The 72,089-nt window shown below is 41.4% G+C and overlaps 4 protein-coding genes across 4 annotated transcripts in view; all 4 read right to left on the reverse strand.

Moving 5' to 3' along the window:
* Positions 1–23,146: 23,146 nt before the first annotated feature.
* Positions 23,147–24,082, reverse strand: LOC120981535 (olfactory receptor 5V1-like). The gene has a single exon (XM_040411071.1). The coding sequence runs from the start codon at positions 24,080–24,082 to the stop codon at positions 23,147–23,149; it is 936 nt and encodes a 311-aa protein (XP_040267005.1).
* Positions 24,083–40,277: 16,195 nt separating this feature from the next.
* On the reverse strand, positions 40,278–41,213 carry LOC120982507 (olfactory receptor 5V1-like). The gene has a single exon (XM_040412702.1). It carries the CDS (start codon positions 41,211–41,213, stop codon positions 40,278–40,280), a length of 936 nt encoding a protein of 311 aa, XP_040268636.1.
* Positions 41,214–54,734: 13,521 nt separating this feature from the next.
* LOC120981537 (olfactory receptor 1009-like) lies at positions 54,735–55,688 on the reverse strand. Its single transcript, XM_040411072.1, has one exon. It carries the CDS (start codon positions 55,686–55,688, stop codon positions 54,735–54,737), a length of 954 nt encoding a protein of 317 aa, XP_040267006.1.
* Positions 55,689–71,405: 15,717 nt separating this feature from the next.
* Positions 71,406–72,089, reverse strand: part of LOC120982508 (olfactory receptor 5V1-like) — a 936-nt gene continuing 252 nt past the window's right edge. Inside the window, exon 1 of the mRNA XM_040412703.1 lies at positions 71,406–72,089. This exon is cut by the window's right edge and continues 252 nt beyond it. Within this exon, the coding sequence (XP_040268637.1) occupies positions 71,406–72,089 (684 nt within the window).

Below are 72,089 nucleotides of genomic sequence, written 5' to 3' on the forward strand. Positions count from 1 at the left end.
TCCTATTTATAAATCATCGTTTTCCTTCACTGCAGAGGACGGAGCTCACTGGTTATTACCATTTCCTGCCAATCCCAAACATTACCTTGCTAATCATTTTTGCAACAATTTCTATTTGGGGGAAACTGTACAAAACGTTTTTAAAAAGTATATATTTTTCAAACTATAGCTCCTTATTCTTTAAATATTCAAACTGACACCAAAATAAATTATTAGAATTAGTTCCCTATTTCGTGTAGGCCGTTTTGCTATATAATATGAAAAGTTTCACGTGAATGGGGCAGTAATGGTGACGGTTTTGATTGGTGTGGGTGTTTTTTCTTTTTTTTACTTAATATATTTCTGCTACATAATATGTCCCCCAAGAGGTCATAAAAAGACCTTGGGAGACACTGTCGCTTTTTTAAATTTTGCAATTTTTCCTTTTTATTTTTTACTTTTATTTGAAATTTATGAATATTTTATTGTATTGTTTTTTATAATTTTTATTTTTATAATTTTCCAATTTTTTTTAAATATATTTTTGCCACATAATATGTCCCCCAAGGGGTCATAAAAAGACTGTTGTAGGACAGTGAACACTCTTTTATTAAGCACTTTTTCCTTTCTATTGTATTTTATTTATTTATTTTTATATTAATTTTTTTGTGCCACATAATATTTTATTGTATTATTTTTATAATTTTTATTTTTAGAATTTTCAAATATTTTTTTTTATATATTTTTGCCACATAATATGGCCCCCAAGGGGTCATAAAAAGACTGTTGAAGGACAGTGAACACTCTTTTATTAAGCACTTTTTCCTTTCTATTGTATTTTATTTATTTATTTTTATATAAATTTTTTTGTGCCACATAATATTTTATTGTATTATTTTTATAATTTTTATTTTTAGAATTTTCAAATATTTTTTTTATATATTTTTGCCACATAATATGGCCCCTAAGGGGTCATAAAAAGACTGTTGTAGGACAGTGAACACTCTTTCCTTTCTATTGTATTTTATTTATTTATTTATTTTAAATCATTTTCAATTTTTTTGTGCCACATATTTTATTTCTCTTTTCTTTTATTTATATTTTATTTTTTATTTAGTTTAAAAAAAATTAAAATCATTTTGTAACTTTTTTTAAAATATATTTTTACCACAATTTGTCCCCAAGAGGTCACTGAAAGACCTTTGGGAGACTATAAGTGACTTTTTTTTGTACTATTTCCACTGTAACTGGAGCATCCAAAGGAGCCCCAGTTACAGGGAAACCAGCCTGCTGCGGAGGCTTTGTACCAGGGCAGCGCTCCTCTGTTCCCGAGACACCCAGCGATCAGGTGATCGCCGGGTCCACATTGATAGCGCTCATAGAGGAGAAGGCAGAAGCGCTAATAAAGCGCTTCTGTCTTCTCCTCGGCTTCCCCACTCTCACTAATAGCCGGGGACCCTTTTCGCTCCTGCTACAGTGCAAAAACTGTGATCCATCTGCTGTGCGGCGCTCTGTGCAAAAACACAGCTGATTGCAGGATCAGCGGGGGCCGCAAACTATGGCTCTGGGGGCCGCAGGTTGCGCACCCCTGCTTTAGACAGTCGCCTTGCAGACTACCCCACCTGGCGGACAGCAGCAGTCCTCAGGATAGGAGGGGTCCGACATCTGGTACCCCCATGATTAATGTTTGAAGAGGCCGGTGAGCACTGCGGTCTTTTCCTAGGCCAGTGACGTCACGTTCATCAGACATATGAGCCGGGCGCAGCTGAATGTTACCCCTTTGAATGTTCCTCAGGCAAAAAACTGATTGCAAATGGATTTACCTTGTAGATCCAAGAAGATCATGGTGCAGAACATGGCAGACGAGGTAGAAAAGAAGGAGAACTGCAGTGTTAAAGCAGCTGGAATAGGTGGATGATGCCGAGTTCTGTAGAAAAAGTCAAACAAATGAATGTATAAGAAATAACTATATGCACTATATACATTACAGCTAAAATAGTGTATAAAAGGGCAAAATGGAATCAAGTCAATCATAGCAAATCACATCAATCTCTATCGTATAATGACTACTGCACCTTTATATGTTGATGTGGGCTGTGATGTGGACCCATGTTTAATGGCGGGCATACATCCTCATTCAGCAGACAGCTATTCCTTCCAACTCCCTCATGCTTTGTCAAGCATCCATGTGTACCCAATAAGGAGACACCCCCGGCAGTGGTTTATCTGCTGCAGAAATGCATCATTCCTAACCTTTCTTTACCCTGACACCCCCATGAATGTTCATCTAATGTGTATCGCTGTAATTCCCAGAGAAGCTGCATTCATCCAGCATGCAGAGCCTGCCACATTGTCTTGATGCTGTGTGTCAGCGAAAAGAAGATGGAACCGAAGTGTAGGAGATGGCTGGGCAAGGTTTAGATCCTACATTGTAGTAGATAGAGAATATATTGTGTGTCCTGGGCTGGGAAATAGCAAAAACAGACGTGTCTACTGACCTCGGTATGGAAAGCTAGCCACTAAGTGTGTCCTGCACAATTCACAGAGAATGAACTGGTCAGAAGGCTGCAAGCTGAAGTCACATTACAGAGCCAGACCACAACCCGTGCAGCAGCCCCATAACAGAGGAAGGGATTGCAAGAAGGGAACAGCGTGATATCATTCTCAATCAAATAGCGTAAGCTATAATTTCTGTTTTTGGCCTGTTAATTTTTTTGTTTAAAATGTAACTTTTATTTTTATCCAAATAAAACATCCAAAAAAAAGGAACAATATGTGTGATTATTTACAAAAAAGCCTTACGTGACTCTAATAACCATTCCTGGTTTTGGCTCCCAATAACTGATGGAAATAACAGACCAAAAAACTGAATTGTGAACTTGATCGCTGCAGGTCCTGGTAGTGGGACACTCTGACCAGGTAATATACAGAACAAGTTATATACTTACACTGGCTGGATGAAAATCCTGTTCTGTCTGTTGGAAAATTAGACACAAATATGAGTTTTTCCATTTTGACAGCACTCAACGATCTGTTAGTGATCATAAGATCTCTCTACTGTAGGTGCTAATGTCATGGACAGCACTTGAAGGAATTTGATGTAGTTTATGGTGTTTTTATTAGATATTGCACACTGCCAATGTATGAAATGCACACTAATTGGGCAACGTTTCAGTGTATTGGCACCCTTCTTCAGGCATTATATGGCTGAAAGGAAACATATGCACCTACCGAGTGTGCTACCATATGGTGCCTTTGTATGGTACCCCATTGTCTGCTGGAGCCCACCACAATTTTTGATTGGATTCAGACTTTTTGATTGGATTCAGACTGTAAGGTAAATTAGGGTACCACAAAGCGCTGTATTATACAGTGCTGCCCATAATTATTCATACCCCTGGCAAATTTTGACTTAAAGTTACTTTTATTCAACCAGCAAGTAATTTTTTGATGGGAAATGACATAGGTGTCTCCCAAAAGATAATTAGACGATGTACAAGAGGCATTATTGGGGGAAAAAAAAACATTTTTTAGCTTTTATTTACATTTGAGCAAAAAATACAAGATGTTCCGCACTGTGGAAAATCTCAGAGGACGTGGTCGGAAGCCAAAAGTGACACCTGTGCTGGCCAGGAGGATAGTTAGAGAGGTGAAAAAGAATTCAAGGATCACCACCAAGGCCATCCTGGTGAATCTGGGCTCTGCTGGTGGCAATGTCTCAAGGCAGACAATCCAACGGACACTGCACACTGCAGACCAAGGAGGACGCCACTTCTCCAGATAAGGCACACAAAAGCTCGCTTGGCCTTTGCAAAAGCTCATCTGGACAAAGAAGAAGACTTCTGGTCTTCTGTGTTATGGTCAGATGAAACAAAAATTGAATTGTTTGGTCACAATGATGTTTCCTTCATTTGGCGTAAAAAAGGAGAAGCCTTCAACCCAAAGAACACCATCCCAACTGTCAAACATGGTGGTGGGAACCTAATGCTTGGGGGGGGGTTTTAGCCAATGGACCAGGGAACCTAATCACAGTAAACGGCACCATGAAAAAAGAGCAATACATGAGGATTCTCGACGACAACATCAGGCAACTTGGCCTTGGGCACCAGTGGACATTTCAACATGACAATGACCCAAAAAACACAGCAAAAGTGGTGAAGAAATGGTTAGCAGACAACAACATTAACGTTTTGGAGTGGCCCAGCCAGAGTCCAGACTTGAATCCAATTAAGAATCTGTGGAGGGAGCTAAAGATCAGGGTGATGGCAAGAAGACCCTCCAACCTGAAAGATTTGGAGCTCATTGCGGGCAAAATACCTGTGGAGACATGCAAAAAGCTGGTCTGCAATTATAGGAAGCGTCTGATTGCTGTAATAGCCAATAAAGGCTTTTCTATTGATTATTGAGAAGGGTAGGAATAATTTTGGACTGGACACTTTTTGCTCAAATGTAAATTGTTGTCTGCTAACCATTTCTTCACCACTTTTGCTGTGTTTTGCGGCCTTTGTCATGCTGAAATGTCCACTGGTGCCCAAGGCCAAGTTTCTCTGCAGACTGCCTGATGATGTCGGTGAGAATCCTCATGTATTGCTCTTTTTTCATGGTACCGTTTACTGTGATTAGGTTCCCTGGTCCATTGGCTGAAAAACACGCCCAAAGCATTAGGTCCGACCACCATGTTTGACAGTGGGGATGGTGTTCTTTGGGTTGAAGGCTTCTCCTTTTTTACGCCAAATGAAGGAAACATTATTGTGACCAAACAATAAAATTTTTGTTTCATCTGACCATAACACAGAAGCCCAGAAGTCTTCTTCTTTGTCCAGATGAGCTTTTGCAAAGGCCAAGCGAGCTTTTGTGTGCCTTATCTGGAGAAGTGGCGTCCTCCTTGGTCTGCAGTGTGCAGTGTCCGTTGGATTGTCTGCCTTGAGACATTGCCATCAGCAGAGCCGAGATTCACCAGGATGGCCTTGGTGGTGATCCTTGGATTCTTTTTCACCTCTCTAACTATCCTCCTGGCCAGCACAGGTGTCACTTTTGGCTTCCGACCACGTCCTCTGACATTTTCCACGGTGCGGAACATCTAGTATTTTTTGCTCAAATGTAAATAAAAGCAGAGAATTTTTTTTTTTCCACAATAATGCCTCTTGTACATCGTCTTATTATCTTTTGGGAGACACCTATGTCATTTCCCATCAAAAAATTTCTTGCTGGTTGAATAAAAGTAACTAAGTCAAAATTTGCCAGGAGTATGAATAATTATGGGCAGCACTGTATCTCCTTACATCTGAACTGAGCCATATGACACTTATGAGACTAAGGGTACTTTCACACTTGCGGCAGAGGATTCCAGCAGGCAGTTCCGTCGCCGGAACTGCCTGCCGGATCTGTCAAAACGTATGCAAACTGATGGCATTTGTCAGACGGATCAGGATCCTGATCCGTATGACAAATGCATTGAAATGCTGGATCCATCTCTCCGGTGTCTTCTGGAGAAATGGATCCGGCATACATTTTTTTCAATTTTTTTGCGGTCTGAGCATGCGCAGACCGCAATGCCAGATCCGTTTGGCCGGAACACTCGGGACCGATCCGGCATTAATGCATTTCAATTAGGAAAAAAAGCCAGATCAGACATTCCGGCAAGTGTTCTGGACGGAGATAAAACTGCAGCATGCCTGAACAAGCAAAAAGACTGAACTGAAGACATCCTGATGCATCCTGAACGGATCGCTCTCCATTCAGAATGCATTAGGATAAAACTGATCAGTTCTTTTCCGGTATTGAGCCCCTAGGACGGAACTCAATACCGGAAAAGAATGACGCTAATACAAAAATACCCTAAGGTCTTATGCACACGGCTGTTCCGTGCATTGGAGACTGCAATTTGTGGTCCCCAATGCACGGGCAACATACGTGTGGATTCTGCAGACGGATTCAGACCCATTCAACTTGAATAGGTCCGTGATCCGTCCGCACCGCAAAAAAATAGAACATTTTTTGCGGTGCAGAGGCACAGAGAGAAACCCCACAGCAGCACTCCGTTGTGCTTGCATGGGGTTCCGTGCCTCAGTTCCGCACCAGATCTTCCGGATTGCGAAACCATTTAAGTGAATGTTTCCGCATGATGCGGGGTGCACACGGCTGTTGCCCGCATATTGTGGGCCGCAATAGGGGCACGGCCGTGCATGAGCCCTAAGTGGAAGATTTATCAAGACGGGTACTCTCTGAGCTGGTCTTGATATTCCCTGTGCTGCCAGAGGTTGTGCTTCATTTATGAGGAGTAAGCCTCGTCATACATTAAGCGGATCCTCCAGCAGTCCATGCCCCTAAACGGAAATCTAAGGCTACTTTCACACTTGCGTTGTTGTTTTCCAGTATTGAGGTCCGGCAGAGGATGTCAATACCTGAAAACAATGAGTCAGTTATAGTCCTCATGCATTCTGAATGGAAAGAGATCTGTTCAGGATGCATCAGGATGTCTTCTGTTCCGGCAGCGTTCCGTTTTGTCACCAGACACAAAACCGCTGCAAGCTGCGGTTTTATGTCCGGGCATAAAAACGGAGAAGAACGGATGTAAAACTACGTAGGTCAATGGTGACGGATCAGTTTTTTTAGAAACCTAAAAAAACACATCAGTCACCCATTGACTTTCATTGTATTTAGAGACGGATCCATTTTCTTCCGTTTAATTCCGTTATTGGAATCCTCTGCCGGATCTCAATACCGGAATTAACAATGCAAGTGTGAAAGCCTAAGGCAGCTCATAGTTGCCGTAGATTTTTGGCTTGTTTTGCGCCAAAAAACACTGCGTAAATGGAGGCTGCTGGCCGCGCCACCTTTCTGAAAAGTGAAGAGGGCACCGTAAAAACTGTCCTTTACAATTGTTTTTTAAAATCACATTTAAAAAGTCGTTAACACATAGTTTGCCATATTTTAACCCCACTTTTCTGGTGCAGGGCGATGATAAATCTCCCTTTAAGGCCTCATGCACACGACCGTTGTTGTGTTCCGTTCCGCAAAATAGGGTTCCGTTGTTCCGTGATCCGTTTCCGTTTTTGTTTCCGTGTGTCTTCCTTTATTTTTGGAGCACCACCAGACATAAAGGAAAGTAAAAAAAAGTCTAAGACAGGTTTGCCATGCAAATGATAGGAAAAAAAAAATGGACGCGGATGACAATCTTGTGTGCCTCCGCGTTTTTTAGCGGTCCCATTGACTTGAATGGGTCCGCGAACCGTTTTCCGCGAAAATAATAGGACAGGTTATATTTTTTTGACGGACTGGAACCACGGATCACGGACGCGGATGGCAAACGGTGCATTAGCCGAGTTTTCAACGGACACATTGAAAGTCAATGGGTCCGCAGAAAATAACGAAAAACGGCGCAACGGACACGGAATAAAACAACGGTCGTGTGCATGAGGCCTAAGACTGGAATTAAAACAAAAAGTCCTTATGTCAGGTAATACCCCTACGTGCAAGTTATACCCCTCTGTGTATTCTTGGTCTTAGAGCTCGGGATCCAGCTAAAAAGGAGATTTGGGTGGGGCATTGTCTGCTGCTCTCAGCCAATCAGCACCATTGGGCGGTTTCTCACAACAATGTTTGGCTCACTCTGCTCCTCCCAAATGTCTTTTTCAGCTGGATACTAATTTCTTGATAAATCTCAGTTTATTTCAAATATCCTTGGAAATCACTTGAATCACTTCTTTGCCAGTAACATACTTACTTCATTGATGTCATTTGGAAATTCTAACTGCAGAGAAGGAGAAAAAATGGTAGATAAATTATGTCAGTCCGGTTGATTGAGCACCTAAAACACAAAGCTAGTAACAACATCCTTAATGTTCCTATACTGGGTGCAGAGGTTAAAGGCCAAAACGGCTCCTACAGTCGTGGCCAAAAGTATTGAGAATGACACAAATATTAGTTTTCACAAAGTTTGCTGCTAAACTGCTTTTAGATCTTTGTTTCAGTTGTTTCTGTGATGTAGTGAAATATAATTACACGCACTTCATACGTTTCAAAGGCTTTTATCGACAATTACATGACATTTATGCAAAGAGTCAGTATTTGCAGTGTTGGCCCTTCTTTTTCAGGACCTCTGCAATCCGACTGGGCATGCTCTCAATCAACTTCTGGGCCAATTCCTGACTGATAGTGTCACGAGGGTGTCAAGAGCCACGTCTGACTCCGTTATACCCGGGGTCAGGAAGTAGCAGCGGGTGGCTGCGCGCTCTATTTCTAAAGATAGCGCTGTTACTTAAAGCGTTTCTACCACCACATTTTGACCTAATTAGCTGTCAGACACTAGCGATCTGCTAGTGTCTGCTGTACCTAACCATGCTATTGTAATACCTTTCTCTCCAGCGGTTACCCTAAAAAACGTAGTTTTATTGGTATGCAAATGAGCCTCTAGGTGCTATGGGGGCGTCTTTTCAGCACCTAGAGGCTCCGTCCACTCACCATTTCCGCTGCCCAGGGCGCTCCAGCCCGCCCCTCTACTCTAGATTGACAGCCAACTTCTCTCCATCTCGGCCGAATTCTCGCGCCTGCGCCGTGTGCTTCTGTATTCGGCGCAGGCACAGTGACTGTCTCCCTGCGCCGGCATCTTCACTGCGCCGATTACAGCGCAGGGAGCAGTCCAACAGTCCCTGCGCCAAATACAGAAGCACACGGCGCAGGCGCGAGTAGGCTGTCAATCTAGAGGAGAGGGGCGCACTGGGCGGCAGAAATGGTGAGTGGACGAAGCCTCTAGGTGCTGAAAAGACGCCCCCATAGCACCTAGAGCAGGGGTGGCCAACCTTACAGGCACAAAGAGCCAGAAAAAAAAATCGTATGACTGCCAGGAGCCACAAGCTATCCGTTTACACAAATATGCGTGCACACGACAGTATTACTGCAATTGAGTTATCAAACATTTAAAAGTGCATTTAAACCACCTTTCCTACCTGTAATGTAGACCGCTTTAGTGAGACTTCTGGCAATCTTTGTTTTTCACAATGTGTTTCAAGATTTCTCAGATGATACCCCATGCTCAGATGACCGCCACATGCTCAGATGACCGCCACATGCTCAGATGACCGCCACATGCTCAGATGACCGCCCCATGCTGAGATGACCGCCCCATGCTGAGATGACCGCCCCATGCTGAGATGACCGCTCTATGCTCAGATGACCGCTCTATGCTCAGATGACCGCCCCATGCTCAGGTGACCGCCCCATGCTCAGGTGACCGCCCCATGCTCAGGTGACCGCCCCATGCTCAGATGACCGCTCTATGCTCAGATGACCGCCCCATGCTCAGATGACCGCCCCATGCTCAGATGACCGCTCTATGCTCAGATGACCGCCCCATGCTCGGATGACCGCCCCATGCTCAGATGACCGCTCTATGCTCAGATGACCCCCTTATGCTCAGATGACCGCCCCATGCTCAGATGACCGCTCTATGCTCAGATGACCGTTCTATGCTCAGATGACCGCCCCATTCTCAGATGACTGCCCCATGCTCAGATGACCGCTCTATGCTCAGATGACACCCTTATGCTCAGATGACACCCTTATGCTCAGATGACCGCCCCATGCTCAGATGACCGCTCTATGCTCAGATGACCGCCCCATGCTCAGATGACCGCCCCATGCTCAGATGACCGCTCTATGCTCAGATGACCGCTCTATGCTCAGATGACCGCCCCATGCTCAGATGACCGCCCCATGCTCAGATGACCGCCCCATGCTCAGATGACCGCCTTATGCTCAGATGACCGCCTTATGCTCAGATGACTGCCTTATGCTCAGATGACCCCCCCATGCTCAGATGACCGCCTTATGCTCAGATCACACACTCACAGATAGGGGTGTGCGGCCGTGGGCGGGCACATCGGCGGCTGGTGGCGGGGTTAAGCACTGCAGCTTCGCCTTCTCTGCCGGAGGAGGGGGCGGAGCTGCAGTGAGTGACTGAGTCACGTGCCCGCTCTCGGCGAGTCCTCTCCACTCTTCCACCTCGTTCCAGCGCTTCACTCACAGAGAGTAATCGCTGGCTGCACCGCTCCCCTGCGAGCCGCAAATGAAGGCTCAAGGAGCCGCATGCGGCTCGCGAGCCGCGGGTTGGCCACCCCTGACCTAGAGGCTCATTTGCATACCAATAAAACTATGTTTTTTAGGGTAACCGCTGCAGAGAAAGGTATTACAATAGCATGGTTAGGTACAGCAGACACTAGCAGATCACTAGTGTCTGACAGCTAATTAGGTCAAAATGTGGTGGTAGAAACCCTTTAATGGTAGCTTTCTGGGTTTGCCTTGCAATCCTTTTTGTCTCACTCAGGGATCCGTAGCTTCATCTTCTCAGCTGTTTCTTGTCCGGCACTCCCAACCTCCTTATATTCCCCTCTCTCACTTCTCTAGTTGCCAGATATAGAGCTTCCTGCCTGGACTTCTATACTGACCCACTGGAGCTGAGTAGCTGAGATCCCTGGTTGTCGTACCAGAGCGTTACCCTCCGGATCCCTGTTGGTTGTTTGTTGTCGCCCATCTGGGACTATCTGTTTTGTCAGTATTGTCTGTCTTCTCCCTAGTGTTTCCCTTTAGTGTTAGTGGTGCGGACAGATGCGCTCACACCTGCCTGCAGCCATTCCTGAGCAAGCTCTGCACTGGTAGCACTCCGATCCCGCAGCTGAATCCTCTTTAGGAGACGATCCTGGCGCTTGCTGGACTTTCTTGGACGCCCTGAAGCCTTCTTAACAAGAATTGAACCTCTTTCCTTGAAGTTCTTGATGATCCTATAAATTGTTGATTGAGGTGCAATCTTAGTAGCCACAATATCCTTGCCTGTGAAGCCATTTTTATGCAACGCAATGATGGCTGCACGCGTTTCTTTGCAGGTCACCATGGTTAACAATGGAAGAACAATGATTTCAAGCATCACCCTCCTTTTAACATGTCAAGTCTGCCATTTTAACCCAATCAGCCTGACATAATGATCTCCAGCCTTGTGCTCGTCAACATTCTCACCTGAGTTAACAAGACGATTACTGAAATGATCTCAGCAGGTCCTTTAATGACAGCAATGAAATGGAGTGGAAAGTTTTTTTTGGGATTAAGTAAATTTTCATGGCAAAGAAGGACTATGCAATTCATCTGATCACTCTTCATAGCATTCTGCAGTATATGCAAATTGCTATTCTAAAAACTTAAGCAGCAACTTTTCCAATTTCCAATATTTATGTAATTCTCAAAACTTTTGGCCACGACTGTACTCCTGGGATCTGGTAAACCTCAGTGCCAGGTAAGCAGGGGTGTAATTAGAGGGGTTGTACGTGACACTGAGGAGGCCTAGGAGGTGCACCTGCCCCATATGAGCAGACCAATCCTTCATGATGACGCCACCTAGTCCCTAAGGATGTGATGTGGGGAGTCTGGTACTACCAGACCCATTGCTGCACTCCCTTTCTTTAGTTTCTATCATGTACAGAAGTGGATGAAATGGATTCAGGAAGTTCGTCTTTCTCAGCATCATGGTCACCCCCCTTCAACCATATGGACAACGTGACAAAGTCTAAAAATGTAGAGGTGTAAAAAAAAATACATAACTTACAAAGATATTAGGATATAACACTTCAAACTCTGAATAATCTAGAAGCAAAATGACAAACATAAAATGAATACATTTATTGTCATACCACAAATAACCACATGGGGCACTGCTTATTGGAAACATGTCCATGCGCAGAGTGTTCAAAAACAGCCCCCATAATTGCTATTTTAAGAGAAATGCAACTTCACTAAAACAGACATGTCACAGAGGCCTTTTAAAGGGAAGTGTCCAGCATGTGGATACCCATAGTGAAAACCCCTCCCCCATTACATGGACTGCCCCATTTTAAGACAAGAATTTATTATTTTAACCTAAATAGGCCATACATTCTATAAAGGATCCAGAGGCGCCCTGTAAACATAACTATGAAAACATCTGTAAGCATAGTTATGAAAAATTCTGTTTACCTGCAGCCACCACTAGAGGGAGCTCACTCTGTAACTCCCAAGTGACCTCTAGTGGTGGCAGAAAGAATTGTTCCCATTTATTTAATTCTCATGAATAGCTCAAGGGTGTGTGTGGAGGGACTTAGTGATACTTCCTGCTATTGGTCAGCGATTATTGAAGGATGATTGCCATTACCTATTGTTGGATAGTCAGGTGCCGTAGTCGGTTCTTCACAATTCACTGCAAGAAATGATAAAATTTCAAAAACTTTTAAAAGGTTGCATATATTACTAACCGTTACTGCGTGTATTACTTTATTCTTTAACCACCTCCGGACCGCCTAACGCAGGATCGCGTTCCGGAGGTGGCAGCCCTGCGCACAGTCACGCATATACGCGTCATCTCGCGAGACGCGAGATTTCCTGTGAACGCGCGCACACAGGCGCGCGCGCTCACAGGAACGGAAGGTAAGAGAGTTGATCTCCAGCCTGCCAGCGGCGATCGTTCGCTGGCAGGCTGGAGATGTGTTTTTTTTAACCCCTAACAGGTATATTAGACGCTGTTTTGATAACAGCGTCTAATATACCTGCTACCTGGTCCTCTGGTGGTCCCCTTTGTTTGGATCGACCACCAGAGGACACAGGTAGCTCAGTAAAGTAGCACCAAGCACCACTACACTACACTACACCCCCCCCCCGTCACTTATTAACCCCTTATTAGCCCCTGATCACCCCTAATCACCCCTGATCACCCCATATAGACTCCCTGATCACCCCCCTGTCATTGATTACCCCCCTGTCATTGATCAACCCCCTGTAAAGCTCCATTCAGACGTCCGCATGATTTTTACGGATCCACTGATAGATGGATCGGATCCGCAAAACGCATCCGGACGTCTGAATGAAGCCTTACAGGGGCGTGATCAATGACAGGGGGGTGATCACCCCATATAGACTCCCTGATCACCCCCCTGTCATTGATTACCCCCCTGTCATTGATTACCCCCCTGTAAAGCTCCATTCAGACGTCCGCATGATTTTTACGGATCCACTGATAGATGGATCGGATCCGCAAAACGCATCCGGACGTCTGAATGAAGCCTTACAGGGGCATGATCAATGACTGTGGTGATCACCCCATATAGACTCCCTGATCACCCCCCTGTAAAGCTCCATTCAGATGTCCGCATGATTTTTACGGATGCACTGATACATGGATCGGATCCGCAAAACGCATCCGGTCGTCTGAATGAAGCCTTACAGGGGCATGATCAATGACTGTGGTGATCACCCCCCTGTCATTGATTACCCCCCTGTAAAGCTCCATTCAGATGTCCGCATGATTTTTACGGATGCACTGATAGATGGATCGGATCCGCAAAACGCATCCGGACGTCTGAATGAAGCCTTACAGGGGCATGATCAATGACTGTGGTGATCACCCCATATAGACTCCCTGATCACCCCCCTGTCATTGATTACCCCCCTGTAAAGCTCCATTCAGACGTCCGCATGATTTTTACGGATGCACTGATAGATGGATCGGATCCGCAAAACGCATCCGGACGTCTGAATGAAGCCTTACAGGGGCGTGATCAATGACTGTGGTGATCACCCCATATAGACTCCCTGATCACCCCCCTGTCATTGATTACACCCCTGTCATTGATTACCCCCCTGTAAAGCTCCATTCAGACGTCCGCATGATTTTTACGGATGCACTGATAGATGGATCGGATCCGCAAAACGCATCCGGACGTCTGAATGAAGCCTTACAGGGGCGTGATCAATGACTGTGGTGATCACCCCATATAGACTCCCTGATCACCCCCCTGTCATTGATTACCCCCCTGTCATTGATTACCCCCCTGTAAAGCTCCATTCAGATGTCCGCATGATTTTTACGGATGCACTGATAGATGGATCGGATCCGCAAAACGCATCCGGACGTCTGAATGAAGCCTTACACGGGCGTGATCAATGACTGTGGTTATCACCCCATATAGACTCCCTGATCACCCCCCTGTCATTGATCACCCCCCTGTCATTGATCACCCCTCTGTAAGGCTCCATTCAGATATTTTTTTGGCCCAAGTTAGCGGAATTTTTTTTTTTTTTTCTTACAAAGTCTCATATTCCACTAACTTGTGTCAAAAAATAAAATCTCACATGAACTCACCATACCCCTCACGGAATCCAAATGCGTAAAATTTTTTAGACATTTATATTCCAGACTTCTTCTCACGCTTTAGGGCCCCTAGAATGCCAGGGCAGTATAAATACCCCACATGTGACCCCATTTCGGAAAGAAGACACCCCCAGGTATTCCGTGAGGGGCATATTGAGTCCATGAAAGATTGAAATTTTTGTCCCAAGTTAGCGGAACGGGAGACTTTGTGAGAAAAAAATAAAAAATATCAATTTCCGCTAACTTGTGCCAAAAAAAAAAAATTTCTATGAACTCGCCATGCCCCTCATTGAATACCTTGGGGTGTCTTCTTTCCAAAATGGGGTCACATGTGGGGTATTTATACTGCCCTGGCATTCTAGGGGCCCCAAAGCGTGAGAAGAAGTCTGGTATCCAAATGTCTAAAAATGCCCTCCTAAAAGGAATTTGGGCACCTTTGCGCATCTAGGCTGCAAAAAAGTGTCACACATCTGGTATCGCCGTACTCAGGAGAAGTTGGGGAATGTGTTTTGGGGTGTCATTTTACATATACCCATGCTGGGTGAGAGAAATATCTTGGTCAAATGCCAACTTTGTATAAAAAAATGGGAAAAGTTGTCTTTTGCCAAGATATTTCTCTCACCCAGCATGGGTATATGTAAAATGACACCCCAAAACACATTCCCCAACTTCTCCTGAATACGGCGATACCACATGTGTGACACTTTTTTGCAGCCTAGGTGGGCAAAGGGGCCCATATTCCAAAGAGCACCTTTAGGATTTCACAGGTCATTTACCTACTTACCACACATTAGAGCCCCTGGAAAATGCCAGGGCAGTATAACTAGCCCACAAGTGACCCCATTTTGGAAAGAAGACACCCCAAGGTATTCCGTGAGGGGCATGGCGAGTTCCTAGAATTTTTTATTTTTTGTCACAAGTTAGTGGAAAATGCTTATTTTTTTTTTTTTTTTTTTTTTCATACAAAGTCTCATATTCCACTAACTTGTGACAAAAAATAAAAAGTTCCATGAACTCACTATGCCCATCAGCGAATACCTTGGGGTCTCTTCTTTCCAAAATGGGGTCACTTGTGGGGTAGTTATACTGCCCTGGCATTCTAGGGGCCCAAATGTGTGGTAAGGAGTTTGAAATCAAATTCTGTAAAAAATGACCTTTGAAATCCGAAAGGTGCTCTTTTGAATATGGGCCCCTTTGCCCACCTAGGCTGCAAAAAAGTGTCACACATCTGGTATCTCCGTAATCGGGAGAAGTTGGGGAATGTGTTTTGGGGTGTCATTTTACATATACCCATGCTGGGTGAGAGAAATATCTTGGCAAAAGACAACTTTTCCCATTTTTTTATACAAAGTTGGCATTTGACCAAGATATTTATCTCACCCAGCATGGGTATATGTAAAAAGACACCCCAAAACACATTCCTCAACTTCTCCTGAGTACGGAGATACCAGATGTGTGACACTTTTTTGCAGCCTAGGTGGGCAAAGGGGCCCACATTCCAAAGAGCACCTTTCGGATTTCACAGGTCATTTACCTACTTACCACACATTTGGGCCCCTAGAATGCCAGGGCAGTATAACTACCCCACAAGTGACCCCATTTTGGAAAGAAGAGACCCCAAGGTATTCGCTGATGGGCATAGTGAGTTCATGGAAGTTTTTATTTTTTGTCACAAGTTTGTGGAATATGAGACTTTGTATGAAAAAAAAAAAAAAAAAAAAAAAATCATCATTTTCCACTAACTTGTGACAAAAAATAAAAAATTCTAGGAACTCGCCATGCCCCTCACGGAATACCTTGGGGTGTCTTCTTTCCAAAATGGGGTCACTTGTGGGGTAGTTATACTGCCCTGGTATTCTAGGGGCCCAAATGTGTGGTAAGGAGTTTGAAATCAAATTCAGGAAAAAATGAGGAGTGAAATCCGAAAGGTGCTCTTTGGAATATGGGCCCCTTTGCCCACCTAGGCTGCAAAAAAGCGTCACACATCTGGTATCCCCGTACTCAGGAGAAGTTGAGGAATGTGTTTTGGGGTGTCTTTTTACATATACCCATACTGGGTGAGATAAATATCTTGGTCAAATGACAACTTTGTATAAAAAAATGGGAAAAGTTGTCTTTTGCCAAGATATTTCTCTCACCCAGCATGGGTATATATAAAATGACACCCCAAAACACATTCCCCACCTTCTCCTGAGTACGGAGATACCAGATGTGTGACACTTTTTTGCAGCCTAGGTGGGCAAAGGGGCCCATATTCCAAAGAGCACCTTTCGGATTTCACAGGTCATTTTTTACTGAATTTGATTTCAAACTCCTTACCACACATTTGGGCCCCTAGAATGCCAGGGCAGTATAACTACCCCACAAGTGACCCCATTTTGGAAAGAAGAGACCCCAAGGTATTCGCTGATGGGCATAGTGAGTTCATAGAACTTTTTATTTTTTGTCACAAGTTAGTGGAATATGAGACTTTGTAAGAAAAAAAAAAAAAAAAAAAAAAAATCATCATTTTCCGCTAACTTGTGACAAAAAATAAAAAGTTCTATGAACTCACTATGCCCATCAGCGAATACCTTAGGGTGTGTACTTTCAGAAATGGGGTCATTTGTGGGGTGTTTGTACTGTCTGGGCATTGTAGAACCTCAGGAAACATGACAGGTGCTCAGAAAGTCAGAGCTGCTTCAAAAAGCGGAAATTCACATTTTTGTACCATAGTTTGTAAACGCTATAACTTTTACCCAAACCATTTTTTTTTTACCCAAACATTTTTTTTTTATCAAAGACATGTAGAACTATAAATTTAGAGCAAAATTTCTATATGGATCTCGTTTTTTTTGCAAAATTTTACAACTGAAAGTGAAAAATGTCATTTTTTTGCAAAAAAATCGTTAAATTTCGATTAATAACAAAAAAAGTAAAAATGTCAGCAGCAATGAAATACCACCAAATGAAAGCTCTATTAGTGAGAAGAAAAGGAGGTAAAATTCATTTGGGTGGTAAGTTGCATGACCGAGCAATAAACGGTGAAAGTAGTGTAGGTCAGAAGTGTAAAAAGTGGCCTGGTCTTTCAGGGTGTTTAAGCACTGGGGGCTGAGGTGGTTAAAGTGGGACTTTTACAGCGGCCCTTGGGTTAAATGGTAACTGAACTCCCTCTAGTGGTGGCTGCAGGAAGTTTCTATATAGAAGTTAGGGAATGTGGGGGCTTTTATTTTAAAAAAAAACTCCTCCCCCCCAAAAATTGGAAATTCGTCAAACATCTTACTGATTTGCTATGGGGCCCTATGATATCTGTGTATGCCCCCATCCAAAGAAGATGCAGTGTTAGCAAACAAGAGACTGAGGGATTGGGTCAAGAGTCTAGGACCTGGCACCAAAAAAGGGGCATTTTCATCTTTTCTGTGAACCCCCCCCACTCCTGGTAGCTGGAATCATAAAATGTGCCCCCCCCCTCCCCCACCTCCGTTGATGTGGCTAAAGATGGAACTGAGAGCTGCAGAGGATAGCACCACTTGTCCACATGGCTTCAGTGGTTCAACAATGCAGAAGTCCTTGATGTAGTATGAATTATACCACATGCCCTGACGTTCTGCTGACGTCATGGTGGGCTTGTGCTTCTACACAGCAGCTAATCAGAAAAAGTAGAGCTGTAATGTGAGACTTTACGGGGTATTCCCATTAGGCATCTATGTCTGAGTTCCATATCTGGGACCTCTTTGTCTCCAAAATGAGGCCTAGCGACCATGGTGACACATCTACTGTGACTAAGAAGGTGACAGCGCAAGCGCTGCTCTCTCCGTGGACTTCTATGGGAGTCCCAAAAACTACCAACCAACCAAAATACAGAAGATTGTCAGTGTCCTGTAGCCTCCCATCAAGGGTGTAACTACCGCACAGTCCTACCAGGACTGGTCTGGGATATTTACATGACCTATGTGTGAATGGGACCTCCATTGCAGAATGAGTATCCCCCTCACTAGAGATTCCACAGAACAACGCGGTCGTAGCAGCTCTGCTGTAAAGGATAGCTGTCAGCAAATGGTAAAGGATAGGGTTCATCATATGATAGCAGTCAGTAAATGGTAACAGTGAAGGATATTAGGCACCATTAGAATACAAGCCATCAATTGATAGCAGTCAGTAAATGGTAACAGTTAGTAGAGGATAGCAATCATTAGTCAGTAAATAGCAATCATCAGTCAGTAAATCATAGCAGTCAGTAAATTCTTACAGTTAAGGATATTAGGCACCATTTATTTCAGTCATTAAAGACTATAGGCCATCAATTCATCGCAGTCAGTAAGTCATGGCAGTCAGTAAATCGTAGCAGTTATCATTTGAGAGATGTCAGTAAAAATAGAAGCCACCGATTAATAGCAGTCAGTATAGGGTAACAATCAGTAAAGGATAGAAGCCATTGATAGTAGTCAGTAAATCATGGCAGCCAAAGGATACCAGTTACAAATTCATACCTGTCAGTAAGGCACAGCTATCTATTAAAGGATAGCAGTCAGTAAAGCGTAAAATTCATTAACTGGAATCAGTCAGTAAAGAGTATCAGTTGCGGATTGTAGTCTTTAATTTCGTACCGTCAGTAATTGATAGCAGTCAGTAAAGAGTATCGGTTATGGATCGTAGTTATTAATTGCATACATTCAGTAATAGCATACTGTCAGTAATTTATAGCAGTCAGTAAAGAGTATCAGTTATGGATTGCAGTTATTAATTGCGTACCGTCAGTAATTTATAGCAGTCAGTAAAGAGTATCAGTTATTGGTCGTAGTTATTAATTGCGTACCGTCAGTCATTTATAGCAGTCAGTAATTTATAGCAGTCAGTAAAGAGTATCAGTTATTGGTCGTAGTTATTAATTGCGTACCGTCTGTAATTTATAGCAGTCAGTAAAGATTATCAGTTATGGATCGTGGTCATTAATTGCATACCATCAGTCATTTATAGCAGTCAGTAAAGAGTGTCGGTTATGGATCGTAGTTCTTAATTGCATACATTTAGTAATTGCATACTGTCAGTAATTTATAGCAGTCAGTAATTTATAGCAGTCAGTAAAAAGTATCAGTTATGGATCGTAGTTATTAATTGAGTACCGTCAGTAATTTATAGCAATCAGTAATTTATAGCAGTCAGTAATTTATAGCAGTCAGTAAAGAATAGCAGTCTTAACAATTAGTATATTAGAAAAGTAATGACGTAATAGAAATCAGGAATCTCGTCAGTAATTGATAGCCGTCAGTAAATACACATATAATCTTACCTGTGGAGACCTGGAGAACCAGGGACACTAGAAAGAGCTGGAACATTTGGCTGTGAAGTTGTAAGCGGGCCAGAAGTCTCATGTCTCCTGCTGGAGATGTGTGGAGTATATGGCAGCGCTCACGACGTCTGCTCTGTGCAGGAAATCTCTGACTGTCAGCCACTACCTCTTGTAGTAACTGCGCTCTCTGCTCACAGTCTTTCACGGGGCATGGTTTATTAATGGGCGCAGCTTGCCCTAGGGTGGAAATTGGCAGCTTATATGTGTTTTTTTTTTACCAATATTTCCTGTATACTATAGAGACATTACAGTGTGGACTATATAGAAGGAGGGGATTCTCTTCAACTGTGATCTCAGGGGCCATTTGTTCTTAACCCTTTCAAGAGAGGGTGATTTCCATTTTAATTTTTTACTCCCAGTCCTCCCAAAGCCATAACTTTTTTATTTTTTCATTCACATAGCTGTATCATTCTGTGGTGTGTATGATCACTTTTTTAAAAAAAATTGTGGGCGGTGAAGCGTCCAAAAAACACAGAATCGGCCATTTTATCTTATTTATTTTTTTTGGTTTCACCGTACAGGATAAATATTTTTATATGTTAATAATAAGGGCACTTTCTCACACGGCGATGCCGAACTAACGTGCGGCAGCCTCATACCACTCCTGAGCACAGAGGCTGCCGCACATTACATCCGGCTTCCACAATCCTCTCTAGGGGAAGCCGGTACATGTCCGGGAGCTCCCGGTCTTTAATATCCCAGATGGCTGTGGTCACGTCTACCACGGCATCTACTGTAAGGTGTTAAATGTATGCGATCGACGTTATTGTCGATCGCACACATTAGTCCCAGGTATTTATAACAGCTGGCAGCTATGAGCAGGCACCATTATTAAAATATCAACTGCTTACGTAAATTTACATGGGGAGTTTGGGAAGGGGTTATCCCATGATTAATGTAAAAATTAAAATCCAATATCATAAAGTACTTGACAACCTCATTCTAATAAATGTACAAACAGCCCTGTACCTTACAAGGATCCAAAGATCTCCCCATTCATTTTTCCCATTGCTCTACTAGATTTCTATAAAGTTGGCAGCTTAGGGGCATGTCCTTTCTCAGGGGTGTTTCCTTTCTACTGGGGCTGGTTGCAGTGGAAGGATAAAACTGAGTCCTCAGTGAGCAGGACAGAGAAATTAGAAAAAGAGCAAGCAGCAGGTGGCGCTATACAGATATGTTTTATTGAATAGCTCAGTGGCTATACTGAATTTTATATTACATGCAATTAGAAAAGTTTTCAGATCCAGGTTTTGGTCAAAAATATGGTAGAATATTTTTGAAGGACAACCCCTTTAAATTTACAGTTTTTATAAAGTCTGGATGATTCTAAAACCTAAAATTCAGAACCATGACCAGCCCTTAGTATCCAGACCCCAATATTCAGACCCCAAACCAAACACCATTAAAAGACCTCATAGCATACCCAAGACCAGATGCTAGTATTCAGACTCCAGACCAGACACCATAATTCCGACTCCATACCCTAGACTAAACCCCATATCTCATACCTCAGATCCTGAAGTTCAGACTCAAAACCAGAGCCCTTTAATTACTCAACTCTCCTGACTTCCGGCTCCTCTGCAGGCCTGGCCAATTTGAAGACCCCTGACCAGGCCTCCTAATTCATATCGCAGACCAAACCCCAATATTCATACCCCAGACCAGACGCCATTATTCAGACCCCTGACCCCATAACATAGACCCCAATGATCAGGCATCAGACCATACTCTAACTTAAACTTCTGATTCCAAAATTCAGACCCCAAACGAGACTCCTTAAATTACTCACCTTTCATCGCATCCGGCTCCTCTGCAGGCCCGGCTTATCTTCAGTTTTGGGCGGCACCACACAAGATGCCCCAACCAGCATCAGTAAGTGATGTGCGGATGCGCCCAGAGCCGAAGAGAAGCTGGACCTCTAATGAAGCCCAAAGCGAGGAGAGGTGACTCATTAATTTTGACCTACTCACACTTTTCCACTTATTTGTCCTCTTGTTATGCCTTATTGTGTCCTTCACTGGAATAAATAAAAACCTTATGGGATGGAGTTTGCACAGTTATCTGCCAGGGAGCTGTCATGTGGGCACTGACATTACCGCAGGAGTAAGAAATAGGCCCAGAACACGGAGATAATGCTTGGGGGAAGGGGTGGTGGTGGTGTAACATATCTAAAGATGAAGTAGAGAAGAGAACGGGAAGTGTTGTGTATAATTGCCATCTTTTTACATATATCTATGATTATGACTAGGATTAGAAACAATATATAATTCCTCATGAAACATTTAGAACTATCTACTTCTTAAAGGAAGCAAAACAAGGAACTTAAAAAACACTTACTGAAACTTCACAGGGTCTGAGCATTTTGTTTAGCTGTGACTCAGAATAGATGTCTCAGCACAAACAATTTAAATTAAGTTTATTGGTCTTTGCATTTATTTAATCCAATACATTTTCCAATAGGGAAAAATGAAAAAGTTAAAACCAATATGCCTGCACTTCCTGTTGTCCCCTTAAAAGATGGCCACTGCAACTAAAAACCGATTTTCCCTGAAACAGCAGCTCTCCTATCCATAGTCAGTGCCTGGTATTAAAGGTCAATTTCATTCAGTTCTGGGGATGAATTACCTTCCATGGCAATGGATAAAATGGTGTTCATAGGTCTGACCTCTGAAATTCGCCCATACTGGGAAAATTGGAGTCCGGTGACCACTGTGTGCCAATTTGTTGACACTCAAGGCTTCATAAAGTTCATTGATAATCTCAGTCTATGGAAGAAGCCAGGTAAGCAACCCTTGGATCTATCCCTTCACTGCCATAGACTTCATTGGAAGCTTCTCCAATAGACTAATTGGTGTCCATGAATCTGTAGCTTACTGGACCCTCATGCTCCTGATAAACAGCAGTTCCAGAGGTAGGACTTAAGAATATAAGCCATTTATGACATAGCTTGTGGCTAGGTCTTAAATGCTAAAGATGGGAATAACTCTTTAGGACTGATGCAAGAACCAACAAAAATACGAACTAGTACATACTTTGGGGACTCGCCCTGGTAGACAGGATTAGCGGACGCAGGATAGAGGCAACAACAAGTTCTTTGGAACAAACAGTTCAGTGTTTTATTCACACTTTAGGCAAGTGACAAAACAAGCAGTCATATTCAAACAAAAGTCACCTTGCGGAGTTGGTGGTAATTCACACCATGCGGCAATTCTGCCTCAAAGAGTCCTTGCTCATAGCAGCACCAACCTGTTTTCACGCCAAACAGGTAGCAAGCCTTCATCCAGACACAAGGCTCCCAGATCCCAACACAGAGACCTGGCTTCTGAGCCCAGCTGCCTATTTAAGGACAGCCAGGTGCTGCCAAAATCTGGATCGGCATTCAAAATCCGGTCCGGTATTTGACCTCACCTGGCTGTAAATCACACCAGCAGCACATGCTGGGAGGAAAATACCTGTTTTCCCAGACCAAACCTCTCATTGTGTCACAATACCTACATTGTCCCAAGTCCCAACCCTGACCTTCACCTACAATACCGACCTTCTATTCACTAAATGTTTGGCCCCATAATCCTCACCACAGCCCAAGAGAATATTTTGTAGTCACCGTAAAATTCTATCACTCCTTAAAATTCCTCCAGGTGTGGCATTCATGTTGGCAGGACAATATTTAATCACTTATTCACTATCCTTGAGAACTTTTGCTTTATGGTTCCTTTGACATCCTTATTTCTTATACTGTAGATGATAGGATTTAACATTGGAGTCACCACTGTGTAGAGTATAGCGATGGCTCGGTCCCGATCCGGTGAGTAACTGTTCCGGGGACGTAAGTACATGAACATAATGGTTCCGTAGTAAAGAGAAACCACACTTAGGTGTGAAGCACAGGTAGAGAATGCCTTGTACCTCCCATTGGTGGAACGGATCTTCAAGATGGTGGTGATGATGCGAAAATACGAAACTGTAGTCAATAAAAAGGAGCAAAGTGCAATTATTCCTCCTGAGATGTACACGGCCACCTCGTTAAAGAAGGTGTCTTGGCAGGAAAGCTTAAAGAGTGGTGGCATCTCACAGAAGAAGTGGCTGACGTGGTGGGATTTGCAGTAGGGCAACTGGAAGGTTAAGGCAGCATGGATGATGGCATTTAGAAAGCTCACAATCCAGGAAAAAGCAGTCATACATACACATAGCTTCTTATTCATGATGATCTGATATCGTAAGGGGTTGCAGATGGCCACATATCTGTCGTATGCCATCATTGACAGTGTTATACATTCCGTAGCTCCCAACGCCAAGGAAAAATACATCTGGGAGGCGCATCCTATGAAGGAAATGCTTTTGTCTTGACACAGTGTATTCACGAGAAGTTTTGGCACGATGGTGGAGGAGAAACAGATGTCAATGAATGAGAGGTTAGTGAGGAAGAAGTACATAGGGGTGTGCAGGCAGCTGTTGAGTCTTACCACCACAATTAATAGGACATTTCCTGACAGTGTGATTATATATATAATGAAGAATAGCAGGAAGTAGATTGCCTGAAGATGGGGGATGGTGGACAGACCAAGAAGGATGAATGACCTCACAGTTGTGTGGTTGAGCTGTTCCATTACACTTATCAAGATGTACCTGTAAAGGGGAAAAGACATCACTTAGAGATGTGTGCCTGGGGAATCCTCTTTGTCCATTTCCAGGCCCTGCATAGAATTATTTCTGGAACCTCCTATGTGGGACCCAATCCAACTAAATCACAATGGACCATATGGCTATCCTAGATCAAATTTTTATGGATGATGGACCATCAGTTAGGTGAGTTGGTGAAAGTTTACTACACTCATGTTTCTACCTATCTATCTATCTATTACATATCTATCTGTCTATCATCTTCTTTTTAGTCTCCTGCTACCCCTTTAACACAACGTCCTCTATCACAGTGCAATGTGCTGGCACTGTTAGAACTTGTAGGGCTGTGGTATCCAGAAACTGCCTAGCTCAGCTGTACATCTCTATGTGCAGGACTTGTGATTTTTAAGACTGTGGTGGGATGTTACTATTTAGAGACGTAAAGGAAATTTCCCAAAGTTCACAGTATTGAGCAATGTTTGGCAGGCATTCTGTTTCAGTTTTGGCAGTTTTGAACTTCATTGTGCCTGTTCCTTTCATGAGCATTTTTATTTTTTATTTTTTTGCTTTTAACTGGAAAATACCTTATACTCCTTTAATTCAACATTTGATAATCCAGAAGATTGTATTATCTGGCGTTAGTTACCTGCGCAGAGTTGCTTGATGTTACTTTCCACAAACCAGCACCTGAACCGTTTTGACCTTTATATTCTGACCATATTGGCATAAGTCAGGAAAAAAGTTTGAATGCTGTATTTCAAATCTTGTCAGGAGTCATGGGGGAGGAGCTGGTTCTTCTGGTTTGATGAACATCCTGCAGGCCACTACCAGTAACTTGTGGCGCATGCACAGAGAGGGACCATCCAATGTGATTCTTCCAAGAAGCTTCTACTTGCCCAGGACTCCTAACAGATAATGGTATGCTTCATTAAAACTTCTTTTCGTGACTTATACCGACTTGCCCAGAGTATACAAGATCATCATTGAGAAGCTGTCACCGTCCTGGATAGCAGGCTGGTGGCAGTGTAACCAAACGGACATTAAATGGGTTTTCTGAGATTTTGAGTCTGATGATCTATCTTCAGGAGCGCCTGTGCCTTCTCAAACAGCTGATAGGCGGGGGTCCTGGGTGTCGGACCCCACTGATCAGATACTGATGACCTATCCTGAGGACATGTCATCATTTAAAAATCTCGGAAAACCCCTTTAACAAACATCAACAAGTTAGCACGTACAATTGGCACAGAGCCGTGGCTCGCCAACTATGTGGGACAGCACCCTAAAACTAGGAAGAGATTGAGAACAAGCCCTCCCATAGTGACTAGAAGAAAAGCAGACCCCTTTTCTTTATGTTGGGCATCCCCTTTAAATATGTGTAGATGATGCATGGTTTCTCAGTAGAAAATCTTCTAGTGTTCCCTGTTATCAGCCATCCAGCCTGGTTGTATTGTTCTTCAATGGATAGAATGACAGGAAATAAAGAAATGTCCGTTTTACAAAATATCTCAAGTGTTTCCAGAGCTGAGAACCTCCAAGAACCTCTTTCATGTACATGGACAAGTGTGACTGACCCTTTTAGAAGTTTCTAAATTTAGGAATAGTGGCCCTTCTCAGAGAAAAATCCCCAGCTCTCCAGAGGCAGGGGTCAGTCACACGTCTCTTTAATATTGCTTTCTTTCTCTTCCTGTTGCAATCAAGCAGAAGTTTTTATCAAGCCTGACTGGGAACTTACTGTTTCTCTTAGGGGATATCCATTTTTCCTTCTTTTGAATATAAATCACATTTTGGGGGACGTGATGAGATTCTGCTAATTTACAATGCTTCTAACCAGCCAAACACTTAAAATTAGGGAGGAAATATTCTGTGAAATATTTTTTCTGCTATTCTGGCGTCTAATGGCAGCCATTACAGCACATGTTAACTTTACCATCCCGCTCATACTTCCATCGTGGAAATAGTTTGGGCTGTCCCATTATACATGATCACAGGATAGGGTAAGCCAAGCTCCCTAGTGATGGGACAGCATCCCTAGCATTAGAATGCAATGCTCTGTTTCTCCCCACAGCAGGTATTTGCTGAAGGAGACTAGTAGTGGGCTGATTGCTCAGCTGCCCTATTCCTGTGTGCTAGTGTTCTGTTAAATGGAGCGCCGAGTCACGACCTATCAGGTTCTGGTCCTGGGACTCAATGCTCTATTTAAACCCCTTCCTGGCCATACATCATTGCCAGTGATCGTCTCTGACTCACTAGCTGCGTTCCTTGTTTCTGTGCTGATTGGATTGCTGGTTCCTCTGACCCCGGCTTGTCTTCTGACCACTCTCTGTCTCTCGCTTGGTACTGCGTTGTCTGTCTGGTTCTGACCCGTTATCTGTCTCTGCACGTAAGTAGCACAGTGGCTGTTGACCAGTTGCAGTCTTGCTACCTAGGGCTTATACTGTAAGTAGGTAGGGAATGTGGGCTTTGTTCTAGGTCAGTGAGTCCGTGTCTGTCTCTACTTACAGGCATTACACTATCATCTATCTATCATGAAAGAGCGGTGGACCCGCTTTAATCCCCCACGCAATGTTTCAGCCGAACACAATGAGGCCTTTCTCAAGTACTTGAGAAAAGCCTCATTGTGTTGGGCTGAAACTTTATGTGGGGTGAATAAAGCTGGTCCACTGCCCTTTTACTTTATTTAGGAGTGCTGCTTTTTTTTTTTTCTCTTTTGGATTATCTGTGACCTACAACCTACGATTTAGGAGGGATTGCACTGAGATTATCTTGTACTGAAAGTGCTGCTGCTATTTTGTTTTCATCTATCTATCTATCTATCTATCTATCTATCTATCTATCTATCTATCTATCTATCAATCTATCTATCTGATTAAACCATGCATGTCGTTCTTTGTACTTACATATAAGCACAATCTTCTTTATTCCTCTGAGTCGTCCATGGATGAGGTCTCCATATTGCAATAATCATCACAGGTACTGTGCAATGTCTGCAGCAATGGCCGCGATAAAATCATCAATGTGATTTCTGTCCTCTTTATACACTATCGTACTGATTGGTGAATTTGGTTGGTGCTGTTTAGTGGGTTTAGATCTTCCCAGGTCAATTAGAAATCCCTTATTCCTTGTAATTGGAGTCTCTGCGGCATTACAACCACTATCTGAAGATGACGAGAGTTTACTGCAATTACAACTCCAATTTTTTTTATTTTCTTTATTCAAAATATAAAGGGAAATACAAAACTTATCAGATCCAATTAAAAATATCACATCTCACAGTCAGCAATTGATCAATGTAATATCACATCATTTTTTAAATTTTTTTAAATTTTAGTTCCCCCCCCTTCCCAATAGACCCCCCAACCTCCCAACCCTGTGTCGTCGGTGAAACTCCCAACCAGACAGCCCATCCTAATAGACCATCCGTTCATATCTCACTAATGTATTCAACAGAGCTCTCCACTCCGCAATCTCAGGGCTGTTTTCGGAGCCCCATTTGTGTACTATCAGGACTCTTGCTAGTTGGAGTCCTACCAGCCATCTACGTTTATCTTGTTTTGATTCAAAACTATTAGCAAATAGGCCAAATATTACTTGTTCTATAGATGGAATTCTTCTTTGTGAAATATTGCTTCCCAGCTCTGCATATACCTGTTGCCAGACATTCTGGATACAAGGACAGTTCCAGAGAAGATGACAAAAGCTTGCAGCTTCTCCAAGGCACTTCAGACAGCTGTCTTGTTTATCTCTATACATTTTGGATAGCGATAAGGGGGTATAGTATAACTGATGTATGATCTTCAATTGTATTAGGCGGTATTTACTGGAGATAGAGGATTGTTTTATATTTTTATATATTATTCCCCAGTTCAATGTTATGCCACCCAAATCGCTTTCCCATCTAAACACACTATTGAATTTGTGAAATCGTAAAAATTTGTCCCATTCTGTTTAAAACAAAAATCCAAGAGATTCTGATCTCGGACCCAAACATTATTTTTTTTCTTTAGTGCAAGCAACTGCATGTTTGACGTGAGTGTATCTAAACTTATCTAGTAGTGTAAGTTCTATTCCCATAAGTAATTTCTCTAGGGGATTTAACTTTCCATGTGAAAATAAATGTGATAGTGTTAGAACTCCTTTTGATATCCAGTAATTATAATCAAGAATTACTGCAAATTCACCTAAGTGTATATTGTGCCAAATTGGAGTGAAGTGCAAGCCATGTGTTATTCACAAAATCGCTTTAATTTTACACCAGCACTTATGTAACATGTCAATAATAAGACAAAATGTTCCCATTTTACCCAGATAGCCTGACTCCAGAATACTAAAAATATCTCTTGGAGTGCCCCTGTATTCTCGGGTGAGCAGTTGGAGAGGACAGTCTCTCCCCCCACTCATGCACCACTGAAGTTGAGCTGCAATATAGTATCCCTGAAAGAACGGGAGAGAGAGACCACCGTCTCCCTCCGCCAACCACAGGTATCGTTGTTTTATTCTTACACGTTTCCTGCCCCCACAACTGCCAATTTCAACTCCAATGTTATTTTATCAACTAAAGTGTGTCATCTATCTTAATTTTTATTTATTTTTTCTTGTATCAGGAAAATGATGAAGACCAGTGCTACTGGTCACATGAATAGCAGCCATAGTGCCCCAAAGCCACAATATACAGTAAGGTGACTTGGCTCTTGAATGATGCAGACCTTTGTGGCCGAACAATCATTGGCAAAACAATTTCTGAGTGGTCCTTAAACTAGGGTCCAAAAATATGCCTGAGGATCCACCAGAGTTAGGTTGTGCCAAAGTGACTGCTGGCTTTTGATCCCCCTACTGTCCGGCTGTGAGTCTCCCTGCCACAGCTTGCCCTACCTATATGCCACTTTTGGGTTGCACCAGTGAATTAGATGCTTCTCTGCTCCTCAATGGGTTCTTGTGGTTGCTACACCACTACCTCTCATGTCGGGGTGGGCTAGGAACTTAAAGTGGCCCTGGAAAAGAAATGTAAAAGTGGCCCCAAGTTGTAGGCGAGTGCAAATTGACAACACGTTAAGCAACACAAGTAGGCAGGGCCAACACAAGCCACATGTAGGCAGCTACAACAGAAGTAGACGGGGCCAGCAATACCATAGTGCAGCCCACAATACCACCCCAGCAAAACTAAATACCAGAGTGCATCATCAAATACTGCTGACCAGGTTCATAAGTACTTGATGACCCTAGCATTAATACTGAGAGCATCAAATTGTTATGTACCTGGCCAGCAAACATGAGGAGGGCTCTAGTCCCCATGGTTGCCCAATCACCCTTGACTACAAGAATGCAATATCCCCATGAATGTTTCACCAATGCTGGGCTGCTCCAAAATGACAAAATTATTCAACTGTGGGGCTCTGAAAGGTTATTCCTTGCCTCATTCTTACTCATTATAATACATAGGGGATGCTAAGGGTGCATAATACTGTGTGGGAGGTACTATGGGGGCATCATACTGTGGCAGGGGCACTAAGGAAGCATCATTACTGTCTGAGGGCATCTTTACCTTTGAGGACATTAAGAGACAACACTATTATGAGGGGGCATTAAGTGGGCATTTTTACAGTTTTGAGGCACTAAGGTGGCATCATTACTGTCTTGGAAGCCTTTTCTGTTTACCTCTACTTTTGGTGGCACTAAGGGGCAACATTATTGAGAGTGGGCATCAAGGGGACTTATGTCAAGGCACTAAAGGGGCATCACTACTGTCTGGGGAGCACTAAGGTGGCATTATTACTGCATGGGGGTCACCAAGGTACACAGTTACAGTGTGGGGGCACAAACGGGACTGGTGGAATTAGAGGTGCAGCTTAATGTAAATACACAGAAAAAATATATATAAACGCAACACTTTCGGTTTTGCTACCATTTTGCATGAGCTGAACTCAAAGATCTGAAGCATTTTCTACATACACAAAAGACCCATTACTCTCAAATATTGTTCACAAATCTGTCTAAATCTGCGTTAGTGAGCACTTCTCCTTTGCCAAGGTAATCCATCCCACCTCACAGGTGTGGCGTATCAAGGTGCTGATTAGACAGCATGAATATTGCACAGGTGAGCCTTAGACTGCCCACAATAAAAGGGCACTCTGAAATGTGCACAGTTTTGCCATGGACGAATGGGACAAAATAATCTATAGAGGGCTCTCTAGAGGAGCCAGAGATACCTATAAGTAAAAAACGCACCAGTGCCGAAAAAACACATATAAATCCGCAATTCAACGAGAATCCTATCTTACACCTTAAAATCCATTCCAGATTTACTACAGAGCCCTCCAGGAAGACTTATATATAAGAGCCGGTTTGTCAGACAGATCAAATATAGCCACTGAGGAAGAAGACAGCAGAGTCTTCGAAACGCGTCTGGCGTATAAGATATATTTGATCTGGCACCATCATAGCCGATGTTAAAGAAAGCGCTTTCAAGTAAAAAGTCCAGAAATTACGGCAGTGATCGGCGCGCTACAGGAAGTAGCAGGAAGCTAGTTCAGCTCCATCACCTGTGCAGGCACCATCGGAGACACGAGGGACGCCAAAGATACACAGGGGGCCTAACTACAAGCCGACTCTGGGACCGATAAAGAAGAGCAACGAAATACAGCAGTGCTCCGTCCATCAGTCATAACAGACTGCATCTGCCACACAGATCATGTATTCTTGCTAAGTGAGGTACTATCGAAGCCTTCTATTCGAGATTACAAAAGATAATAGTCAGAGGTAAGCTTACCCTATACTCACTCCACGTGGGACGCCACGAATAGGACATCATCTACACACATGTGAGTACTGGAATAACTTTCTACAACCGCATTTTGTATCATTGAACTTTGCGATCATATTGTGAACTCAAGTTTCAGATCGCAACAATATATATGAATATCAATCAGCAACTATAAGGTACAGTTGTGTTCAAAATTATTCAACCCCCAATGCTGTAAAGGGTTTTAGGGAATTTAGTGTACATTTGTAATTGTGTTCAGAATGAAATCTTACAAGGACTTTTTAAAGAACCAAATGCAACTAAAATGACATCAATTGTTTTTGTAATACAGTATTAAATTTTTTTTTGTAATTTCTTCATTGACACAATTATTCAACCCCTTAAAGACTATCACTCTTAAGAACAGAGGTTCATTCAAGTGTTTTCGATTTTCACACACTTTTTTATATGCATTGGCTTGCATTTTTCCTTTTCCATTTGCACTGATTTTGACTATATTAATTATACCTATCACAAATATAGGTAACATTTCGAACTGGGTATCTATTTTTTTCCACCCAATACTGTTATAAAGAAATCTGCTCACGACATCACATCTATGATCTACTTGGACCCTTTTGTTTGATATTTGAACAAACTCTGCCTTGACCTCGGAACCTGTATCTCAGTGTTTGTTCTACAAGCTTACTAGCTGATACCCATATTCCTTGGAATATTTTACTGAATAACCGCAGTGCTGCTACCATTTGGCTATATATTTTTGAATGTATTTTTGAATATATTTGTTCGAACATTTTATATACAGATATATTTGATTTATACTTTATATTTTACCCATTCAATTTTAGTGACCTACTACATACTAAGTCTATGTGATTCCACTTATAAGAGTGCCCATTCACTTTTCCTCAACTATTTTACTTGGTGAACAGAGTGCGACATCAGTTTGGAGCACCTTACCATCACCAACCAGAGGGAGAGCCGCCCTATACATCCCCCCTAGATCCATTATAAATTTTAGTCTGTTATACTAACATAACTCCTGGACAGCATGGCTGCTGTCTTGGGGTTATGTTTGGCTCAGATCTTTCCTTTGCATCCCTTATTCAATCACTGGCATTTGCATGCCGTCTGCTCCTCAAGAACATCTCCAGAATCCACCTGCCATCTCATTGTAGAAACCGGCAAAACACTGGTTGTTGCTTTGATTTTTTCTCTTCTTAACTACTGTAGCTCATTAATCAGTCTTCCTCTTTCGAAACTCTCCGCTCATCAGTCTGTCCTAAATGCAGGAGCCATGCTCATCTTTCTTTCCAACCGCTACACCGATGCCTCTAGCTTGTGTTACTTTACTGGTCGCCCATCCGCCACAGAATACAGTCCAAAGTTTTCACCCACAAAGCTCTCCACAGTGCTGCACATCTATTCATCTCCTGTCTCATCTATGTCTACTACCCTTCTCGCACTCCCTGTGCTGCCAATGATAACTCCCACCTTCAGGACTTTTCTTGAGGTGCACATACATTACTTGAAATTTCAGGACAAACCTAAAATGCACTGTAACCTTTACAAGTGAACTTAATGTGGCCTTTTGAATGAATATGGCCAACTGTTCAGTGTTTTAGTACTTTTTGTACAACTTGCTGTTCTCTAACAAGGAGCTTAACGGTAAAATTCACAACAGGTGTTTGATCCATGAATTGCCCAATACATTTCCTGGTTCAATTAGAATTGGTATTTAAACATTCCTCCTCATCATGCTGTCCGCATTTTGACAGCATGAGACCAAGACGACACCTAACAATTGATCAACAGTACCTCTCCACTGTGAGGCTTTAAGCAGGATGTTCTCAGACGGAAGTGGCCGCTGAGCTTAGAGTGTCACAGAGTGTCATCAGCAGGTTGTTTCAGAGATACAGAGAAACTGGAGGAGTCACAGAAAGGCATAGAAGGGGACGTCCTTTGGCCACATCCCACACTGATGACCGCTTCATTTTAAATAGTGCCCTGCGGAACCAGATGATGAATGCCACACATTTAAGGGAGGTGAGAGACACCCAAGTGTCACATGAGACCATTCGAAACCATTTACATCAGCGTGTTCTGTGTGCTAGACGACCTGCAAGGGTACCTGACCACACCACCAGGCTCAGACGTCAGCATCTTGCATGGACCAGGAAGTATCTATGGTGGATGAGGGACCAGTGGGCCTCAGTGCTGTTTACTGGTGAAAGTCAATTCATGCTGAGCAGAAATGATGGCCGCCAACGATGTTGGAGACGACAAGAAGAGCCACTAGCCATCAGCCACTGTTGTCACCAGATGAGTCTTTGGTGGTGGTGTTACAGTGTGGACAGGTGTGTCTAGTCAATAAAGAACTGCCTTACTCTTTTGTGAATGGTACAATGACAAGCCCATACTTCTTGAATAACATCATTAATACAGTCATTGTGCCTCTACATGAACAACACAGGCCTAATTTCATCTACATGGAGGACAATGCACCAGCTCATTGAGGTCGCCTCATTAGGGAACAGCTGATGGAGACTGGGGGACCTCAAATGGAGTGGCCTGCACTTTCTCCGGACCTGAATCCCATTGAAAACCTATGGGATTAGCTGAGACGCTGTGTAGAGGCTCCTAACTCTGTACCCCAGAACCTCAATGACCTGACGGCCGCCATTTCAAGAAGAGTGGGATGCCATCCCTCAGCAGACAATAAGGCAACTTGCGAACAGCATGAGACATCGTTGTCCAGCTGTAATTGATGCTCAAGGCCACATGACAAGTTATTGAGACATTGACATATTTGTAGGGGTATACCCACCACTGGTGTTGGCTTTTGTTTAAATAAATTGTTTGAGATGAGGAAATCACCATTGCTGCTTCTACTTAAATGCCCAACTTTCATAATATAATGCCACTGTAGTGTGAACTTTTTAAGTTTTCCATAAATTTCACCCGAAAGCCAAATATCCTTAACTTTTTGTGAGTAGTGTACTCTCTGGACTGAGCTGCCCCAGGCAATTAAATTCCCAAATTCATTGGCTTTAACCGTGTCTTAAAAACACATCTTTTTAGGCAAGCTTATCATGTTTCCTAAACTGACTCTTCCCTGTTTACCCACACCTCTTTCATTCTTCCAAACTGAACACCATCATCCAACACTAATCCTCACACTCAGTGCACTAGCTCATGCAGCTATGTCTACTCTGTTTGGTACAAAGATGGCTGGACCACTTTATAAAACAATCAATTTTATTTTTTGTCTCACCCCCGTTGCCCCAAAGATAGTAAGCTCTTGCGAGCAGAGCCTTTATTCCTAGTGTTTCAGCCTGTAATCCTGTGATGTCCATTTTGATTTGTACATGTACACCCTGAATTGTAAAGCACTGCAGACTATGGTGATATATAAATTTAGACTATTGTTATTAAAGATGGGAGGTATGCTTCAGTGTTCTCATCAAACAGCTCCACTTAACTTCCTGAAGTTAGGGGGAGGTGAAGGAATTCTCACAGATAGACTTTGAAAGTGAATGGTTTTACTTCCTGAGAATCCACAAAGGAGAAATCTTCCTAATTGCACAATCATCGTTACTGGTTGTGTTAGATTCCCCTGTCGTAAAATTGTAGGGAACTTCCCTAATTCCTCGTCTCTCCTCATGTTGAGAATGATATGGAGATATTTGGTTTAAAAGAAATTTCCCTTTCACTGTACAGGAAAATATAAAGTAGTTGTTATTGTTCGCATCAGCAATCAGTAAGCGAGTTACTGGAAGGAGAATCGTTAGTGTTTTATTATTAGGAAGCTAATGACATGAATGTGATGTGCATCCCCAAATAAATACATTCGCTTTCCAGGATTCTGTAATTGGGTCTGATATTTATTATTAACACTTTTTGACAATGTTTTGAGATAAGTCCTTTTATTGAGGTAAGTCCTTTTATTAAATGTATTCACTCTTTTCGAACTAGGACCCTTAAAATATACCTTTTATTATTTATCATTACAATATATGCCCCGTTTTGGTGGCTGATAATACACAAAAGTGCAGACCTTAAGCCGGCTACTTTATTCTACACGTACAGCAACCACCACGTTTGTGACAAATATACAACAATACACAGACAGATAGAGGGGAAGGTCATACCATACTTAGGTGAAGCTGCTAGTATCCTTATATGTGGGGAGTCTTTCCCTAATGCAGTCCTCCTCTAGCCTTTGCCCAGGGACCACCCCTGATGGTGGGGTTTCCCTGTCCTCGTACCTTCCCTACTAATAAGTTACATATAGCAATGATACTGCCGCAACAAAGATAGATGTTGCCCAGAAGTCAGGTAACAATGAAATACCCCATAACACAATACCCCAACGCGTTTCGCCAAACTCAGGGGCTCCTCAGGGGGTCTAGGTTCAAATGATAAATTCAAATAATAGCACTTAATACAGTGTCTACTTGGATATATTCACCATAAAGGTACATTCTATTATTATAACAACTGTCGTCCTGTAAAATGCTGCGGACGTCACAAATAATGAGACAGACCTTATATGCTGGAAACATCACTAGCTCCTATTAGATGACGGAGATACTACCTGTAATCCAAAATATAAATAAAAATAAGTCCCAGATGAAAAAAGCCCTTCACTGAGAGGGCATAGTGTTAACTTCCAAGGACACTCAGGCGGCAACTTACTAGTAAATCCCCGTTCCTGTCATGACTGCCTCCTCCCAGGGACTCGATGTGGCAGTGGCATGAATTGGGGAAATTTGCTCTTTAAAAATGCGCGCTCCGCGGACCTTTCCGGTCCGTGGAACGCACTATGCGGCCTCACTTCCGGTGCGTTGGAACGCACGCGTCACTTCCGGTTACGCGGACCGCTCGTATGTCAGCCTCCGATGATTTCTATAGATGGGTAAGGAAGTTTGGCATTCCCGGAAGCCGCACGGCAGCCAGAATTAACCCCTTACATGCCTCTTGTATATGGGAGGTAGTGGGGGCGATACAGTGCAATATTAAACCCTAAAAAAGGGTAAAGAGAATCCTGGCACCTCTATATATATATAGGTCCAGAATAAACATTATGTTACATCGGTGACCCAAGTAGCTTCACCCTGTATTTATATTCGAGTGCTTCCCGCACTCATGACCATTTCCGAGCTGTCAATGGGCATCAACAGAAACAAGAAGGGGTCTCTCTCTCTCTCTCCAGGGAGATCTTTGTGTCAAAAAATTACATTACAACTCTATCCATAATTTCAATGCTATCTGTATCAATGACATCCATCAACTGAAATCCCATCCTGTTATCAAATCATTTTTAATTTTCGATAACAAGCTGGGTGTATTATATTATCTCATACTACTCAATGAAACATGTAAAAGACAGTCTCTCATTCGGGCCTGTAGGCGCTTGTGATTTGCATCTATAAATCCATTCTGCCTCCTTCTGGAGGATTTTTTTTATTCCAGTCTGCTTTCCTAGGGGACATAGGGACCCATTCCAGGGCAGAGAATTTAAGAGCCTTTACATTCCCTTCATGAAACTCCTTTACATGGTCGGCGACTGGTGTGATACTCTTCTTCACTACATCGTTTAGGTGTTCACAAATTCTTTTCCTAAGTTCCCTATAAGTCTTCCCTATATAGACTCTAGGGCAGGGACATTGACAGATATAGATCACCCCTTTTGTTCTACAATTAATAAAATCTCGTATAGTGAAGATCCTACCAGTCGCCGAGCATGTAACCTTCTTAGATACAGATATGGAAGAGCACGCCTTGCATGCCCCACATCTATACACACCTGTAGGTCTGCGGCCCAGCCAAGTACCTGGTGATGTCGGAGGTACATAGTGACTACGCACCAGCCTGTCTCTAAGACTTCTGTCTTTGCGATACGTAACGCTCGGGTACGGCATGATGTTATTAGTCACCTCTGGATCCATTCTAAGGATGGGCCAGTACTTTTCTAGTATTTCTTTTACCTCTTTATTGGCAGTGTCATATATAGAGATAAGTCGGGTCTGTGCTTCTCCATTTTTATCTTGTTGTTTGGGAGTGAGTAAGGTCTCTCTATTTGTTCCTGAATAGTACTGAAAGGCCTTCCTCAGGGTTGCCTTTGGATTTCCCCTGTCTCGTAGTCTATAATAATGATTCAAGATGAAAATCCTCCAGAGAAGAGCAATTTCTGCGCAGGCGCAGGTACTGCCCTCTCAGAATGCCTCTCTTTATTGAGGGCGGATGATAACTCTCCCATTGCAGAATCGCATTTGTTGCTGTGGATTTCCTAAACACATTACTCGTCAATCGTTCCCCCTGCTTGTAGACTTTTACTTCCAGAAAACGAATGCACTCTGTCTGGATCTCATAGGTAAATCTCAGGTTTATCTCGTTGATGTTCAAAGTGTCAACACATTTCGTGAACTCATCTCTTTGCCCATTCCACAGCACAAAAAAGTCATCGATATATCTTGTCCAGAAGGCGATTTTCCCCTGCCACCATGTTGTGTGCCCAGGAAAAAAGATGTTATCCTCCCACCAGCCCAGGAAGAGGTTGGCATATGTAGGGTCACAGGCGCACCCCATTGCCACCCCCCTGAGCTGGTGGTAAAATCGCCCCCTGAGCAAGAAGTAATTGTGCTTTAGGATGTACTTTAATAGGCTGAGAATAAACTGATTATGATTCTTGAAATGTGTCCCTCTAGTACACAGAAACAAATGTATTGTTATCCATATTATCCATAAATGTATTGTTATTATCCATATTGCCTCCTTTGCTGGCTTGATTAATTTTTCCATCACATTATACACTGCTCGTTTCCATGGTTACAGACCACCCTGCAATCCATCAGTGATGGTCGTGCTTGCACACTATAGGAAAAAGCGTCAGCCTCTCTGGTGGCTGGGACCATGGGAGCACACATAGATTAGTAAGTGGCTTGTATTAACTTTTTCTACATGATAAATGCCATTTACCTAAGTGAGACAACCCCTTTAAGGAGGTGGAAGCACTAGCTGAAGTTGTCTTCCATCTCTACTTCCCAGCAATGGTGTGCAGAGTTGGCCTTGGGTTGAATGGTGCTATGTGTAGTAACCTCTTTTCATGCAACCCTTTAGGGTAATAATATAGTGTCCAAATCATACAGTCGTACAAAACACAAATGAATCGACCATACAGTGCCAGATGACCACCGCAATACAGTTCTCAGCTACCCAATCAGTAAAATTAACTGTATCCTGTGGGATCGAGGACACAAGTTTGGGATGCCTAGGCCAGTAAACCTGTGAAGCAGCAGCAGCCATAGTAAACTGAATATAGCAGCATGCTCCACAAGGCAAACCCACGGCCTCCACCGGCAGTGATGGTCAGTTCGCAGTGTTTGCCAGCGAATACATGCGGGCTGCCATCTTTAGTAAGGTAGACTCACTCGTCCGACGATGCACAGGTAAGGCGCAACATTATTGTTGAGGAGAAAGAGGATGAAATTGTGGATTGGATGGCTGATTCCTCCTCTTAGTCACAGCAGGATGACATGGAGGTGACTTCGGAGTCATGGGTCACAGTGTTCCTTCTGCGCCTGCTCTTTGCAGCCCCAAAGGCTTTCAGTTTTCACAGCTCCTTCCTAGTGGGGCGCCTTCCTTTTTCCTAAGAATTGGCAAGAAAACTCAACCACACCCTATGGCAGATAGTCAAGAGTGTCTCCTTTCAGGCCCATGGGTGAAACTGTGCGTAGTGTATATATCCAGTGAGCTTTACGCTGTAGTAAAATACGATCCTAGTCCCCGCCACGAACTGGGCATCCGACTTTTTCAATTCCTATGGCCTTTAAACATCTTGGATTGCCCTGGTGACAATCGTGGACATGTCTGGACACCACCGTGTCTCTTCTGTTCTCGATGTCACCAAGGTGCTCACCCAGTCGCCTATGAAGTTCCCGTCTAATCTTTCCCATGTATTCCATATTACATTCACAGGTGATTTTATAAATCACACCCTGAGTTCTGTAACTTATAAAGTCCCTAATAGGGAATGTTCGTTGTAGGTTAGAACTGAAAAATGTTTTACCTGTTTGTACGACGTTACAGGCTATGCAGCCACTACACTTAAAGCAACCAGTAGGTCTACAGTCCAGCCACGTTCCCTGCTGGGGAGCAGGGGTAAAATGGCTGTGAACGAGGAGGTCTCTCAAGCTATTGCCCCTTCTAAATGTGATCAGTATGGCAAATAGTGGCAAAAAGAAGAGAATGGCGCTCATAGGGTAAATAAGTTAGGTAATTTTGCCCTCACACAGGAGAGATGGTTTGCTCACCTATTTGTGTTGCATCAATTTGGGTGCAACCACAATGAAGGCCTGAATAGAGGTATTCGTTGGTTGATGCAGCCAGACTTATCCGATCACCTTAGGCGGGAGCCAAACCACCACTCAGGTGGACAAATGTACTGTAGGAGCGCTAGACCATAGGAATCAAGCGGACTTATGGACGACACAAGGCGCACTACCAGAACCAGGTATCAAAACTGGTTTCGGTTTATTCAAAGACAACGTGTTTCGAGGTACAAGACCGCTTTATCAAGTCTGGAGAGTCACACCTGATACATGGACGTGGCTGCTGCTCGCCAGCACCATTTATGGAAAAATTGATTTGTTATCACAAAGCACCAGGAAATTCGGATTCGTGGCGAATTAAATTTTTCCCGAAATTCAGATCAAAGTCACTTTGTTTAACTTTGATTCACTCAACACTAATTATGACGATGGCATTTCCACACTCCTACAATAGCAATTGCTTAGGGGCCTCCACCATCTAGAGGTCTTCCCTACCCATGTCAGGTTGAGACTGCAACAGTCTAATGCTTGGGAACCCAGGGCCTGTGGGCTCTTATCTGGGACTCTAGGCTATGGATGTCAGTATTATATAGCTCTACCGTGATTATGTGTCAACACTACATTCAGAATTTACACATGGGAACTCCATGGGACGTACCCACAAATCATAGCCATGGTGCCCCATTGACCAGGATGTCCTTTTGGAATATGTTGTGAAGATATGATTAAACTCCCATATGGGATGAAGTAGTTGTTTCTACAATTCTATACAGATGTACCAAGTTAAATAAACAGTATACCACGCGTATAATTATATCATTTTGTCTTGAATCAGCCCTAGGTAAAATACAATATTACGCCCAACCTCACACTGTGTATGACCTGCAACTCAATCCTATTCACTTGTTTACCAAGGGAAGTAATTGTACAAGACTGGTGATGTATTCGAATCTTGGGGAGTTTCAGAGGTTGATCCACCACTAATTTACGAGACTAATGAATAAAGTGAATGCACTTGATAAAAATCTAGGAGAAAGTGAGTAAACATTCGGACTGTGCTTGGTATTTCCAAATCATGTACTGTATTTTGTGTCAATAGTTTGATTTCTTAGAAAGTCTAATTTTGATGCTGTCTTTGACATCACTGTTTCTCATGCTGTAGATGATGGGGTTCAACATTGGAGTCACCACTGTATATAGAATGGACATGATCTTGCCTATCTCAGGAGAATAAGCAGAACGAGGTTTCAGGTACATGAAGATGGTAGTCCCATAGTACAGAGACACAACTGTGAGGTGGGAACTACAGGTGGAGAAAGCTTTTTGTCTCCCTTTTGAAGAATGGATCTTTAAGATGGTGAAGATGATTTGGATATATGAAATTAATGTCAGAAAGAAAGCATACATGATAATAAGCACTGCCGCAACGTACATGACTATTTCATTTGTACGGGTATCTTTGCAGGAGAGGGCAAAAAAAGGAGGCATTTCACAGAAGAAGTGGTTAACATGATGAGATTTACAAAAGGGTAGTTGGAAAGTGAGGGTCGTATGAATGCTGGCACCGCCAAAGCCCACACCCCATGACATGGAAGCTAAGCAAGCACACATCTTCTTGTTAATAATTGTTTGGTAGTGCAGTGGTCTACAAATGGCTGCAAATCGATCATAGGCCATCGTGGCAAGAATGATACACTCTGCTGCTCCGAAAGACATGTGGAAATACATTTGAAGTGCACATCCCACCAGAGAAATACTTCTGTCTTTAGATAGAGTATTTATTAAAATTTTAGGTACAATGGTGGAGGAGAAGCAGATGTCAATTATGGAGAGATTAGTCAAGAAGAAGTACATGGGAGTGTGGAGCTTTGAGTTGGTCCTCACCACGATGACCAGTAGAACATTTGCAGACAACGTTATCATATACATTATCAAGAACACAATAAAGCAGATGACCTGAAGATACAGGATATTGGACAGGCCAAGGAGGACAAATCCTCGTAGAGATGTTTGATTTGAATCTTCCATTAGATGTATTGTAGCTGGTGAATGGTAGCTAAGAGATAAAACAGTTAAAGGTTCCCATGGTTTATTTTGTATACACTGTATTCTTACTAAAGAGCACTGGTTTAGCATTCTTCAGAGCAGACTGCCTACATCACCATTGATCTGGTCTTCAACCGTTGCAGGAACACCTCGTAGGAACAACACATCCTGGCTTGACCATACTTAACACAGTCTGGCTTTAATGTAATAATACTTATCATGTAGTTCTATATCGTAAAAACTGATAAACAGGCACATCTCAATAAATCAGAATATCATTGTAATGTTAATGTTTTATTAATTCGGTTAAAAAAGTGAAACTCATATATTCTATAGATTCATTACACAAATAGAGTGATCTATTTTAAGCATTTATTTCTTTTAAAGTTGATGTTTATGGCTAATAGCTAATGAAAACCCAGAAGTTAGTATCTCAGAAAATTTGAATATTCTATATAAGACCAATTAAAAAAATATTTGTGCTACATAAATGTTGGCCTACTGAAAAGTATATGCACTCAATACTTGATTGTTGCTCTATGTCTCTATGAGGTTTAGGTGTAGAGGCGTGTTTGTTGACCAATCAAGCACAGTGATACTGTGGTTATTAAATCAAGTATTGGAACTTTTGGCAGTGTGGGTAGATACCAAGTCCTGCTGGAAAATGAAATCCTGCTGGTAGATGGCTGCGCTGACTTTGGATTTGATATAACACAGTGGACCTAGACCAGCAGATGAGGCTCCCCAAACCTTCACTGACTGGAAACTTCACATTGCACCTCAAGCAACTTGGATTGTGTGCCTCTCTACTCTTCCTTCTGACTTTGGTACATTGAATTCCAAATGCAATGCAAAATTTACTTTCATATGAAAACAGACTTTTGCACCACCGAGCAACAGTTTAGTCCTTTTTCTCCTTAGCCCAGGTAAGACGCTTCTGACGTTGCCTCTGTGTCATGAGTGGCTTGACACAAGGAATTTGAAAGTTGTAGCCCATGTCATGGATATGTCTCTGTATGTGGTGGCTCTTGAAGCACTGACTCCAACCTCAGTCCACTCCATAACACTTTTTCCATCTACTTAACTTTCCAATTATATGCTTGGATACAGCACTTTGTGAACAGCCAGCTTCTATAGCAATGACATTTTGTGCCTTCCCCTCATTGTAGAGGGTGTCAATGACTGTCTTCTGAACAACTATCAAGTCAGCAGTCTTCCCTATGATTGTGTAGCCTACTAAACCATTTAAAGGCTTAGGAAAGCTTTGCAGGTGTTTAGCTGATCAGAGTATGACACCATGAGTTTACGCTGTTGAACATTTTAACAGTATTCAAATTTTCTTAGATGCTAACTTTTTAGTTTTTATTAGCTGTAAGCCATAATCTTCAACATTAAAATAAAAAAGAAGCTTGAAATAGATCACTCTGTGTGCAATGAATCTATATAGTATATGGGTTTCACTTTTTGAATTGAATTACTGAAACAATTAACTTTTCAATGATATTTAAATTTATTGGGATGCACCTGTAAGAGCATAATAAACAAAGGAAAAGAAAGGAGTGCATAGGGAGTACCACTAAGGGCTTTCAGAGAGTGTCAGCAGAATGGGGGCTCACCTGGAGAAGTTGAGGCACTCGGCTGCTCCCTGTACTGTATCGGTCTGATCACTGGCTGGGCGGTGTATGAAGGAACAGAGAAGGAAGAGTAGAGAGCGTTGTCCGTATCGGTGAAAAAGGATTAAGGTAAGTATAGTACTAGTTTGATTTATTGATGGAATGATCCGTTTCTGGGCTGTACTGGCCCCTTCCTCAGATTTCTCAGGAAATTAACTGATATTAAATCTGAGGAAGGGGCTAGTACAGCCCAGAAATGCATCATTTCACCAATAATGTTATCAAACTAATTTTATACTTACCCTAATATGTATAGCACTCTCTACTCTTTCTTCTCGGTTCTTGTGAGGGCTTTATGCTCATGTTATCAGCCCAATTTCTTCTATAGTGAGACATATACCATAAGACAGTGAGTAGGTAGAATACGATGGACTCACAAGCTTTATTTATGAGTTAGTGAGGGAAGCACACTTTCTCTATGAGTGGTAGTGAAGCGGGACTCATAAGCTTTCTTTTCGAGTGGGCAGGGAAACAGGACTTAACCACTTTCTCTATGAGTGGTGGTAAAGAAGGACTCACGGTCTTTGTGAGTGAGTAGGATGAGATCAGCTAACAGGCTTTATTTATGAGTAGTGAGGAAAGAAAGACTCACAGACTTCATCAGTGGGCAGGGGAAGCAGGACTCACAGTCTTTTGAGTGGTGGGGAAGCTTGATGCAGAGGCTTTCTGTTGGAGCATGTGGGGGAAGTAAAACTCACAGGCTTTTTATGAGTTTGTGAGGGTAATAGGACTCTTATGCTTTCTCTTTAAGTCATGGGGAAGCAAGACTCACAGGCTTTCTCTATAAATGGCGGACAAGGAAGGAGTCACAGGCTTTCTGTATGAGCGGTGGAGAAGCACAACTCACAAGCTTTCCCTGAGTTCTTGAGGGAAGCAGGACCCACAGGCTTTCTTGATGTTTGGGAGGGGAAGCAGGTCTCACAGTCTTTGTTTATGATTGGTGGGGAAGCAGGACATAGAGGCTTTCTCTTTGAGTCCATGTGGCATGAGTCAAAGAGGCTATCACTATCTGCTGAGCTGGTATATCAAAGCTGGTGTAAGTTCTAAGCCTTTTGTGTATGATACATAGTTGCCAGTAAGACATACTAAGCCTATCATGTGAAAAACAGTTTGATGTAATAATATACATTTAATTCTGTAGAAGTGTATGTAAGCTTAAAGGGAACCTGTCATCAACTTTATGCTGACCTCACTGAGGGCAGCATAAAATAGTGACAGAAATGCTGATTTCAGGGGTGTCACTCATGATCTAAAAGTAAGTTGTTGCTGAGAACCAGCATCATAATCATTGCAGCACAGACCTTGAAAAGAGTCAAATCTACCTGAAAAGAGTCCTGGTTATTCATAATATCATGCTCTCACCCCAATCTGCTGATGATTGGCAGTTCTCTCCTAGAGACAAAGAGAGAAAACTAGGTAGAACCCTGTCAGTCATCAGCAGGAGAGCAGGAATTCATGAATAACCATGACTCTTCTCAGGTGGCCATGACTCTTTTCCAGGCCCAGTCTGCAATGATTGTGATGTTGGTTCTCGGCAACCACTTACTTTTAACTTTTAAATGACAGACCGCTGAAATCAACCCACCTGTCTCTACTTTATGCTGCCGTTAGTATGGGCAGAATAAAGTTGATGACTAGTTCCCTTTAAGTGTGATACTATCTTCTATATTCTATACTGGTGTATTTAACCAGATGTAGTAGTGCTCATTTTGTTATTTTAGTTTAGAGACTTCTATGGTTTGTCAGGTGTGTTGATGGCAGTTGCATGCCATTTTATGACAAGTCTAATTAATGACAGACAATACATGGGGTAAATTAGAAATTCGGTTCTGCTATATCTCTGCCAGTAACTTTAAATCTAGATCTGAGATAAGGTCTTTTCTTAAAAATATTCACACTTTTTTCATGTATCGAAAATTTACCTGAGTATGAACATGTCTTTGGCTGCTCATTGGCCACCCTGACGATCTTCTGATGATAGCTGAAATGGTGTCTGCTGATTTTCAACCAGCATAAAACAATCTATTATGTTGTCAGTGCTCCCTCCTATATACTGTGCTGCCATGAACTGTTAGTCCCCGGAGGACACAAGTGAGGTGAAAGAATTGTAGAATTCCAGGATTTCCCTATAGAGTTATTGCCTTGTAGACATCTGAGATGATTAAAGTTGCTTGGCAGTTTCATTGTGTTTTAAATAAAGTTTCTTCAAGTTGCACTTTTTGGTACATTTTGCATTATAAATCCCAGATTACACAGAAAGTACACTAGACTGGAACAACATTCAATGGTGGAACCTCAGATCCTAGAATACAGAAAAATATGCAAACATGCAAGAGAATGCACCAAACAAATACTCGACAACCAGAATCCAATAAGGCCTGAATATAAATAGACTAGACCAGGGGTACTTAACAGGGACCAGGGGTGACAGTCGTCCAGACCTCTTCATGTCCCCCATTAAACAGTATATACATCATGAGAATGCAGATACAGTTGAATACAACAGCTCCATCCTGCACCATTCCCTGGCCAGTGCTCTCTGACCCGATAAAATAATGTCATCATGACTGCTGTGCTGGGAAGCACAAGCTCCAGGATGATTTGCTCCATTCATCTGGGGAGCAGAGGCTAGGTAAGTAGTGCTTTTTTATATTATCAAAAATGCAAGGGCATCACTATCGGGGCACTAAAGGGGCATATCTACTGTAAGGGGGCACTAAAGGGGTATATCTACTGTAAGGGGGCACTAAAGGGGTATATCTACTGTAAAGGGGCATATCTAATGTGAGGAGGCACTAAAGGGGCAAATTTTCATGAGGGGGCACTAAAGGGGTGTATCTTCTGTGAGAGGGCACTAAAGTGGTATATATTCTGTGAGGGGGCATTAAGGGGGCATATCTATTGTGAGGGAGCACTGAGGGGCATATTTGCTGAGAGGGGGCATACCCAGGTATGTGGAACTTTACAAAAAGTACTTGAGTACCCCTGGACTAGACGATCAACAACTCCACCCTAATCAACCAAGCAAAGCTATGCCATAACCAAATCCAGATTCAGATAAAAGGCAGTTGCAAAGTAATAGCCCAAAAAAATTGGTAAATAGGTGAACATGAAGCAGCAGGGAGACATTGTTGCTCTCTGGAAAAAAAAGGAATTAGGCCTCCTGCACACGACAGTATTTTTTAACGTCCCGCAAAACGTGGTTCCGTTGTACCGTGATCCGTGCCCGTTTTTTCTTCCGTGGGTCTTCCTTGATTTTTGGAGGATCCACGGACATGAAAAGAGATAAAAAAAAACTAAGTCAAGTTTGCATTGAAAATGATAGGAAAAACGGACACGGATCACGGACGTGGATGACTATCTTGTGTGCATCCGTGTATTTTCACGGACCCATTGACTTGAATGGGTCCGCGAACCGTTGACCGTGAAAAAAATAGGACAGGTTATATTTTTTTGACGGGCAGGAAAGACGGGTCACGGACGCGGGTGACAAAACGGTGCAGTAGCCGAGTTTTTAACGGACCCATTGAAAGTCAATGGGGCCGCAGAAAAACACGTTAAACGGGACAACGGCCACGGGTGCACACAACGGTCGTGTGCAGGAGGCCTTAAACTGAGCTTTTCTCCAGAAGGACTAAAACTGTCTCACTACTGGCACTTATGGGTAGCTGCTGTGTAAGTCAATTTTTGACCCAATTTTGGACCCATTAAAGCCTTAAAGCATAACTAAGGACTTCCACGAACCAGAGCTACACACCTGTAAACAGTTGTTTATGTTTTTCTCCCCTTCATCAGTACAGTGTTTTATAGATCAAAATCTCTGGTTTGGCTCCAATGTAACTTCCAAATGGGATTGTTTACTGCTGAACCAAAGGGGTTCATTATTGATTCAGTTCCTGGGCCCACCAGATGATTCTATGATACTCTGTTGGGCCAGTTTGACCCTGGACATTAGTAAACTGGTTACAATGGGTACTTTTTCTGACAAACTCTTTAAAATAACTGTGTTTTTTAGGCTGTAAATACACAGCAACCAGTCTATGTGCTTTCAGTAGAAATGGGAGTGGCAATTTTGATGATGATGGCAATATATGGTGAAAAACATTTATTTTCAATATACCACCTATAATGTACACTGAAGTATTTAATTTTTTCTGTGACAGATTCTCAGGTCATTTACATTCCTTTATACATATTTGCCTACTTCTTTGAGAATGTTTAATCTTTAGAAGACACTTGATTGACGTCCAGTCTCTAGCACTGATAGCCGGGATCTGAGAAATCTTTCTGCACTGTGATTGAGGGATGGGGGTCCCATTGTTCTGTCCATGTCAGCCCAAGCAACGTGATTGCTGAGGTGGTTTGGGAAATCATAAGAGCCCAAGGCCTTTGGGGCCTTTTAGTAATATTCTTTGTTAGACATATTACAGTACATTGGTCCACATTTAGTAATGCCTAGATTTTGGCATAAAATGTTGCCAAAAAGTTTCTTAATTAAAGGGTTGTGACCTCATTTGAAAAGGGGCGTAGCCTAAGATACAACATTTTGCACCCCATTTCTGGTTATAATTCTGTCTCAAAGTAAGCCAACTAATAGGTGGTATAGAGTTAGACGGAAGTGTCTAGCCTAGAAGCTAATTTATCTTCCATCATGAGCCGCAGTAATAAATTTGGTGCAGATCTAGGCAACCTGTCTATGCCTAAACCTTCTACAGGCTAAGTAAATCTGACCCCTTACTTTAAAAAAATAGCTAGCACTTGAACAACTATATGTATTATCTGTGACCTTAGGATAGGCCATCAATTTAAAATCAGTGGGACTCTTAGCATGTTTGTCAATCAGACATTTGAAGAGGCTGCAACACTTATATGACAGATGCAGCTTCTTCCATTGGATGATGCACAGTAAGAATATTTTTCAGTCCTAATGACAGGTTCCTTTTAAAGGTTCCAAGAACATAAGTAACAGGATGGGAGTGATGGAGCCAATAGTTTCCTCTACAAAGTAGCAGGGGTTAACAACACCCCTGCATTTCAGACTTTTCCCCTTTCTTAGGGTTAGGGTTCCAGCTGATGAGCTTTTCCTTAGTCAGCACGATGGATCATGCGCTTAAACTGCCAAACGCCTAGAAATTTCCTGAAGAACTGCACACTTGCTCTGTCTCACCAGAAACCACACCAAGCGACCGCCCTAATGGCACAGGAGTCTTAAATACTATCACTTGACCTCTGGACTCCACCCAGTTGGGTCACACCGTCACTGTGACTGACAACCTGAAAATCTGGAGTAGGGCTCCTCTCCCTTGCGTTAACCAATATGACATTGGTATTTCCTACCCACTAAATTGCTGGTTGCATAACCCGTCCCATTAAAATACACTACCCTTATCAGGATGAATCACAGAGACTACAACACATTAAGGATGGCCATACTTATTAGTGTAACGTTGATCAAAATGGATGATTTATTGTCACTGCTGTGTCATGGTCTGGTTAGCCGTGCATTCTTGTTGCCAGCGGCAATGTGTAGTTGGTAGCATGTTTTGACACTTTCCCTTTAAGTCTGGTTCCCTTCCCATTTCTGGTGTGTATGGGGTTAAGGTGTGAGCAAGGTGGAGCTGGGAGTGGAGCTCTTATAGTACTGGTGTCTGGAGCCTGAGGTCAGAGTTGACTTCAGCTTCTGGTGGAGTTGGAGTCATGCTTCCGTCCTGGACTTATCATCTTTCCAGTGTGAGGGCCACCTTGTTTGTCATCGAGGTCGTTTGTGATGTCTTCCTTATTAATCACCAAATAGGTCAAAATGTTGTGAACAATAACTGTCACTGGGATACTCAGAATATATATTTAAACCACACTGAAAGAGTAACTACACGTCCCATAAATGAAAAAATTTGTGTTCTTTATTCAAAATAATCACAATATAGACATAATCCAACAAGTATTACATATTACATATCATAAATAAGCATATAGTGAATATATCCAATTAATAACAACACCTATACTCAATAAAAATATAACTCTTTAAAGGGGTAAGAAGTCAGTGGAAATTGCGGTTGCAGGAGAGGGGAGGTACTGTAGACCTGCTGTACACTGAGCCTAATAAGGGCAAACACCCTCTGTATATCGCTCAGTATTAGGTCACTATCTCCCCTTTCCATGATTCGCATAAAGGATGGCAGAGTAAAGTACAACAAATCCTAAAAGAGTAACCAGAGACTAAGTTAAAATCATACCAGTAAGAGTCAGGATTGGTGTATGTTATCTCCTCGACGTACGTTTCGCCGTTCTGCGTCCTCAGGAGGAGTGATTTTTATGGGGCCAGATGATCGGTATTTAACATAATGTGCTGTCCAATGAACGATGTCCTTAGTGATCACATGTGATGAATGACGAGTAAAGTCTCATTACGGGTTTGTGAGCAAGGTGGAGCTGGGAGTGGAGCTCTTATAGTACTGGTGTCTGGAGCCTGAGGTCAGAGTTGACTTCAGCTTCTGGTGGAGTTGGAGTCATGCTTTCGTCCTGGACTTATCATCTTTCCAGTGTGAGGGCCACCTTGTTTGTCATCGAGGTCGTTTGCGATGTCTTCCTTATGTCTCCTCCTTATTCCCTACCTTACCTGAGTTGGTGTTTGGTGTGGATTTATGTTCAGGGTGTGGTGTCGTGTGTTGTTTTTGTTATTTGTCTGGTCAGTTGGTGTTTTACGTACGGCATGTATGCAAGTCGTACCCTGCTTGTTGTGCCTCCGGTGAGGGGGCTCCTGGCTTCCCCGGAGGGGGAACGGCTTCCCGACACCTGACCTCCGGAAGTTACAAAGCAAGGGTTAACAGCCAAACAAAAACTCAATATTTATTGCCCTGATTCTGTAGTTTACAGAAACACCCCATATGTGGTCATAAACTGCTGTATGGGCACACGGCAGGGCGCAGAAGGAAAGGCATGCCATACGGTTTTTGGAAGGCAAATTATGCTTTTTTGATACCATGTCCCATTTGAAGCCCCCCTGATGCACCCGTAGAGTAGAAACTCCAAGAAAGTGACCCCATTCTAGAAACGAAACCCCTCAAGGTATTCAAAACTGATTTTACAAACTTTGTTAACCCTTTAGGTGTTCCACAAGAATTAATGGAAAATAGAGATACAATTTCCAAATTTCACTTTTTTGGCAGATTTTCCATTTTAATATATTTTTTTTCCAGTTACAAAGCAAGGGTTAACAGCCAAACAAAACTCAATATTTATTGTCCTGATTCTGTAGTTTACAGAAACACCCCATATGTGGTCGTAAACTGCTGTACGGGCACACGGCATGGCGCAGAAGGAAAGGAATGCCATACGGTTTTTGGAAGGCAGATTTTGCTGGACTGTTTTTTTGACACCATGTCCCATTTAAAGCCCCCCCTGATGCCCCCCTAGAATAGAAACTCCAAAAAAGGGTACATATGATTTTTGGTTGCTCTATATTACACTTTTTGTGAGGCAAGGTTTCAAGAATTAACTGTTTTGGCGCAGTTTTTTTGGTTGTTATTATTTACAACATTTATCTGACAGGTTAGATCATGTGATATTTTTATATAGCAGGTTGTCACGGACACGGCGATACCTAATATGTATACTATTTTTTCATTTATGTAAGTTTTACACAATGATTTCATTTTTGATACAAAAAAAGTGTTTCCATAGTCTGAGAGCCATAGTTTTTTCAGGAGGGTATGATTTTTGCAGGATGAGATGACGGTTTGATTGGCACTATTTTGGAGTGTGTATGACTTTTTGATCACTTGCTATTACACTTTTTGTGTTGTAAGGTGACAAAAAATGGCTTTTTTTTACACAATTTTTTATTTTTTTTTACAGTGTTCACCTCAGGGGTTAGATCATGTGATATTTTTATAGAGAAGGGTATTACGGACGCAGCGATACCTAATATGTATACTTTTTTTTATTTATGTAAGTTTTACACAATAATATCATTTTTGAAACAAAAAAAAAAATCTTTTCTGTTTTTTGGGCGATTATCTTAGTTAGGGTCTCATTTTTTGCGAGATGAGATGACGGTTTGATTAGCACTATTTTGGGGTGCATATGACTTGCTATTACACTTTTTGTGATGTAAGGGGATAAAAAATGGCATTTTTTACACCGTTTTTATTTTTATTTTTTTATGGTGTTCACCTGAGGGGTTAGGTCATGTGATATTTTTATAGAGCAGGTTATTACGGACGTGGCGATACCTAATATGTATACTTTTTTAAATTTACTTAAGTTTTACACAATAACAGCTTTTTTAAAACAAAAAATGATATTTTAGTGTCTCCATATTCTGAGCCAAAGTTTTTTTTATTTTTTGGGCGATTGTCTTAGGTAGGGGCAAATTTTTTGTGGAATGAGGTGCCAGTTAGATTGGTACTATTTTGGTGGGCATATGCCTTTTTGATCGCTTACTGTTGTACTTTTTGTGATGTAAGGTGACAAATTTTTATTTTATTTAGCACAGTTATTTTTATTTTTTTACGGTGTTCATCTGAGGGGTTAGGTCATGTGATATATATTTATAGAGCCGGTCAATACGGATGCGGCGATACCTAATATGTCAACTTTTTTTTTTCCAATTTTTTTTTTTACTTTATTTGGGGGAAATTACGTTTGTTTGTTTTTTACTTGAAACTTTTAATTTTTTTGGGAGAAAACTTTATTTTTTCAAATTTTTTTTTCCACTTTATTTGTTGTCCCACTTTAATGTATAAGGGGGGCTGGATCCCACAGGCTCATCACAGGAAGGCAGCGCCGATGCCTCAGGAAGGCATCGTGCTGCCTTTCATGCCATTGGGTCCCCCCTACAGCCCCACGGGGACCCGATGGCACCGCCGCCCGCCGCAACATGTAAAAGCCGCAAACCGCAGGTCTGAATTGACCCCCCGCGCATTGACCCCGGGTGTCTGCTCAATGATTTGAGTTCCGCGGTGATCGGAAATACATAGGACGTGCAGGTACGCGGTGTGTCCTTAAGAACCGGGACATCAGGGCGTACCTGTATGCCCTATGTCCTAAACAGGTTAAATAACCCCATAATATATATATATATTTATATATATATATATAAAAGAATTTAGAAATAATATAAGAAAATAATGAATGACATAACATAAGTCAAAACTAAAATATCAAAACAGAACAACACCTTTGATAATAAAAGTGGCATGAGTTAAAAAAAAATATAATAATATAGATAAAGAATTTATATATATATATATACATATATATAAAGTGAGGATTATAAAAATAATTAATTACATGATCTGTGGTCAATTGTGCAACAAATAAAAAAAAATCACATAAATTTATTATTCAAATATACATAGGTTATTAAATTAATAAACAGTGATGCCCATCACTAATATAGATAATTATCAAGCCATGATCAAAGTTTCATCACCAAAAATAATTTAATATAATAAATTTATTAAACAATATTATGACCAACAAAACCCATATAATTCATATACTTTTGCCATAATGAATATAAAAAAGTATATGTAAACGAATAAGATAATAATAATAATAATCATAATACATATTATATGACCAAATAAATAAATAAGTTCATAATACATATAATGTACCCAAATGACCCATGTATATATATAAAAATAGACCTTTATAGCATAGTAATATATGCCCAAATCATATATAATGGATGATATTGTATATTCAAACACAGGCCTCTGTATGTAAAAAAAAACGGTGGTAAGAAAGACATGTGGGTCTGCACCGAGTAACTAAAAGAGGAAGAAAACGAAGAAAGTGATATGAACAGATAAATACAAGTAAGTCCATAATTCAAAACACAATTGTGTAGGGATAGGCACAGAGAGTCCGTTCAATGCGCAAGTCCTCATATGCATGCAACAGTAGGGCAAAGGGGCCTAGAGTCCTTTGTATAGTGATCTCAAAAGTGTCGCCAAAATTATCAAGCCGATGGTCTTATAGTATGAAACACAACCTAAAGTGCCAAGTGCTCAACGTTCCAAAATATCTCGAATATCCAATAAACCAACAAGGAAAATCTAGAAAAAACAAATAGAATTAATTATAAATGTGCAAAAGAAAAAAAAAAAAACACCAAATTACTGTGTATAAAATACCGTAAAGGTAAGTTCTTCATTCAAACCATACGGTATAAGAGAGCCCATTTTAAAAATCCACCTGGATTCAGATTTAAGTTATTGTGGAACCATACGTCCCCCCCTGATATTACCGCAAATAAGATCCAACCCCACAATCCTCAGACCACTATACTTACCACCATGATATTCCAGGAAATTGTAAGCAACTGACATCAAGGGTTTGTCCTTCATAGATTTGTCCCGAGAGGCCAGTCCAATGTTGAAAAGATGTTGTTGTATCCTCTTACGTAACACTTACTCTTGTGTAGTTTGTCCAATAAAAAACTTCCCACAGGGACACAGTAAAGCATAAACCACATTTTTGGAGTGACAATTCACATAGTGCTTCAACACAATTTTCTTTTGGTTGCCAGGATTGGTGAAGGTATCTGAGCATAACATGAATTGGCATATGTTGCAATTGCCACAAGGGTATGTGCCTTTTAGTCTCACACCTCCCTCAGTTACACCAGTCAGACGCTGAAAGTGACTACGCACCAATCTGTCCTTGAAATTCGGTGCCCTACAGGCATCAATTTTTAGTTTGGCATCAATGTATCGGGTTAGTCTCTGATCCGAGGTAAGTAAGAACCAATGTGTGCCCAGGATTTTATACAGATCAGTCCACTTATTGTTATATCGGGTGATGGGACGTACTTTGTTATCACTGATCCTTGGCTGTGGCCAAAACAAATCAAAACGATTTGACTCCTTAGCAAAACAATATGCCTGTGAAATAACTTTTTTAGGGTATCATCTCTTCCAAAAACATAATGATAATTTGGTGGAAGCTTCTTTAAAATCCATCGTCGATGTAAAATTTCGACTGAGTCTCAGAAATTAGCCTTATGGTATTCCCTTTCTGAGATGAGTTGGATGAAAACTCTGGTAATGGAGTAAACTATTAGTAGAAGTGTTCTTGCGGAACAAAGATGTTACAATATGGGCACCATCTATCCGAATCTTCAAATCCAAAAATTCAACCTCCGTCTCAGAGATGTTGTGTTAGAAAAATATTAAGTCGATTCTGGTTCAGTAGACCAATAAACTGTTCACATGTCTCCTAACAAAACCAAACAAGAACATGTTCCCGAAACAGATCCAATGGGTACACCTGTGCCACCTCCCACCAACCCAAAAAAAGGTTGGCACAAGGTTCGAGTGAACACCTATACGGGATAAAGTAGTCGACTTCACAAATCAATTCAGATGTGCCCAGTTAAAAAAAACTATACCATGCGTTATAAGTTTTTATTTTTTTGATGGGAGTCTCTTGGATACACTGATGCTTCCATCAAAACTAAGCTTTATGTGGGTATTGTGGTTTATTTATTGTGCATTGTATGATAGTATCATTTTGTCATGCTTAACCTACAATAAAATACAGTGTTACACCAACCCACGCTGTGTATGACCTGCAACCCATTCTTAATAACTTGTTGATGAAGCAAGAACAGCAATTGGTTAGGATTAGTGATGTGTCTGAAAGCTATTCTCATAATCTGTGGGAATTCCACAGGTTGATTCATCAGTAATGAGATATTAATGATGTAGAAAAATGTCAACCATGTTGGTAAATAAAATTCATGTACTCAATAAAAATCTATGGGCAAGTAAGCAAACCTTCAGAATTTGCTTGGTGTTTCCAAACCATATATCTTCCATCAATAATTTGATTTCGGATTTCTGTTTGATTTCTTAGAAAGTCTAATTTTGATGGTGTCTTTGACATCCTTGTTTCTAATGCTGTAAATGATGGGATTCAACATTGGAGTCACCGCTGTATATAGAATGGACATGATCTTGCCTATCTCAGGAGAGTAGGCAGAACGAGGTTTCAGGTACATGAAGATGATAGTCCCATAGTACAGAGACACAACAGTGAGGTGTGAAGCACAGGTGGAGAAAGCTTTCTCTCTCCCTTTTGAAGAACGGATCTTTAAGATGGTGAAGATGATTTGGATATATGAAATTAACGTCAAAAAGAAAGCATATATGATAATGAGCATTGCCGCAACGTACATAAGTATTTCATTGGTACGGGTATCTTGGCAGGAGAGGGTAAAAAAAGGAGGCATTTCACAGAAGAAATGGTTAACATGATGAGATTTGCAAAAGGGTAGTTGGAAAGTTAGGGGTGTATGAATGCTGGCACTTCCAAAGCCCACACTCCATGACATGGAAGCTAAGCAAGCACACATCCTCTTGTTAATAATTGTTTGGTAGTGCAGTGGTCTACAAATGGCTGCAAATCGATCATAGGCCATCGTGGCAAGAATGATACACTCTGCTGCTCCGAAAGCCATGTGGAAATACATTTGAAGTGCACATCCCACCAGAGAAATACTTCTGTCTTTAGATAGAGTATTTATTAAAATTTTTGGCTCAATTGTGGATGACAAGCAGATGTCTATTATGGAGAGATTAGTCAAGAAGAAGTACATGGGAGTGTGCAGTGTTGAGTTGGTCCTCACCATGATGATCAGTAGAACATTTGCAGACAATGTTATAATATACATTATTAAAAACATAATAAAGCACATGACCTGAAGATATGGGACATTGGACAGTCCTAGGAGGATGAATCCTTCTGGAGATGTTTGATTTGAGTCTTCCATTAGATGTACTTTAGCTGGTGAATGTAGCTAAGAAATAAAATAATTAAAGGGTCCCATTGTTTATTTTTTATATATTCTTACTGAAGAGCACTGGTCGGAGTAGTCTGCCTACATGACCATTGTTCTGGTCTTAAACCTTTCGAGGAACACCTCATAGGAACAAGACATCCTGGTGTGACCATTCTCTACACAGCCTGATTTTAATGTAATACTTATCCGCCTTTAATTTTATATAATAAATGCTGATGTATAAAGGCATAATGCTTATGTTATCAGCGCATATTTTTTATAAAATATTCACAAATATATTGAAAGGGCCCATTTACATGAATCAATTCACAGGACAATCATTGGGAATGAACAAATTGTTTCATGATCATTTTCAGCTTGTAAAGCTTATTTTACATGCTGCAATCATTTCCTCTGTATGAAGTAGTAAGTGATCGTTGCTACGGTCATTCATTCCCATACAATTTATAACTTTTTAGCAGCACATCCCAGATTACACAGGACAATGTGCTGCCAACCACCAATGATTTTATGTTCTACATAAAAAATTGGTAACTTGACTAATTACCTTTTTTTCTTGATTGTCAGGTAATCAGGAGCACATTCATAGGAACCCGATGGCAGGAAAGGCATCTTAAAGCCTTCCTTAGGCATAGTGGCTGCCTTCCATGACAGCCCGTTAGATCCAGCCCCCTGGATCTCACAGGCAAGCAGGCTGTAAGTGTATTACACTGGTAATACACTTATAGCCAATGCATTACAATACAGAAGTATTGTAATGCATTGTAAAGGGGATCAGACCCCCAAAAGTTGAGCTCTTAGAGTGGGGCAAAAAATAAAGTGAAAAAAGAAGTTAAGAAAATAGTTTTTCAAAAAAATTCAAAGTTTCAAGAAAAAAAAATGTCCTTTTCCCTAAATAAAGTGACAAAAATGTAAAAAAATTGTGAAAAAAAGAAAAGTAGACATATTAGGTATCACCATGTCCGTTTTTTTGTCACCTTACATCACTAAAAGTGCAACACCAAGCGATCAAAAAGGCGTATTCCCCCAAATATAGTACCAATTTAACCGTCACCTCTTCACACAAAAAAATTAATTCCTACCTAAGAACATCGCCCAAAAAATATAAAAACTTTGGCTCTCAGACTATACAGAACTAAAACATGATTTTTTTTGTTTCAAAAATGCTTTCATTGCGTTAAATGTAAAACAAATAAAAAAGTATACATATTAGGTATCGCCGCATCTGTAACAACCTGCTCTATAAAAATATCACATGAACTAACCCCTGAGTTGAACACCGTAAATGAAATAAAAACAGTGTAAAAAAAGCAATTTTTTTTTTGTCACCTTACATCACATAAAGTGTAATAGCAAGCGATCAAAAAGTCATATGAACCCCAAAATAGTGCCAATCAAACAGGTATCTCATTCCGTAAAAATGTTACCCTACCAAAGACAATCTCCAAAAAAATATAAAAATATGGCTCTCAGACTATGGAGACACTAAAACATGATTTTTTTTGTTTCAAAAATATTATTGTGTAAAACTTAAATAAATTTAAAAAAGTGTATATATATTAGGTATTACCACGTCCGTAATGACCTTCTCTATAAAAATATCACATTACCTAACGCCTCAGGTGCACAGAGTTAAAAAAATATATAAATACACTGCGTGCAGAATTATTAGGCAAATGAGTATTTTGACCACATCATCCTCTTTATGCATGTTGTCTTACTCCAAGCTGTATAGGCTGGAAAGCCTACTACCAATTAAGCATATTAGGTGATGTGCATCTCTGTAATGAGAAGGGGTGTGGTCTAATGACATTAACACCCTATATTAGGTGTGCATAATTATTAGGCAACTTCCTTTCCTTTGGCAAAATGGGTCAAAAGAAGGACTTGACAGGCTCAGAAAAGTCAAAAATAGTGAGATATCTTGCAGAGGGATACAGCACTCTTAAAATTGCAAAGCTTCTGAAGCGTGATCATCGAACAATCAAGCGTTTCATTCAAAATAGTCAACAGGATCGCAAGAAGCGTGTGGAAAAACCAAGGAGCAAAATAACTGCCCATGAACTGAGAAAAGTCAAGCGTGCAGCTGCCAAGATGCCACTTGCCACCAGTTTGGCCATATTTCAGAGCTGCAACATCACTGGAGTGCCCAAAAGCACAAGGTGTGCAATACTCAGAGACATGGCCAAGGTAAGAAAGGCTGAAAGACGACCACCACTGAACAAGACACACAAGCTGAAACGTCAAGACTGGGCCAAGAAATATCTCAAGACTGATTTTTCTAAGGTTTTATGGACTGATGAAATGAGAGTGAGTCTTGATGGGCCAGATGGATGGGCCCGTGGCTGGATTGGTAAAGGGCAGAGAGCTCCAGTCCGACTCAGACGCCAGCAAGGTGGAGGTGGAGTACTAGTTTGGGCTGGTATCATCAAAGATGAGCTTGTGGGGCCTTTTCGGGTTGAGGATGGAGTCAAGCTCAACTCCCAGTCCTACTGCCAGTTTCTGGAAGACACCTTCTTCAAGCCGTGGTACAGGAAGAAGTCTGCATCCTTCAAGAAAAACATGATTTTCATGCAGGACAATGCTCCATCACACGCGTCCAAGTACTCCACAGCGTGGCTGGCAAGAAAGGGTATAAAAGAAGAAAATCTAATGACATGGCCTCCTTGTTCACCTGATCTGAACCCCATTGAAAACCTGTGGTCCATCATCAAATGTGAGATTTACAAGGAGGGAAAACAGTACACCTCTCTGAACAGTGTCTGGGAGGCTGTGGTTGCTGCTGCACGCAATGTTGATGGTGAACAGATCAAAACACTGACAGAATCCATGGATGGCAGGCTTTTGAGTGTCCTTGCAAAGAAAGGTGGCTATATTGGTCACTGATTTGTTTTTGTTTTGTTTTTGAATGTCAGAAATGTATATTTGTGAATGTTGAGATGTTATATTGGTTTCACTGGTAAAAATAAATAATTGAAATGGGTATATATTTGATTTTTGTTGAGTTGCCTAATAATTATGCACAGTAATAGTCACCTGCACACACAGATATCCCCCTAAAATAGCTAAAACTAAAAACAAACTAAAAACTACTTCCAAAAATATTCAGCTTTGATATTAATGAGTTTTTTGGGTTCATTGAGAACATGGTTGTTGTTCAATAATAAAATTAATCCTCAAAAATACAACTTGCCTAATAATTCTGCACTCCCTGTAGTGTCAAAAAAGCCATTTTTGGTCACCTTACATCACAAAAAGTGTAATACCAAGCGATCAAAAAGTCATACGCATCACAAAATCATACCAATCAAACCGTCATTTCATCCCGCAAAAAATGAGACCCTACCTAAGAAAATAGCCCATAAATTAAAAAAAACTATGGCTCTCAGAATATGGAGACATTAAAACATTATTTGTTGGGGTTTAAAAATGCTGTTGTGTAAAACTTAAATAAATAAAAAAAGTATACATATTAGGTGTTGCCGCAACCTGCTGTATAAAAATATCACATGAACTAACCTCTCAGGTGAACATTGTAAAAAATAAACAATAAAGTGTGTCAAAAAAGCCATTTTTTCTCACCTTACATCACAAAAAGTGTAAAAGCAAGCGATCAAAAATTCATATGCACCCAAAAATAGTACCAATCAAACCGTCGTCTCATACCGAAAAAAATGAGCCCCTCCATAAGAACAAAAAATAAAAAAACTATTGCTTTTAGAATATGGAGACACTAAAAAATCTTTTTTTTCGTGTCCGTAACAACCTGTGCTATAAAAATACCACATGATCAAACCTGTCAGATGAACATTGTAATTAACAAAAAATAAAAACGGTGCCAAAACAGCTATTTTTTGTTACCTTGCTTCACAAAAAGTGTAATATAAAGCAACCAAAAATCATATGTACCCTAAAATAGTACCAACAAAACTATCACCTTATCCTGTAGTTTCCAAAATGGGGTCATTTTTTTGGCGTTTCTACTCTAGGGGAGCATCGGGGGTCTTCAAATGTGACATGGCAACTTAAAATTAGCCCAGTGAAATCTGTCTTCCAAAAACCATATGGCGTTCCTTTCCTTCTGCACCCTGGCATGTGCCCTTACAGCAGTTTACAACCATATATGGGGTGTTTTTATAAACGACAGAATCAGGGCAATACATATTAACTTTTGTTTGGCTGTTAAACCTTGCTTTCTTACTGGAAAAAATGGATTAAAATGGAAATCTACCAAAAAGTGAAATTCTGAAATTTCATCTACATTTTTGTTTCATTCTTGTGGAACACCTAAAGGGTTAAGAAAGTTGGAAAATCAGTTTTAAATACCTTAAGGGTTGTAGTTTCTAAAATGGGCCATTTATGGGCGGTTTCTATTATGTAAGCCTCACAAAGTGACTTCAGACCTGAACCGGTCCTTAAAAAGTGGGTTTTGGAACTTTTCTGAATAATTTCAACATTTTCTTCTAAACTTCTAAGCTTTCTAACGTCCAAAAAAAGAAAATGTCATGTACAAAATGATCCAAACATGAAGTAGACATATGGGAAATGTAATAACTATTTTTATGAGGTATTACTATCTTTTTTAAAAGCAGAGAAATAGAACTTTAGAAAATTGCAAATTTTTCAAAATGTTTGGTAAATTTGGTATTTTTTTTATAAATAAAAATGAAATATTTTGACTCAAATTTACCACTATCATGAAGTGCAATATGTGACAAGAAAACAAGCTCAGAATGGCTTGGATAAGTCAAAGCGTTTTAAAGTTATGACCACAATAATTGACACATGTCAGATTTGCAAAAAATGGCCTGGTTAAGGTTAAAAATGGCAGAGTCCTGAAGGGGTTAAGCATGCTCAGAAATCACAATGGTGCTGGTGGCAGATCGCAATGTGTAATAGCGATTGGCTGCCAGCACACCGCTGCCCTGCATAAGGACGAGTGATGGCATAGCGATATATAGTTAAGACTAAAGGTGTATCTAAGTGTACTTTCACACTAGCGTTTTTCTTTTCCGGCGCTGAGTTCCGTCCTAGGGGCTCAAATCCGGAAAAGAACTGATCAGTTTTATCCCCATGCATTCTGAATGGAGAGCAATCCGTTCAGGATGCATCAGGATGTCTTCAGTTCAGTCTTTTTGACTGATCAGGCTTTTCAGAAAACCGTAGCATGTTGTATTTTTACCTCCGGCCAAAAATCCTGAACACTTTGACTGAACGTCGGATCCGGTCTTTTTCCCATTGACTTGCATTAACGCCGGATCCGACGCCGTGTGTTCAGTCAAACCGGATCCGGCTTTTGCATGTAAAACCCGAAAAATGTGAAAAAAATAATTAAAGTCCATAAATGGCGGATCCGTTTTTTCCAATGCATTTTTTCATTGTGATCAAAATCCTGATCAGGATTCAAATGTAATCCGTTTTCACACGTTTTTCCGGATCCGGCGGGCAGTTCCGGTGTCGGAATTGAACGCCGGATTTAAACAACGCTAGTGTGAAAGTAGCCTAAGCTTATGTGTGATACTTTCTTCTAGACCAGTGTATTTAATCACATGTATCAGTGCTGATTTAATTATTTAGAAGTTTGGGCTACATCATGTTCATAGTGATAACTTTCTTAGTTCAAGTATTTTGAGCTTTTTTTCTCAGCTATGTTGATGGCAGTTTTATGCTATCTGATGACAAGTATGAATAATGACAGAGAATACAGTGGAGGTAAATAAGAAATTCAGTTCTCCAATATATCTGCGAGTAACAGCAAATCTAAACCTGAGCAAAAGTCTTTTCTCAAAAATGTTTTTTTTTTTATCTATCAAAACTTTACCTGAGGATGAATATGTCTTTAGTTGCTTATTGTAAATGCCTGAAGATCTTCTAATGATGGCTGAAATGATGTCTGTTCATTTTCGACCAGCTTAGAGCAAACTGCTATGTTATCAGTGCTCCCTCCTATATACTGTGCTGCCATGAACTGTTAGTCCCTGGAGGGCACAAGTGAAGTGAAAGAAGTTGTAAAGTTCCAGGATTTCCCTATTGAATTATTGCTCTGTAGGCATCTGAGATGATTGAAGTAGCTGGAAAGTTTCACTGTGTTTTGAATAAAGTTTCTTCAAGTTGCACTTTGTTGTACATTTTGTATTATTTATTATATTTAACATGTTTTTTTTTTTTTTTTACTACATTTATTGTTGATTTGTATTAATACTGTGCTATGGATTATGTTGCTGCTGGGGGTTAAAATATTGACTGTGTTTATAAAATATTTTACTTTTTAAAGGCTTGTTTTTTGTTTCATTTTTTGTAAAACTTTTTTTGTTGAATATTGGTTCTCCTTTCTCAGAAAACAAAACACAAAAGCAAACTTACTGGAAGGAGGAGATCATCCATTAACGGAGTAAATTGCAGATGCATGACATATTGGTAGACAGCAGATGGATAACAGTGGACAAAAGAAGAGCAATATTGAAATTACTCTATCTGAATTTAAGTCAGCAAATCAGCCACACCAATGCAACAGCACAGCAAGAAAAGTCTTGGAAATACAAATCCAGATTACACAGAAACCACACTGGACTAGAACAAGATACAATCAGGGAACTACAGATCCGAGAAATCGGAAAAAAAGTGCAAGCAATCTGAAAGGGAAGGCACCTAACAGACACTATACGCCACAACCAGAATAGAATAAGGCCTGAATATTATAGGAAGACTAGACGATCAATAAGTCCGCCCCAATCAACCAGGCAAAGATATGCGATAACTAAATCCAGTTTCAGATGTAAGGCAGTAGCATGGTAAATGCCCAAAAATAATTAGTAATTAGGTGAATATGAAGCAGCAGGAAGATCTTTTTTGCTCATATCAGCTCTATTAACCCTTTCAGGGCCAAGCCATTTTTCATTTTAAGGACCAGACCATTTTTAGCAAATCTGACATGTATTACTTTATTTGTTAATAAATTTAAACCGCTTATACTTATCCAAGCCATTCTGAGATTGTTTTCTCGACACATATTGTACTTCATGACAGTGGTAAAATTGAGTCAAAAAATTTCATTTTTATTTATAAATCAATTTCTCTGCGTTTATAATAGATAGTAATAACTTCAAAAATAGTTATTACTTTACATTTCCAATATGTCTACTTCATGTTTGGATAGTTTTTGTGAATGCCATTTTATTTTTTGGGGACATTAGAAGGCTTAAAAGTTTAGAAGCAAATCATTAAAATTTTTCAGAAAATTTCCAAATCCCACTTTTTAAGGACCAGTTCAGGTCTGAAGTCACTTTGTGTGGCTTACATAATAGAAACCACCCAAAAAACTTTGTTTTAGAAACTACACGCCTCAAGGTATTCAAAACCGATTTTGCAAACTTTGTTAATCCTTTAGGTGTTCCACAAGAATTAATGGAATATGGAGATGAAATTTCAGAATTTCACTTTTTTGGCAGATTTTCCATTTTAATAAATTTGTTTACGCTTTTAAGGGTTAACAGCCAAACAACACTCAATATTTATTGCTCTGATTCTTTAGTTTACAGAAACACCCCATATGTGGTCGTAAACTGTTGTACGGGCACACGGCAGGGCACAGAATGAAATGAACGCCATATGGTTTTTGGAAGGCAGATTTCACAGTGATAATTTTAAGCTGCCATGTCACATTTGAAAAACCCCTGATGCACCCCTAGAGTAGAAACTCCATAAATGTGACCCCATTTTGGAAAATACACCCCTCAAGGTATTCAAAACTGATTTTACAAACTTTGGTAACGCTTTAGGTGTTCCACAAGAATTAAAGGACAAAGGAGATGAAATTTCAGAATTTCACTTTTTTGGCAGATTTTCCATTTAAATCAATATTTTCCAGTAATAAAGCAAGGGTTAACAGCCAAACAAAACTCAATATTTATTGCTGTAGTTTATAGAAACACCCGATATGTGGTTGTAAACTGCTGTACTGGCACACGGCAGGGCGCAGAAGAAAAGGAAAGCCATATAGTTTTTGGAAGGCAGATTTCACTGGGCTAATTTTAAGCTGCCATGTCACATTTGAAGACCTCCTTATGCACCCTTAGACTAGAAACTCCAAAAAAAACAACATTTTGGAAACGGTCAAGGTGGCAGTTTTTTTGGTATTATTTTAGGGTACATATGATTTTTGGTTGCTCTATATTGCACTTTTTGTAAGGCAAGGTAACAAAAATAGCTGTTTCTGCACAGTTTTTATTTTTTATTATTTACAATGTTCGTCTGACAGGTTAGATCACTAGGTATTTTTATAGAGCAGGTTGTTACGGACGCGACAGTACCAAATATGGCTACTTTATTTGGTTGTTTCAGATTCACATAATGAAGCATGTTTTTTTATGTCTCCAGATTCTAAAAGCCAAAGTTTTTTAAATTTTTGGGCGACTGTATTATGTAGTGGCTCATTTTTTTCGGTATGAGATGACGGTTTGATTGGAACTATTTTAGGGTGTATATGACTTTTTGATCGCTTGGTATTACACTTTTTGTGATGTAAGGTTACAAAAAATGGCTTTTTTGACACTTTTTATTTTTTATTTTTTACAGTGTTTTCATGACGGGTTCGGTCATGTTATATTCTTATACAGCAGGTTCTTACAGATGCGGCGATACCTAATATGTATCCTTTTTTATTTAAGTTTTACACAGTAACAGCATTTTTGAATAAAAAAAATTATGTTTTAATGTCTCTATATTCTGAGAGCCATAGTTTTTTTTATTTTTTGAGGAACTGTCTCAGGTAGGATCTCATTTTTTGCGGGATGAGATGACACTGTTTGAGTGGCACTATTTTGGGGCTTATATGACTTTTTGATCGCTTGGTATTACACTTTTGTGATGTAAGGTGACAAAAAATAGCTTTTCGTACACAATTTTTTTTTACGGTGTTCATTTGAGGGGTTAGGTCATGTGATATTTTTATGCAGCAGGTTCTTACGGACGTGGCAATAGCTAATATGTATACTTTTTTTATTTAAGTTTTACATAATAACAGCATTTTTTAAACAAAAAAAAATCATGTTTTAGTGTCTCCATATTCTGAGAGCTATAGTTTTTTATATTTTTTGGGTGATTGTCTTATTTAGGGTCTCATTTTTTGCAGAATGAGATGACAGTTTGATTGGTATGATTTTGGCGTGCTTATGACTTTTTGATCGCTTGCTATTACACTTTTTGTGATATAAGGTGACAAAAAATTGCTTTTTTGACAAGTCTTTTTGTTTTACAGTGTTGACCTGAGGGGTTAGTTCATGTGATATTTTTATAGAGCAGGTCGTTACGGATGTGGCAATACCCAATATGTATACTTTATTTATTTATGTATATTTTACACAATGATTTCATTTTTTAAACAAAAAAAATAATCATGTTTTAGTGTCTCCATAGTCTGATAGACATCCTTTTTTAATATTTTGGGGCGAGTGTCTTATGTATGGTATCATTTTTGCGGGATGAGATGACAGTTTGATTGGCACTATTTTGGGGTACATATGACTTTTTGATCGCTTGCTATTGCACTTTTTCTGATTTAATCCCTTAATGACCCAGGACGAGAATGCTCGTCCTTAATCGCCGACACTTAGCGCTAGAGGACGAGCATTTTCATCCTGCAGTCGTTTCTCCCCGCACGTGCGGTCCCCCGATCAGCATCAGAGGTCAGGGCAGCATGGTTTGTGCACAACTGAGAGACTAGGCCGAGGTCAGGGCTGGTGGCAATAGATTAATATGAGAAACCAGCTACTGTCAAGACAAGCAGCAGAGAATCCGATTCAGTAACACATTAAGATTAGTACATCTTCTCTTATTACTAGGGAATTAGCAAACTGAAAGCTGGACATACGAACTAATATGAGTGAATATATTCTGTGTACTATGCTGTTGTAATTCATTGTCATAGACTTATGTACCTTTGGAAAACCCATGTAAATTGATAGTCCTATACCAGGTATTCAGGTAAATAGTGCAGTCCCTGGGGCCACTGGATTCTCCGGTCCTCTGATGGCCCAAGCTAACCCTGGATCTCTATTTATAGTAACAACACAGGGGCACATTTATTAAGACAGGCGTTTTAGACACCAGTCTTAATAAATCCCTATACCTGGCGGTGGTGGATCGCCAAAGTTAGAAAGAGGCGTTGGACTGCTGGTGTTGCTCCTGCTCCCCACTCCCTTCAGCAGTCATGGCAGTGGAGCGTGAGCGCAGAGGGACCCCTGGTTAGAACTTCGTAAGCATGGGCAAAGGCGTACATAGGCAGAGACCAACTGACTACATAGGATATATCGAATAGTTGAGTTTATCCTCCATTTAAGCAGGTGGAAAAAAAGATTGAAAAACATGTTGGAGAGCCAGTCGTCATCCCTTTGCCGAATAGTGATAATACAGCTGTCACTACGCAAGCAACTCATCATGCATCTGGCCATTTGCTCAAGGGACTCGGAGAGATTCCCTGCCACCATCTCCACTGCATATTGCCACGGTGTGTCGGGGGTCATCTGCCTGGTCTTCCTCATTGGCCTCCAGCTCCTCATGCTCCTCCTGCTCCTCTCCAGTCACTTGTGCAGATAAACTACCCATTTCTGTATACATTGCTTGTGAGTGAATTTCCTCCTCGTCCTCCTCCTCCACCAGTTCAGCCCCCACAGGGCTCAGGTGGCTGTGAGATGTATTCGCCACATCTCCTGTCCCCTGGCCAGCCAGATTTATTAGAATCTGCTAAAGGGTCTGAGCAAATGGCAGGTTTCACGCATGAGCTGCCACTGGCTAACGTCAAAGTTACACAGGGGAGTACTCCTGTCCGCTTGCATCATCGTGAAATTGTTCACGGCCTTCCTCTCTGCTAATATAGTCGGTCAAACATGTAGAGGGTTGAGTTCCAATGGGTGGAAATGTCGCATATCAGGCAATGTTGGGGAATGCTATTCTGCCATTGCAGCTCAAGGAGGGTGTGTTTTGCAGTTTAAGAGTAGCTGAAGTGCATGCAGTTTCCTGGCCATTTTTAAGATGCCTTGCAGTTGGGTGGAAGAATTTGCAACCAGATTAAAGAAGTGCGCCATGCAGGGCACATTGATCCGGTCGCCTTGACGCAGCTCCAACACAATGTTCTTTCCATTATCGGTGACCATGCTTCCAATCTTCAGTTGGCGAGGAGATAGCCACAATTTGATTTCATCTTGAAAGACACAGAGAAGTTCTTCTGCGGTGTGACTCTGTTCGCCCATGCAGGCCAGGTGCAGAACAGCATGACACCTACATGCTCTGCATAGGTGGTATGCTGGAGAACCACTCTGAATTGTGCCTACAGTGGAGGTTGAGGATGAGGAGGCAGAGGAGGACATTAGCGCAGGAATCACAGATTGAGAATGCGGAGGCAGTATTACCATCACTTGGCCAAGTTGCTGGTGTGCCTGGGCAGAAACCACATTTACCCAGTGGTCCATAAAGGACATATATTGTCCTTGACTATAGTTACAGCTTCACACATTGGTGCTGCTGTGTAACGTACCAGACACCGACCGGCTCAAGGACTGGCCCACCTTCTGGTCAACAGACGTGTACAGGGCTGGTATAGCCTTTTTGGAGAAGTAATGACAGCTTGGGACTCTCCCCCTGGGCTCGGCACAAGTTATCAGTTCTCTGAAACGTGCAGAGTCATCCACATGGAAAGGGAGGGACTGTAGTACCAGCAACTTGGCCAGGAGCACGTTATGCTTCTCCGCTGTTGGATGGATACATGCATACTGTTGTCTTTTTGCAATCGCCTCACTTGCTGACAAAATGAGTGATGAGGAGTATCAGGACCAGTAGATCATGGTAAGGAAACACAGCTCCTTTCTGCTGAGGTGGTGGAGCTTTGACTACAGGAAAAGAGTTGGGGGCTTCTAGGAGATGCCTTGGGCTGTACCACAACATAAGCTCTACGGTTTTCACAGGTCACTTTATGATGATGCTCCATGTGTTGATGAAGGCCATGGTGCCAACATTGGCACCCTGGTCACACTTCACCTTCTGCCCACAGATTCTACACACGGCCACACTGACGTCCTCCGCCGACTTGTTGAAAAATTCACACAACAGCAAGTACAGCATTTTACGCCCACTAATGCATGCTTACTGCCTGCCGCTGCCTCTATAAACCTGTGCACTGCTAGTTGTTTCCATACAGGTAGGCTCTTGAGTAGCAGACGGTCTACCATGGGCATGTTTGGCTCCAGACTTCACACTACTGCCACGCTGCGGACTCACAGCCACGCTTGCACACTGTTGGCTCAGCAGCCCATCTCATCCACTGATGATGATGATGATGATGAAGCCCCCTCTTCATCATCATCCACTACCATCTGCACGTCACTGATATCACCCTCACCAGTCTCATGGCCACGTGCCTGACCGCTCGCAACTTCTGCTCCCACGCGACTCTCATTCTCGCTACTTGCCCAGCTTTAAATAATTGGAATAGCTTCCAAATGTTTTTATAAATATTCACTGCTTTATGGTGCCCCCATCAGAGAGCAAACTGAAATGGTGGTAGGCTCCCTTATACAAAGGTTGTGTTATCAGGATTTAATAGTCCCCTGTGTACATGCTTGGATTGGAGCTAATGCTCCTAGATTTCCCTGTAGATTTCCTACTCTCATGGCACCTGATTTTTTTTTACCTTCAAGGTCATTTTCTCAAAAATATTTCTAAACTTATCTTTTCCTATTAGTGGATTTCATTATAATTTAGTTATTAATTGAAATGATAGAAATATTAAAGAATAATTTTTCTTAATATTTTTACTAAAGATGAAGAATTTCATAACAAATGAAAAATTGTACAGTTGTTTTGGATCGAAGGATATAATTTCCAGAGTGTACTGTATTTATTACTGGTGGAAATGATTTGATGAAAAATCCAAAGTCGTTGACCAGTCATGTTTCATGACAAAAAAAGATGACTATACACATGAGGTAGTTGTCGGCTGAACGCTTGTCGAACAAATGGTATCTTTTCTGATCTTCCCATTCACATATTCACTTGTCTCGACCAAGTGTGCATGTATGTGAATGGGGAGAGCGGAGTAACTACTGTGAGACACCCTGGCAGTGGCGTACCTCTCCAGGAACAAAAGGATTGGGCTGTTGGAATCCTACAGCCTGATCTTTATTTCTCCCAACATTTGTCATACACTGTATATGTTTATTAAAACATTTGTTACTGAGCAGCAGAGATTGAAAGACAGAAACATGCAATGCGACAATTAACTGCAATATAGAGTACAAAATTAAATAATAATAACAAGTGCTACACTATAAGTGCGAGATACTTGGCAAATCGCACTTATAGTGTAGCACTTGTTATTATTATGCAATTTTGTACTCTATATTGCAGTTAATTGTCGCATTGCATGTTTCTGTCTTTCAATGTTGTTCCCTGCCATAGCAATGTGCTTCTGCGGTTTTGTATGTGCTGACTGACCCCCTTTTTTGTTTTTTCTTTGCAGTTTGTACTGGAGGTGTGGCTGCCTCCTCAGTCATGCACTCCTAACCACCCTGTCTGCCCTATAGGCTGATTTTAATTAGTGTTAGTACATAGTCAGGCCTGCTCCCCTTCACTCACTGAAGCCATGGCACCAGGAGTGGGATAGTTTGTGGACTCTCACTGCAATCCTTGGTAGCCATTTGGCGCCGGTGATGTCGTGGAGTGGGCCTGCTGTGTAACCTACATTCCCTGAAGTGTATGGTAGCCGTCATGGCACCTAACAGGTAAAATTATCGTAGGTATGTGGAACCTCACTCCCTGAAGTGTATGGTAGCCGTCATGGCGCCTAACAGGTAGAATTTAGCGTGGGAACCCGTCTAACAGAGATCGCCTTGACGCTCGGCAGACGGGCTCAAATAATTTTGTACAAAACGACTTGCCAAGTATCTCGCACTTATGGTGTAGCACTTGTTATTATTATGCAATTTTGTACTCTATATTGCAGTTAATTGTCGCATTGCATGTTTCTGTCTTTCAATGTTGTTCCCTGCCATAGCAATGTGCTTCTGCGGTTTTGTATGTGCTGACTGACCCCCTTTTTTGTTTTTTCTGAGCAGCAGAGATGTTTGGGATCAGAGCTTTATGTGAAAAGGGTGAGAGTGTAGGGATGCAAGATGTTAACACGCGAAGGGAAGACTGTTAACCGGAGAATTTCTTTACATGCAGCAGCCTACAGTCTTTTTGTTGAGAGCAATGTTCTCCTGCCTACAGTGGCACAACTCAGGATGGAGGTGATGGAGCCAAAAGATTCCTCTACAAAGTAGCAGGGCTTAAGGACACCCCTCCACTTCCTCCTCTTTTTTAGGGTTGGCTAACCGTTGCCCCAATCAGCACTAAGCATCATGCGCTAACACTACAGCACAGTCACACATTTTTCGAACGGTTGCACACTTGCTTGGTCTCACCAGAAACCACACCAAATGACTGTCCTGATAAACAGGGGTCTAAATACTAGCACCTGAACTCTGGACTCCACCTAGCTTCGTCATGCTGTCACTGTGAGTTGGGCTCCTATCGCATTTGGAAATGTGACTATGACGTTGGAATTTTCTACCCACTAAGCAGCCGGCTGCATAACCTGTCCCCTTTACATGCACTTAACAGAAACAACAAAATGCAGCATTAAATTCAATAGCCCATAACAGAAACAACAAGGTATTTTCACACTTCTACAATAGCCACCACTGTCCAGAGGCTTTGCCTACTCGTGTCATGTTAAGTCACAGAGATTGCAACTTTCTAACGCTTGAGAACCCAGGGTCTGAGGACTGCGATCTGGGTCTCTAGGCTATGGATGTCCTTATTATATAGCTCTGCTGTGATTATGTGTCAACACTACGTTCAGCATTTACTCAGGGTCACTCCATGGGACGTACCCACAAATCATAGCCATAGAGCCCCATTGACGAGGATGTCCTTTTGGAATATGTTGAGAAGATATGAATCAGCAAACCTATGGGATGAAGTAGTTGACTCTACAATTCTATACAGATGTACCAAGTTCAAAAAAATTATATACCATGTGTTATAAGTTTTTATTTTTAGATAGGACCCTATTGACACACTGATGCCTATACAGCAAAAATCTGTCAAAACTGAGCTTCATGTGGGTATTATGGTGTATTTATTGTGCATTGTGTGATGATATAATTTTGTCCTGCATCAGCCCTCGATAAAATACAGTGTTAGGCTCCATTCACACGTCCGCAAAATGTGTCCGCATCCGTTCCGCAATTTTGCGGTGCGCGGCCCCGATTTTGCGAACAAGAATAGGCTTTTCAATGGGGGTGCCGGGCTGGTGTGTTGCGGACCCGCAATTTGCGGGTCCGCTACACATCACGGACATGTGAATGGAGCCTTACACCCAACCCCACGTAGTGTAGAACCTGCAACCCAATCCTATTCACTTGTTGATATATCAAGAATAACAATTGGTTAGGATTGGTGATGTTTTTTTTAAAACCATTCTCATAATATTTGGGAGTTCCAGAGGTTGATCTGCCACTAATGAGACACTAATGACATGTAGAAAAATGGCAACCATGTTGATCAATAAAATTCATGCACTTGATACAAATCTAGAGGCAAGTGAGTAAACCTTCTGAATTTGCTTGGTGTTTCCAAACCATGTATCTTCCATCAATAGTTTGATTTCTTAGAAAGTCTAATTTTGATGGTGTCTTTGACATCTTTGTTTCTAATGCTGTAAATGATGGGATTCAACATTGGAGTCACCGCTGTATATAGAATAGACATTATCTTGCCTGTCTCAGGAGAATACGCAGAACGAGGTTTCAGGTACATGAAGATGGTAGTCCCATAATACAGACACACAACAGTGAGGTGGGAAGCACAGGTGGAGAAAGCTTTTTCTCTCCCTTGTGAGGAACGGATCTTAAAGATGGTGAAGATGATCTGAATATATGAAATTAATGTCAGAAGGAAAGAATACATGATAATGAACATTGCCGCAATGTACACGACTATTTCATTGGTACGGGTATCTTTGCAGGAGAGGGTAAAAAAAGGAGGCATTTCGCAAAAGAAGTGGTTAACATTATGGGACTTACAAAAGGGTAGTTGGAAAGTGAGGGGCGTATGAATGCTGGCGCCGCCAAAGCCCACACCCCATGACATGGAAGCTAAGCAAGCACACATCTTCTTGTTAATAATTGTTTGGTAGTGCAGTGGTCTACAAATGGCTGCAAATCGATCATAGGCCATGGCGGCAAGAATGACACACTCTGTGGCTCCCAAAGCCATGTGGAAATACATTTGAAGTGCACATCCCACCAGAGAAATACTTCTGTCTTCGGAAAGAGT

Source organism: Bufo bufo, chromosome 11 (assembly GCF_905171765.1).
Source record: "Bufo bufo chromosome 11, aBufBuf1.1, whole genome shotgun sequence".
In the NCBI taxonomy this organism is placed as follows: domain Eukaryota; kingdom Metazoa; phylum Chordata; class Amphibia; order Anura; family Bufonidae; genus Bufo; species Bufo bufo.

Excerpts from the sequence above, each read along its gene's own strand:
- LOC120981535 (XM_040411071.1), bottom strand. The coding sequence starts at position 24,082 with ATGGAACAGCTCAACCACACAACTGTGAGGTCATTCATCCTTCTTGGT.
- LOC120981537 (XM_040411072.1), bottom strand. The coding sequence starts at position 55,688 with ATGGAAGACTCAAATCAAACATCTCCAGAAGGATTCATCCTCCTAGGA.
- LOC120982507 (XM_040412702.1), bottom strand. The coding sequence starts at position 41,213 with ATGGAAGATTCAAATCAAACATCTCTACGAGGATTTGTCCTCCTTGGC.